Here is a 72,089-nt window from a genome sequence, read left to right as displayed (position 1 = left end):
CTAAATAGGTAATTTCAATCAATTAAATACTTCTAGTATTCAATTTAATCCACATTTCATATTTATGAAAAATTAACAATTTGCCCTAGCATTTTAACTTTTCACAATTTAGTCCTTGAGCTTATAACTTAAAATCTAACCATTTTAATCTAAATCCATGTTAATCAAAGATGCAAGGGACCTTGAAAAAATCCCATGTTTACCATCATTTACAATAAAACCCTAGAATTTATACCTTTAACAAATTAGTCCCTACTTCCAAAATTCATCAAAAATCACTTAACAAAACTTGTTTACTTTTCAAAAAAGATTCATAATCTATCAATTATCATAAAAATCATTAAAAAAATTCATGATATAACCCTTAACCTTTAATAGTTTTTCAAATTAGCCCTCAAGCTAGTTAGATTAAGCTAAAACAAACTCAAAAACATAAAAATCATTAAAAGCAAGGCTGGAATACAATTACATGCACCAAAAGAAGATTGGACGAACCTAACCCTATCCTTTAGTGGTGATTTTCAGTGGTTTAGTGTAAAAATGAAGAAGATCAACATATTTTCTTAAGTTATTTTAGCTTTATTTACCCATTTATCATTTCAACTTTTAAAATTTATCATAATTTCATCAAAACCATATCCATAACTATCCACTAATTCATCAAATTGTCTAATTGCCATTCAAGTCCCTTAGTTTAAGATTTCATAGCTATTGGACCCTTTTAACAACTAGAACTAAACTTTTACACTTTTTATGATTTAGTCCTTTCACTTAATTAACCATTTAAACATCAAAATTTTCTTAACGAAATTTTAATACAGCCTTAATATAGTCCTGAAAAAATTAAAATAATAATTAAAAAAATTAAAATAATAACTCACTCGTCAGAATTGTGGTCCCAAAACCATTATTTCCAACATAATTGAAAACGAGCAATTACAACTCTCCCACCTAAAAGAATTTTCATCCCTAAAACTCTTACCAGAAAATAGGGTTGGGTATTGAACTTTCATAGCTTCTTCTGGTTCCCAGGTAGCTTCTTCAATTGCATGACGTTGTCAGAGAACTTTAATTAGAGTTGTACTTTTATTTCTCAATTCTTTAACTTCCCGAGCTAGAATTATGATCGGCTCTTCACTGTACGACATATCTGGCTGAATCTCAACGTCTATAGGTGAAATCACGTGTGAAGGATCTGATCAATACCATCGTAACATTGATACATAAAATGTGTTATGAATCTTCTCTAACTCTGACGGCGAAGCCAATCAATAAGCCACTGACCTAATCCTCTCAATGATCTCATACGGTCCGATGAATCCCGAATTGAGCTTCCTTTTTCGGCCAAATCAGAGAAATTTTCTCCAATGCGATACTTTCAGAAATACTTTGTCACTGAATTGATACTCAATATCTTTTCTTTTCAAATCTGTGTAAGATTTCTTATGATCAAAAGCAATTTTCAAACTGTCACATATTACTTTGACCTTTTCTTCAGTTTTTCGAATCAAATCAACACCAAACAACTTGTTGTCGCTCAACTCAGTCCAACATAACAGAGTTTGAAATTTTTGACCATACAAAGCTTCGTAAGCTGTCATTTTAATTCTCGCTTGATAGCTGTTATTATATGCAAATTCAACCAGCGGAAGAAATTTCTCCCAGTTACCTTCGAGCTCTAAAATATAACGTTGGAGCATATCCTCGAGTACCTGAATTACCCGCTTAGATTGACCATCGGTCTGTGGATGAAACGCTGTACTAAAATGCAATCGAGTACCCAGAGCTTCGTGTAACTTACTCCAAAATCTAGAAGTAAACCGTGGATCCTTATAAGAGATAATAGAAATCGACACACCGTGCAATCTAACAATCTCATAAACATACAATACTGCCAATTTCTCAAGTGAATAATCTGTACGTACTAGAATGAAATGTGCAGATTTCGTCAAACTATCTACAACGACCCATACAACATCTTTCTTTCTCGGAGATAGAGGCAATCTCGATAAAAAAATCCATCGTAACACGTTCCCATTTCCATTCTAGAATCATCAAAGGTTGTAACAAACCAGAAGGTACCTGATGTTCGACTTTAACTTGCTGACAGATCAAACATTTTGATACAAACTCTGAAATCTCTCTTTTCATACCTAACCACTAGTACATCTATTTCAAATCACTGTACATTTTATTACTACCAGGATGTATCAATAAGCTACTTCTATGAGTTTCCTATAAAATCTTCTGAATGAGATCAGAATTCTTTGGAACGCAAATTCTGTTTCTGAAGTACAAACTACTGTCAGCACCAATATGAAAGTCTGAATCAGGTGTCGATCCAATTTGTTCCTGTTTAGCGATCAATTCAGCGTCACTTTTCTGAGCTTCAAAAATCATTTGTAAAAATGTCGGTCTAGATTTTAATTTAGCTAGTATAGAGCCATCATCAATCAACGTCAACCGTGTATTCGAAGTTTGCAAAGCGAACAACAATTTTTTACTTAAAGCATCAACAACAACATTAGCTTTTCCCAGATGATAGTCTATGATCAAATCATAATCTTTCAGCAACTCAAGCCATCTACGTTATCTCAAGTTCAAATCTTTCTGTGACATGAAATACTTCAAGCTTTTGTGATCTGTAAATATATGACATTTTTCTTTGTACAAATGGTGTCGTCAAATCTTTAAAGCAAATACAGTAGCTACAAGCTCTAAATCATGAGTCAGGTAATTTTTCTCATGAGGTTTCAACTATCGAGAAACATACACTACCACTTGACCTTTTTACACCAAAACATGACTTAAACCATTCAATGAAGCATCACTATAAATCACGAATTCCTAGACTCTGGCTTAACCAACATAGTGGCTTTGGTCAATAATGCTTTCAACTGATTAAAAATTCGCTGACACTTTTCAGACCGTTCGAACTTGATGTCATTCTGAAGCAATTTCGTCAACGGCATAACAATAATTGAAAATTCTTTAACAAATCTTCGATAATATCCGGCTAAACCTAGGAAGCTTCTAATTTCTGAAACATTTCTCGGAGGCTTCTAGTCGACTATAGCTGATATTTTATTCGGGTTAACCTTAATACCATCTACCGATACCATATTTCTAGAAATCTAACTTTTCGAATCCATAACTCACATTTGCTAAACTTAGCAAACAACTGTTTTTTATGCAAAGTCTGTAAAACAATTCTCAAATGCTGGGTGTGCTCTGTTTCATCTCAAGAATAAATCAGAATATCATCAATGAACACAACAACAAATTTGTCTAAGTACGCTCTGAATATTCTATTTATCAAACCCATAAAAAGAGCAGGTGTATTAATCAAACCAAATGGCATAACAAGAAATTCATAGTGTTCATACTTGATTCTAAAAGCAGTTTTTAGCACATCCGAATCTTTAACCTGTAACTGATAATATCCAGAACGGAGATCAAGTTTTGAAAATACAGTCGCACCTTTCAGCTGATCAAACAAATCATCAATACGTGGTAAAGGATATTTGTTCTTGATTGTGACTTTATTTAGCTATCGGTAGGCAATACACAACCACATTGACCCGTCTTTTTTCTTAAAAAATAAAACAGGAGCACCCCAAGGAGAAAAACTAAGCCGAACAAAACCCCTATTTGTCAACTCTTGCAACTGTGCTTTTAACTCTTTGAACTCTGTAGGTGCCATTCTATACGGAGCTACCGATATTGAAGATGTCATTCGTATTAACTCAATAGCAAACTCAACTTCTCTGACCGACAGTAGCTCTGGTAATTCTTCTGGAGACACATCGGTGAACTCACATACAGTTTTAACCGGCTCTAATTTTGATCTTGAAACCTTGAAATCAAATATGTAAGCTAAATACTCTTCGCAGCCCTTTCTAACATATTTCTATGCCGTTATAGCCGAGATTACATTAGATGTATCATCCAATCTATCTAATTCAATTCGAATCTTTTCACCGTTCTGACATTTCAACACAATATGCTTTTGTCTACAGTTCACAACAGCATTATGCAGAGTTAAACTGTTTATAACATCAAATTCATCAGAGGGTAACAACATCAAATCATCTGGAAAGTTGAAATCTTGAATCATTAAAGGACAGTTTGTATAAACTTTATCAACTAACACATACTCACCTAAAAGATTCGTTACTTTAACCACAAATTTAGTATACTCAAAAGGTATTTTCTTATCCGATACTAAAGTTGTGCATACATATGAGTGCGTTGACCCCAGGGTCAATCAAAGCATTAACATTAGTATCAAAGATAGAAAATGTATCAGTGATCACATCAGGTACTGAAGCTTCCTTTCGAGCACGAATTGCATAAGCCCTAGTTGGTGCCCCTGCCTTAGATCTAACAGTAGAATCTTTCATTCCACTTCAACTGTTACCCGCATTTCCAGTGTTTAGAGGTGGTCTCCCTCTCGCAATCATATTACTCGAATGAGTATTCCGAGCCTTCTCTTTATCAGACCTTTCAGGGTAAATATCTGAGAAAATGATCGTAGGAACAACATTTGAAACACGACCCATCTTTCAATATGCATTCCCCGAAATTTCATCTATTATATTGTTGACATTCAGGTTTGTTGTTTCTGACGCTACCCACACTCGCTATAGATGTAGCCTAAGGTCTCAAACTCGAATGCTGCTTTCCTTTATCTCTCAGAGTAACCTACTGAAGCTGATGAATGATTGTGGAATTCTTTTGATTTCTTCGATGGAGATGAGAATGATTTTCCCATAGGTCGTTTACCCATGTCATGAGTCTCAAAATCTGCTTTTCTTTTGGTTTTACTGAGTTCTTTGGCTTTATGTGCTTTATAAACCACAACCACAAATTCTTTCAGCTCTAGAATCCTAACTAGCAACTTAATATCTTTATTTAAACCATTTTCAAAACCGAGTACACATGACAGCCTCTAATGGTATGCATTCCTGAGCGTACTTGCTAAGTCGCACAAACTCTCGTTCGTACTCAGCCACAATCATATGACGCTATTTCAATTTCAGAAATTCTTTGTGTTTCTTGTCGAGAAATCGCTGGCTAACATATTTCTTCCTAAACTCTGTATGAAAGAATTCCCTGTTCACACGGTCCTTCGGTACTATTGCAATCAATGTATTCCACCACTAATATGCCGAGTTTTTAGTAACGATACAACACATTTCAACCATTCAACCGATGTACAAGATAATTCAGCAAAAACCTTCACAGTGTTTTCTAACAAGAACTCGACCTTTTCTAGATTGTCTTCGGCTGTACCACTGAACTCTTCAGCCCCATATTTTGGATTTTACCAACAGGAGGCTTTCTTGCATGTATTTTTTTCCAAACTTTGAGGAACAACAGGAACAGGTTGTGGTATGGGAGGGGGTGGAGGTCGTTGAGCCAACGGGTTCATTCTCACGAACTCTGTAAACCATTCTAACATCATCTAGAAGAAGGCTTCTTTATCATCAGCTCCCCGTCCCTCAGCTACGGGCCCACTACCACTAGAAACTGCTCTGTGTACAGAGGCTTACATTGTAACACCCCTAACCCAAATCTATCACCGGATTAGGGTTACGAAGCATTACTGATCGAAACACAATTCAGAATAGTTATTCAATACAATTCAAGCATAAAGTAATATAATCTCCTTTACAATTTTTTTTCTTTCTACAAGTCAAATTCGTATATTTGAATCACATAGTCAACCAAAATCAATTATACTTTTCTAGTAATTTCACATATACGAATCATGCTTCAATATTCAACTATATCAATATCATTTATCTAATCAAATTACTAACCAACAAACAATCATCAAAATCATAGTGCATGTGCTTCATAAATACAAAGTTCGAACCATGTGACCATTAATTACATGGCATTCGAATACCTAAATCGTAATCAAACATAATTCATCTCATAAATCGAGAATACATTAAGACATCCTCTAGTATAATTTCATGCCTTTAACTAAATACTAAACATACCAATTCCACCATTCAATATTAAGCTAAACATACTATTTCATGACCTAATACAAACATCAACATGTCACTTATAACTATATATAACCAAAGAAACATACCTAAAACATAGTCATTAGTCACCATTTAAAATCATACCTAAATAACCAATACACAATCAATATATATATTCATCATATAACCTATAGGAACATACACCTTAAGTAAAAAAAAATACATCCATCATTTACCTCATTACTTAAACCAAATTGTATGACCATCTACCACACAAGATATACCAAATAACATACTTCCAAAATGAGCTAATTACATGGCCTAATATACACGAACATTAGCATCATTATCAAACCATTTTCGCATGGCTATATATATACAGATCAAAATGAACCATATTGAAATTAGCCTATACATGCCATACGCCAAAGGTACAAACTCTTAAAGTATCGAAATAGCGATTGATAGTGTGACGATGTTCCTTGACGATCCCCGAACTCGAGCTAGCTTTATAGACTTATAAAATAGAAAAAAATGTACAAAGTAAACTTTGAAAGCTTAGTAAGTCATAAGAAAATAATTCATCACAATAACATATATAATTTAATTCAGAATAGGCCAAATTTAACTAATCTCACAAACATATACAATCATTTTTCTCATATAATCCAAATTACCACATTAAGTAACTTCACTTACCTTATTTTTTTCAATGAACATATAAACCTCATACGTACCTGAATCATTTAGCTCAATTTCACATTTGAACTTGTTTTAACATTGCCCGTTGAACCATTTGAAATCGTTAAGGATACTTGGAAACACATATATCACATACAATGCCATATCCTAGATATGGTCTTACATGTTATAACATATCGATGCCTCTGTCCCAGACAGGGTCTTACACAAATCATATACGGTGCCAAAGTCCCAGACAAGGTCTTACACGTAATCTCATATCGGTGCCAATGTCCCAAACATGGTCTTACACGAAATCACACCTCAAAAGTCCTAACGTCATGACATATGTATCCTATACTATTCCTATGGTTCATACGGGGCTTTCGGACGTTGTAATTCAATCAATTCAAGCTCGAAACAGGTCATCCCATGCTTAGTTCATATCGGCAACACATATATTTGTATACGCAATTGAATTTAAGAGCATTTATTTACTTATGCACTTACCTAATTTAGAAACGAACGGATCGGAACGACTATTCGACAACTTTCGACTTTCCTCGATCTAACTCTGATTTCTTTCTTTCTTGATCTAAATCAATTCAAATTTAACTTATTTAATCACATATCCATTTAATGTCATCCAAAAACACATAAATGGGTATTTTGCACTTTAGCCCCTATAATTTCACATTTTCTCAATTTAGTCCCTATTTCAAAACAACACAAAATACACATAATTTCCTTAAACCCATTCTTGGCCGAATCTTCCCTAAGTCCCTAGCAGCCCATTAATTCCATTTATTTCACATTTCAACCCCTCAATTTGCAAATTTCACAAATAAATCTCTAATTTAGATTTTCATCAAAAATCACTTTATAAAATATGAAAATCTAACATCAAATATTCATATTTCATCATTAAAAATCAAAGACCACATAAAATTCTCAATGAAAACTATCAAAATCTTTAACAATTTTGAAATCAAAGACACGAGCTAACTAGTTCTAACCGTAATGATTACAAAAACGTAGAAATCATTAAAAACGGAATTAAAATTCTACCTATTTAAGCAAAAACACCATGGTCGAATGTCAAGCTCTTCAATTGTTGTTTTAAACCCTATTTTCAGTTCTAAATGGATGGAAGATGATGATATTTGTCTTTGTTTTATTTATTATTAACTTAATTACCTATTTACCCTTTTACCCTTTAAAAACATTAATAATAACACCAATTGCCACTTCAATATCATCCACTATCTCATAAATGGGATACTTACTACATAAGGACCTTCACTGTTAAGTTCTATAGCTTTTTAATACCTTTAGCTTATAGAACACAACTTTTACGCTTTATGCGATTTAATGATTTTTACCGAATTAAACACTTAAACGATAAAATTTCTTTACGAAAATTTAACACAACTCTAATATCATGCTATAAATATTAAAATAATAATAAAATAAATTTTGCAACTTCAAATTTATGGTTCCGAAATCACTGTTTCGATTTAGCTAAAACTGGGCTGTTACAACTTTCACCCTTATGGATTTTCGTCCCCAAAAATCTTACCAGTTAATAAGTTTGAATATTGCTTTCTGATAGCATCTTCGGGCTCCCATGTAGCTTCTTCAACCCCGTGTCGATGCCATAAGACTTTCACTAATGAAATTTTCTTATTTCTCAGTTCTTTAACATCGAGATCTAAAACTCGGATTTGTTCTTCTTCGTATGTCATATCAGACTGAATCTCAATCTTAGAATGGGGAAATCACATGTGAGAGATCGGAACGATATCGTTGAAGCATCGATACATGAAGTACATTATGAATCTTTTCTAATTTAGGTGGCAACAATAATCTATAAGCAACCAGCCCGGTACGCTCGATAATTGCATACGGCCCGATGAATCTCGGACTTAACTTCCATTTTCTGCCAAATCTAAGTATTTTCTTCCACGGAGATACTTTCAAAAACACTCGATCTCCAATCTGAAACTCAATATCTTTCCGTTTCAAGTCTGCATAGGATTTCTAACGATCTGACGCTACTTTCAGACTATTACAAATCACTTTCACTTTCTGTTTAGTCTCTTTAATCAAATCGACCCTATGAATCTTATTCTCACTAAGTTCAGTCTAGTACAAAGGTGTTTGGCATTTGCGACCGTATAAAGCTCGTAAGGTGCTATTTTAATACTCGATTGAAAGCTGTTATTATACGTAAATTCAATCTACGACAAATACTTTTCCCGCGTACCTTCAAACTCAAGAATGCAACACCGTAACATATCCTCAAGTATTTGAATAACTCACTCGGATTGTCCATCCGTCTGTGGGTGAAAAGCAGTACTGAAGTGTAGCTTTTTACCTAGTGCATCTTTCAGTTTCTTCGAAAATCGCAATGTGAACCTCAGATCTCTATTCGAAACAATAGAAATAAGTACTCCGTGCAATCTCACAACCTCGAAAATATACGACTTAGCTAACTTATCAATCGAATAGTCCGTTTGTACTGGAATGAAATGATCTGATTTCATCAATCTATCAATTATAACCTAGATCACATCTTTCTTTCTCGGAGTTAGGGGCAATCTCGACACAAAATCCATAGTCACTCTATCCTATTTCCACTCGGGAATCATAATCGGTTGCAATAAACCAGACGGTACCTGATGCTCAACTTTAACTTGCTAACAAATCAAACATTTAAAAACGAACTCTGAAATGTTACGTTTCATACCAGACCACCAGTAAAGCTATTTAAGATTGTTATACATTTTCGTACTTCCCGGATGAACAGACAAACGACTACTATGAGCTTCATTTAAAATCATCTAAATCAACTCTGAATTTTTTGATACACATATTTGGCCTTTGAATCTTAAACAATCATTAGCATCAACTCGAAACTTTGAATCAGAATTCAAATCACATTGAGCCCGTTTTGCTAACAATTCATTATCAACTTTCTGAGCTTCGCAAATCTGCTGCATAAATAATTGTCTTGCTTTCAACTCAGCTATAATCGAGCTGTCATCAGATAGAGCCAACTGAGTATTCATTGCATGTAGAGCAAACAAAGATTTCCAACTTAAAGCATCAGCAACAACATTGGCCTTTCCTGGATGGTAGTCAATCACTAGCTCGTAATCTATAAGACCCCTTACCCGTGTCCGGTGTCGGAGTAGGATACGAGGCATTACCGGTCTTAAGCACAAGTAACCATACAAAATCGGGCCATAAAATTTCATTTTGTTTAAAACTATCTATACACGTGCATATCGTCCTTTATAAGGGCCTACGGGGCCCCAAACATACATTGGAAGTGGTTCCGGCCTAAACCAGAAACTTTGAAACACTAAGAAAATTTTCATGTTTTGGAGGGTCAAACACCCGTGTGCTAGGTCGTGTCCTCCACATGGTTGAGACACACGGTCGTGTCTCTACCTGTGTGGCTGAGAAATTGGTTATTTTTCCCAACCATTTGTTACCCTCATTTGCGCATACTTAAACATAACTTCAAAGGTAAATTTCATGGCATAAATAAGCTACCAATACATCAATAATTCAGCTTTAGATTTGCCATTTAAAACCAACATACTTAGTCACACTTAGTCACATTCAATATGCATCATCAACAACTCTTATACGTGCATAATTATATCTAATTAACATACCTTACCATTAAGTAAAACTTAGCCATTGGACATCAAGACTTCTAGCACATACAACCATTAGGAATTTAGGCCATACCCACAAGTCATCATGTATCATGCAAACACAACTCACATCACAAGACATTGGCATATAATTAATGCATATATATAGGCTTGCAACCAATTAGCCAATATATGCCAAGTTACATGGCTACACATAAATCAAACCTTTAACCATTACAAGTAAAAAAATTTGGCCAAAACATAATAACTCATACACAAAATGACTGAGTCCCTATACATGCCATAAACTTAAAATGCTTGAATACATTGATACTGATCAATAGCTTGATAGTGTGATAGAATCTTCGACAATCTCCAACCCGAGCTAGTATCTGTGACACTATAAGAAAAAGAAGGAAAAAGGGTAATCTATATAGCTTAGTAATTTGGTATGTAAATAATAAGCAACCTGTTAATATGCTTTTACCAATCCTTACAATATGTTCTCAAGATAATATAATCATAAATGCACATAGTTCCACTATTTACTCATATTCATATCAAGCTATCTACTCGAGTCATAGTCACTAAATTATTTATATCTTGCGTTACGGAACTCCAAATTAAGATCCGCTTGATTTTTCCGAAACTAGACTCACATATCTTCTTACCATAAAATTTTTAGAATTTAGGTTTAACCAATAAGTACAGTTAATTCTTCAAATTCGTCCCTATTCTGCTGTCTGACAGTTTCGACCCTTCTTCACTAAAAATTAATTATCTCTTAATATGGGACTCGGATGATGTTCCATTTTTTCTCTTGAAAATAGATTCATTAAGATTTAATTTTATGTCTTATTCAACCTCTAATGAAATTCCCACAATTTTTGGTTATATTTCAAATTTATACAACTGCTATTGTCTAAAACTTTTTTATTGCAAGTTTTACTCTTTCATGATTTACTTATTTTCATTTGCATTTTACTCTTTCATGATTTCCTTATTTTCATTTGCATTTCTTTACTTTCCACGCTTATTCCATATACGTGACACACAAGTCATAAACTTATCATTCAACCATGGTCATAAGCTAGTGCATATAACCAAAGCCTTTTTCGAATTGATCACTTGATAAGTCATTTCATAACATTTCCTGCCAATCACAACTTCTTTTGATGAATTCACATAATTGAGCTCAATATCAATAACTATATAATTTCTTTCACTTTAATCCCTGTAATACTTATCAATTCTTGCCAAATTAGAGAACGTCTTATGGATTTGAGTATATCATTTTCTTGATGCCATATCCCAGCTATGGTCTTACACATATACATTTACTGCCATGGTCCAACCATGGTCTTATGTTCAAGGTTTCGTAACCCAATTATGGTCTTTTCATTAAAATTCCATAGCCCAGCTATGGTCTTACATTCAAACATTGCCATGGTCCAACCATGGTCTTATCCGTCAATTCATATTGTGTCATGAAACGATCATACTCAATCCTACATTCCACTTAATTTTAACTTTTCAATTCAATTTTCATATATTTACAATAATCATATTTCAAAAACAAAATATGAATATATATTATACCATTCCTAAATTAAAAAATGATCATGAAAGTTTAACCATATGAACTTACCTCGGTAGCATAATCGGTGAAAAGGATTTATTCATCATATTCTTTATTTTTTCTCCGTTCTAAGTCCGAATCTCGTCTTCCTTGATCTATAACAACACATTTGACTTATTTATTCATCATGCTACTCAAATTAGCTCAATTTCACATTTTTGGTAAAATTACATTTTTACCCCTAAACTTTATCATATTTACACTTTTGCCCCTAGGCTCGTAAAATGAAATTCATTCAATTTCTTTACTACCAATGCCTAATTGAACCTTTTTCATGGTTATAGCAGCCACATATTTCACTTATTCATTTTTTACCATACAATTTATCAAATTTCTTAATTTAGTCCTAAATCGACATTTTTATCAAAAATTACTTTACAAATGTTGTTTATCTAACAACAAGGATGCATTTCCTATCATCAATTATCAAAATACACATATATTAATCAATGGAAAAATTTTCAAACTTTAACAGTTTTGAAAACGAAGGTACGGAATAGCTAAATCTTGTTACCACGACTCTAAAAACGTAGAAATAATTAAAAACGAGACAAAAATCGTACCTAGATGGGCCATAGAAGCTTGGCCGAATGTTTTCTCATCCATGGCTGCCCATTTTCTTCATAAACGGTTGAAGAAGAAAGAGAAAAAAAAAAGATGATAGCTTTTAAATTTTGTCTTATTATACCTTTATTAACTTAATTACCAATTTGCCCTTTTCTTTTCAAACTAATTTCAAAAATACCAAACAAATATCTTCCACTAACTTATTAATGGGCTAATTACCACATAAGGAATTCCACTAAAAATTTTATAGCTATTTAATACCTCTAGCTTCTAGAACTCAAGTTTTGCACTTATTACAATTTAGTCCTTTGACTAATTTGAGTGCCCAAATGTCAAAATTTTTGTACGAAATTTTCACAGAATAATTCTGTAAAATTTTAGACCATAAAAATATAATAAAAATAAAATTTTCCTTGTCAGATTTATGGTCCCGAAACTACTGTTCCAAATAGACCCAAAATTGGGCTGTTACATAATCTTTTAACAATTCCAACAATCTTTGCTGTCGTAGATTTAGATATTTTTGAGTCATCAAATATTTTAAGCTTTTGTGATCAAAATAAACATGAAATTTCTCACTGAACAGATAGTGACGCCAAATCTTCAACGCAAACACGATAACTGCTAATTCCAAATCATGTGTCGGGTAATTCTTTTCATGCGGCTTTAACTGGATCAAAACATAGCCCAAACCATTCAACGATGCATCACTATAGATTACGAATTCTTGACCCGATTCTGGTTGTACTAACACTGGAGCTTCAGTCAAAAGAGCTTTCAACTGATCAAAACTTTTATGGCACTTGTTCGACCACTCGAACTTAACATCTTTCTGAAGTAGTCTAGTCAACAGAGTTGCAATCATTGAGAAACCTTTTATGAATCGTCTGTAATAACCGATGAGTCCCAGAAAGCTTTGGACTTCAGATACATTTTTCGGAGGCTTCCAATCTAATATTGCTAAAATCTTACTCGGACTGACTCGAATACCCGATGCTGACACAATATGCCCTAGAAAACCAACTTCTCATAACCAGAACTCACATTTACTAAACTTTGCAAATAGTTGTTTATCTCGCAAAGTCTGTAGCACTATTCTTAGATTTTCAGCATGCTCAGATTCATCAGGGGAATAGATCAAGATGTCATCTATAAACACAACAACAAATCGATCCAAATACGGTCTGAAGATCTGATTCATTAGGTCCATAAAAACAGCAGGTGCATTCGTTAGTCTGAAAGGCATAACTAGAAACTCATAATGCCCATACCTCGTTTGGTAAATAGTTTTCGGCACATCTGAGTCTTTAACTTGCAGCTATAATAACCCGATCTCAAATCTATATTAGAAAACACTGTAGCCCCTATCAGCTGATCAAACAAATCGTCTATTCGTGGCAGAGGATAATTATTCTTGATTGCCACTTTATTGAGCTGTCTATAATCAATACACATTCTCATAGTTTCGTCTTTCTTTTTCACAAATAATACCGGAGCACCCTAGGGAGAGAAACTCAGTCGTGCAAATCCTCTATCGGTCAACTCTTGCAACTGAGATTTCAATTCTTTTAACTCGGTCGGAGCCATTCTATATGGAGCTATTGATATAGGAGTAGTTTTCGACACTAATTCAATATCAAATTCAACTTCTCGAATCGGTGGTAATCCAGGTAGCTCTTCATGAAAACATCTGGATACTCACACATAACTGGTATAGATTCAATCTTCTTTTCAGTTACTTTTATATCAAGAACATAAGCAAAATAAGTTTCATAGCCTTTTCTCACATAACTCTGAGCTTTCATCAATGAAATCACAGTCGGCAGCCCATTCAGATCATCTGACTCAATCTAGATAATCTCATTATTCTGACATTTCAAATCGATCGTCTTTCGTTTGTAGTTCACAATCGCATCATGCAACGTTAGCCCATCCATACCCAGAATTATATCAAATTCATTAAATGGTAACAACATCAGATCAGCCAGAAAGCGAAAATCTCGAATCGTCAATGGACAGTTCTTGCACACTTTATCTACTAAAACACACTTGCCTAAGGGGTTTGATACTTTAATCACAAATTCAGTAGGCTCTATAGGCAAAGTCTTACTGGATACTAAATTTATGCATATATAAGAATGAGTCGATCCTGGACCTATCAATGCAATCACAGTAGTATCATAGAGAGTGAAAGTACCGATATAACATCTGGAGACGAGGCTTCTTCGTGAGCACGAATAGCATAAGCTCTAGCAGGTGTGCTGGCTTCAGATCTAACAACAGTGTCTTTAGTTCCCCTCTGACTACCACTCACATTACCCGTGTTTCTGGGTGGTCTACTTCTAGCTGCAGTGTTATTCAGCCTCGTATTCTACACTGAATCTTGCTCAGCCAACTCAGGACATTCACAGATGGAATGATCTAATGATCCACATTTGAAACAAGCCTGATCATTCAATCTACAATTTTCAGGATGTCGTTTACCTCAATGTTTGCACTCAAGTTGATTTGGTCTGACATTTCCAACACTAGCTATTGAAGTAACTTTCGAACTCACAGGTGGTCTGTCTCGATCTTGTCTAGAATAACGCACAGTAGCCTTTGAACGGCTAAAATCATCTCAGAACTTCTTTGATGCTGACTGAAATGACTTACTCGACGATCTTTTCCGCGAATCTCTAGCTTCAAAGTGAACTTTTCTTTTTTCTTTCCCAAGTTCCTCAGCTTTGTATGCTCGCTCAACGAGTACCACAAAGTCTTTTATTTCCAGAATCCCGACTAACAACTTAATGTCTTCATTCAAACCATCATCAAATCTTTTACACATTATAGCTTCAGTCGAAACATATTCCCGGGCATATCTGCTGAGTCTCACAAATTCCCGCTTATATTCTGTCACTGTCATGCGACCTTGTTTTAACTCGAGGAATTCTTTGCGTTTTTGATCTATGAATCTCTGACTAATATATTTCTTCCGAAATTCAGTCTGAAAGAACTCCCAAGTAACTCGTTCTTTTGGAACCACTGATACTAGTGTATTCCACCAGTGATATGCAGTGTCCCTTAACAAAGATACAACACATTTGATACATTCATTAGGAATACAAGATAATTCATCGAACACTTGAATCGTCTTATCAAGCTAGAATTCAGCTCGCTCGGCATCATCATCAATAGTAGCTTTAAACTCTTCGGCCCCATATTTTCGAATTTTATCAACCGAAGGCTTATTTAATCGCATCGGGTCAGTAACTTGAGGTATCACAGGTATTTGGGAAGGATTAGGCGGGGGTGGAGGTTGTTGAGCACCTAGATTTGTCTGGATATACTGTGTGAACCATTCATTCATCATCTAGAAGAAGGCTTGTTTAGCCTCTCCTTCGTGGCTACTCGTAATCGGCCTAGAATCAGCTGGCGCTGCCCCTTGAGCGGGAGCGGGCACATTACTTTCCACATCATCAGCTACAACTCGACTAGGATCCATTTACAATACAAAAACACATTTTAATTGTCAAGAACCATCACACTATCATAGTTTATATATATGACATGTATAGCTAGACTCACACGCCTTACGTTAGCCCTAGAACCAACTAAATCGTAACTCTGAGACCAATCAAATGTAACATCCCTAACCCGACTCTATCACCGAATTAGGGTTACAAAGCATTACCAATCAAAACACAGTTTAGAACAGTTATTCAATACAATTCAAGCACAAAGTAATATAATCTCCTTTACCAATTTTTTTCTTTCTACAAGTCAAATTCGTATATTTGAATCACATAATCAACCAAAATCAATCATACTTTTCTAGTCATTTCACATATACGAATCATGCTTCAATATTCAACTATATCAATATCATTTATCTAATCAAATTACTAACCAACCAACAATCATCAAAATCATAGTGCACGTGCTTCATAAATACAAAGTTCGAACTATGAGACCATCAATTACATGGCATTCGAATACCTAAATCAAAATCAAACATAATTCATCTCATAAACTGAGCATACATTAAGACATCCTTTAGTATAATTTCATGCCTTTAACTAACTACTAAACATACCAATTCCACCATTCAATATTAAGCTAAACATACTATTTCATAACCTAATACAAACATCAACATGTCACTTATAACTATATATATAACCAACGAAACATACCAAAAACATAGTCATTAGTCACCATTTAGAATCGTACCTAAATAACCAATACACAATCAATATATATATTCATCATATAACCTATGGGAACATACACCTTAAGTAAAAAAAAAATACATCCATCATTTACCTCATTACTCAGACCAAATTATATGACCATCCACCACACAAGATATACAATATAACATACTTCCAAAATGAGCTAATTACATGGCCTAATATACACGAACATTAGAATCATTATCAAACCATTTTCGCATGGCTATATATATACAGATCAAAATGAACCATATTGAAATTAGCCTATACATGTCATACGTCAAAGTTACAAACTCTTAAAGTATCGAAATAGCGATTGATAGCGTGACGATATTCCTTGACAATCCTCAAACTCGAGCTACCTTTATATATCTATAAAACAAAAAAAATGCACAAAGTAAGCTTTGAAAGCTTAGTAAGTCATAAGCAAATAATTCATCACAATAACATATATAATTCAATTCGAAATAGGCCAAATTTAACTAATCTCATACACATATACAATCATTTTTCTCATATAATCTAAATTACCACATTAAGTAACTTCACTTACCTTATTTTTTTTCAATGAACATATAAACCTCATACGTACTTGAATCATTTAGCTCAATTTCACATTCAAACTCATTTTAACATTACCCATTGAACCATTCGAAATCGTTAAGGATACTAGGAAGCACATATATCACATACAATACCATATCCGAGATATGGTCTTACATGTTATCACATATTGATGCCTCTATCCCAGACAGGGTCTTACACGAATCATATAAGGTGTCAATGTTCTAGACATGGTCTTACACGTAATCTCATACTGATGCCAATGTCCCAGACATAGTCTTACACGAAATCACAACTCGAAATTCCTAAGTCATGATATTCGTATCCTATACTATTCCTATGGTTCATACGGGGCTTTCGGACGTCGTAACTCAATCAATTCAAGCTCGAAACAGGTCATCCCATGCTCATTTCAATTCAGCAACATATATATTTTTATATTCAATTGAATTTAAAAACATTTATTTACTTATGAACTTACCTCATTCAGAAACGAATGTATCGGAACGACTATTCGGCAACTTTCAACTTCCCCCATTCTAACTCCGATTTCTTTCTTTCTTGATCTAATCAATTCAAATTTAACTTATTTAATAACATATCCATTTAATGTCATCCAAAAACACATAAATGGGAATTTTGCACGTTATCCCCTAAAATTTCACATTTTCTTAATTTAGTCCCTATTTCAAAACAACACAAAATACACATAATTTCATTAAACCCATGCTTGGCTGAATCTTCCCTAGGTCCCTAGCAGCCCATTAATTCCATTTATTTCATATTTCAACATCTCAATTTGCAAATTTCATAAATAAATCCCTAATTTAGATTTTCATCAAAAATCACTTTATAAAATATGAAAATCTAACATCAAATATTCATATTTCATCATTAAACATCAAAGGCCACATAAACTCCTCAATGGAAACTATCAAAATCTTTAACAGTTTTGAAATTGAAGACACGGGCTAACTAGTTCTAACTGCAACGATTACAAAAACGTAGAAATCATTAAAAACGGAGTTAAAACCGGTAATTTGAGCAAAAATACCATGGTCAAATGTCAAGCTCTTAAATGGCTATTTTAAACCCTATTTTTGGTTGTAAAAGGATGGAAGATGATGATATTTGGATTTGTTTTATTTATTATTAACTTAATTACCTATTTACCCTTTTATCCTTTAAAAACATTAATAATAACATCAACTGCCACTCCATTATCATCCACTATCTCATAAATGAGATATTTACTACATAAAGACCTTCACTTTTAATTTCTATAGCTATTTGATACCTTTAGCTTATAGAGCACAACTTTTACGCTTTACGTGATTTAGTCCTTTTTACCGAATTAAACACTTAAACGATAAAATTTCTTTACGAAAAGTTCACACAACTCTAATATCATGCTGTAAATATTAAAATAATAATAAATAAATTTTACGACCTCAGATTTGTGTTTCTGAAACCATTGTTCTAATTTAGCTAAAACTTGGTTGTTACATGCGCGTTTCTTTTAACCTTATCGGAATCGACTCGATTGGATGACATCTTATTTTTATGAAAACATAGTTCAATTTTAGTAAGGAGTTTTCACATTATCACAGGTCATATAATGACATGTGTTTCTAGACTCCATACATGGTAAGTTCAGTTCGAAAACCGACTAAGTTGTAGCTCTAATACCACTAAATGTAACAGCCCTAACCCGTCACCATTGCCGAATTAAGGTTACGAAGCATTACCATGCAATCAAAAACATTTAAAAATCATATCATTCAATAATTTAAATATATCGTAATCCATTCATTCACATGTATATTGTCCCTAAATCTAGCCCTCGAGGCCCTAAAAATAGCTTAGGAGCACTTGGGGACTAATTTGAAACAAAACAGGAAGTTTAGGAAAAAGTCACAAAAATTGGAGACAGAGGTCACACGCCCATGTTACCCCAGGCAGTGCAAGTTTTGAACAAAGGACACACGGTCGTGTCTCAACCCATGTCCTCAACCGTGTAACTCTCTGAGTAGGATCCAACTAGCGTGTCACACGCTCGTGTGCCAGGCCGTGTAACTCTCTGAGTAGCTTCACACGCCCGTGTGCCAGTTAGTGTGCTAGGCTGTGTAACTCACTGACTTAGACCCTAAGTAATCCTCATGTGACACACGATTGTGTGCCTCACACGGCTGAGTTACATGCCCATGTCTTAGGTCATATGAACCTAAAATTTACCTAAAATCAAGCAATTTCATAACCAAACTAAGCCTAACCATTCAACTCATTTGTGCACACTTTCAAGAGACCTAAACATCATCCAAACGTGTATAAATATACCATTTCAAGTATCCTAAATTACTAAACCAATATGTCATTTATTGGCACCACAAATATACCAAGACATAACATGCCAAAACAAGTTAACATTTCCTTATTTCAAGCATTATAACTTATTCAATTATTTACCAAAACATATCACATATTGACCATTCTCAAACCATTCCAAACATACCATAAAGGACCTTATAAACATGTATACAAGGTAACGAAAGTGACATAATTTGACAAGGCATCAACTATCTTGGCTACATTGTACCAAGAGATGTATCAGGCAGCTGAAGCACAAAAAATTAAAACCGGTGGTTGTATACTTCTTCAGTCATAGGCACAATATCGTTTACAATTTTTATGTCTCCGAGTAAACTTCCCTTATCAATTCTCACTCATAATAAGGTAAGATTTAATAATATAGTTATATTTTTTCATTATTATATTTTTTAAATAACATATTATTTGAATAGGTGGAATAATGACACTAGTCATGTGGGTTTTGAATTTAATATTAGGTACGTAATAAAATTTATAATTTCATACTATAGTTTGAATGAATGTCATATTTTGATATGAGAATTCAAGAATGCATCCTAGCCGAATTTTTGACATATTGCAATACCTGGCTTGTCAAAGTGTCATTGATGGTTTTTGCAACAATTGAGATGAATGAATCTGATCAAGTGATGTGACAGTTTGAGTTTGTGCAAAATATTTCTCCATCACCTTAGGAGCTCGATGAAGTTCACAAGATTGACTTACGAGGGAGAACCAATGAAGATTGGCCTAAATTCCATACAAAGTATATCTACATCTAGAATCATTGGTACGATTTCATACCTATGTGCAAACCAATTGTTCGATTGTATTTGGGATGTCTTCGGATTACATGACATAGTTTAGACTTCATGGTAAATCTTATATATTGCCGGAGAAATAAAAGAGTAGAAAAATTCATCGTAAAAGGCAAACACGACCTCACATGAGGTCGTGATCAGGAGGAGTACATGCGTCGACTTGATCATCATTAGCTCAACCCCAAATTCTATACCGATGGGTGCACCACCTCCTGATCAGTATGATTCATATTTTTCTGGTACTTTTACTAACCCTATTTTTTTCACCCAAGCATCACATTATGTACCATCATACTATGCATCAACACATTCTCTAGGAAATTTTTTTCACCATCTCTATTTTAGCAACCACCTATTAATTTAATCGACGATATACGATGAGAACCTAGGATGCAAATGCAATCTAACACGAAAGAACAAGATCAAGATCAAGATCAAGATTAAGATCAAGATGGACGTAAAGGTGAAAATGGAGGTGAAGATGAAGATAAAGATGATGATGATGAAGAAGAGCCGAAACCCCAACCACGACAAAATCCTCCTTCTAATTGACACCTATCGGGTTGTGGCACACATTCAAACTAATAACGAAGATGCTTTTTTTTTATTTTAAATATTTGTCATGTGCATCATCATTTAGTTTTCTAGCTTTTAATTTGTATTGTATTGAATTTTTACATCTATAATCTATTTATTCACATTTTATAAAAAAAAATGTTGTTTATTTTTATTTTATTTTGTATGTTTATAAAAAAATGAACAAAATTGTTTGTATTGTATATTGTATTGAAGAAGTCCTAAGATCAACGGTTTCTTGTTTAACAATTGTAAAAGCTATTAGCAGGATTTTTCGGTTACCATTTTGTGTAACAACCAATAACAAGTGATGCTCATATCTCCCGTACATGAATGTGTCATTAATTTGGACTAATGACTTACAGTACTGAAATGCTTCAATGCATGGCTTGGATGTCCAAAAAAGACGATGGAAAGTTCTTTTCTCTTGGACCATTCGATTTTCATGATACACGGGTTTTGTTTGTAGATCAATGACGGTATCTGGGACGTACTGGTTCAGTACCTTCAACCATTACCACAAATCATTATATGATTTATCCCACTTGTTATTCATCTTTTCCATAGCCTTCTATTTTGCAACTCATGCCTTATAGTATGATACAATGTAATTGTACTGAATACGGGTGTTAGCAATCAAAACCGACACGAGAATCCTAGGATTCGCTTTTGCCATAGGTAAGATAATGCCAGAGATTAGGTCAGAATCTAATTTTGGATAATCATGTGACATACCTGCAACAACACAAATATGTGGAGCATTATATTTCTTAATTGTCCAAAACCTCGTCTTCTTTCTCACAGATGTCATGATTTTCCATGGACATCTACTGTCACATATTGTGCACTTCGCTTCATATTCTTTGGCTTATGATTTTGTAACATGGAAGTTGACCTCATGCTTTATGTTATACCACTTCACTGCAACAATAAAAGCATATTTGGAGGAAAACTTCATTTCAACTTGTACATTACCAAAATTTGTAGAAGAATTCGTATGGCCCAGTCTTTTATGAGGAAGTTTTGGAAATTCTAACCCACCTTTAGTATCAAGGTTGAAATTAAGTATGTAGGGAGGAGGAGCATATGTTGTAAAATCTAGATAGGTTCCTCCAGCATTGTTTGGACCTTCATCGTCAGAATCACTCCCTTCTGGTTTAGTAAGAACGACCTCTAGGTTTAGAAAATAATGCAATTTCTGAACCATCTGACCCAGACTCTTGAATTGGACCATCATCAGTTTCAGACTCTGGAATTGGACCATCATCCAAGGTTGGATGTGTCTCTTTGCCCGTGCAAGTTTTAGGGAGTACATCATCTGTTCTCATCAACCTTATGTTAAAACCAATATTACTTGTGGATTGTCAACTCATGTTACATGATGAGATATCCGTATAAGTGTTTCCAGCATAGAACATTAGAGTTTCGAAGTTGAAATCAAAAGCACTGACAGAATGTTGTATCGGGGTCTCCAAGTTTGGGTTGCCAACTAACCTCGACTGTACTCTAAAGTTAAAATGAGGGTTGAAATCAAAGAATGCCTTTCTGTTGATGACTTTGACATTTTCTTGTAGGAGCTTTATAACAATACCGTGTGGTTGGACTTTCTGCTTCTTGTTCCCTAAACAAAATTCCTAGAACTATTGTCGAACTTGGACCACCTTCCTCGACATCAACAAACTGAACATATAACATTGCTTCAACATCCATGTCACATTTGAGCTCAAATATATCATATCTAACAGGGTTCAATGATGTTAGATATCTATATTTCAAGCTCAAAATTCTCCTCTAGCTTGAAGTCGACAATTCCCTTCTAATTATTAACCGAAGCTTGTTCAATTTCATGCTCTGGTTGAAAGCCAATTCTGTAGATTGGGTTGATACAAAAATGACCCCAATATCGATGCCACAATTTGACTATTGTAATAAATAATGGCTCTAATTTGTCTACTCATATTCGCCCAAAAAACCTATTTCACATGTTTAAAATGAAAATATTATACATAAAAATAAGTACTCATTATCTAAATTCAAACAATGACACTTGAACTAATTTACTTTGTTGGGTCGATTTTTGAACTTCAGATTGTTAACATCAACAATCTTCTCCTTATGCAAGTCTCCTTATGAAAACAATCCATTTGAAATTTAACTATGAAAACCTCTCCACAGACTGTCTTCTTATAAGAAACTTTACTACCGAATATGAAACATAATTTTAAAATGTTAGAAAAGATTGAACATGACAAGTAAAAAAAAACACTTATAATAAGAAGTGTTTTTTCTGAAAAGTTTTAAAAGTTTCATGGGATGGGATGTAAATTTTATCTCGGGATTCTTGAGTTTAAGGTTAGGGTCATGGTTTTCCAAAAATGCATTGAGGGGACGAATTTCATCTAGGGAAAAAATAACCTATTTCCCTAAATTTAAAAAAATGGCCTAAAACCTAAATTTTCTTTAAAATTAGCATATATCCCTCGTTAACCCATTTTCTGTTTTTTTTTTTTTTAGGTTGACCCGAACATAAAAGATTCTGAACACTATAGACTATACAAAACGATAAACTGTCAGAAACTATCTCAAGAAGCCTGTAGCCATGCATCACAGAATGAAAGGTTACCAGTGCAAATGGTTGCCCAAGTCTTATATTTTGAGAAAATCAGACTTCGAAATGCAATGAACGGAGGCCACAATCAATTCTGTTTTTGTGCAATCAATGGTCAGTTCCCTCAACAGACAAGCAGCGGTGTAGGAAGCCATCTCTCACTAAGACAACTATGCACTGGGGAGAAGAGAGAACCGAGAGCTGAAACGTGAAATTGCAAGAATGAGAATGATGCTAATCGCCCTAGAAAAGATCATGTGTACAAGAAACAAGAGTTGGTTAGGTCCCATCCAGATAACAAGATATTCAAATCACTCACCAAAAAATTAAGCAAGCTCAACTCCTTGTTTAGGATCAACAATCTTAAGCCTATAGGGGGTAAAGCAAACCTCTTGATCCTTGTTTCAAAGGAGAAGGCATTACCCGGTCATTACTATTGTAAAAGGTGTGTATAACTGAGAGTGTATAGTGATTATGACTAGTATGAAATTTGTGGTCTATTGGCAGGGTTGAGATAGTAGCTTTTCCCCTTTTTCTTCATTTCTTTGTTGAAATTCGGGTTCTGGGGTTGCTTTCTTGGGTGAGATCATTGCTTTGAGGATAAGGCTAGGCATACTCAGTTAAAACATGCATCGTAAAAATGTGACATGTTTGACTGGGAATATGAATATAAATGAAGAAGTTGACAAACAAACTTGTAAACCATCACTTCTTCTAACATTCTCGACATCATTTCATTCATTTTCATAGTTTGTATAATAGATATATTTAATCTGAACTATAATGGCAAGTCCAAGGTTCAAGCCACTAAATGCAGCATATATATAATAACAGAAATGCCTTTACTTATCATAGACAAAGGAAAGGGATATTACATGTGCAAGTTAAAATACAAGCTCCTTCGGAACTTAGAACTAGGACAACCCTATGACCTTATCCAGCTCCAAAAACTGTGTACAAGGATGTTATGCAAAAGTGTCTCTCCAGAGACATTTCATTATCTGAGTTTTTTTAGCAGTATCGTGTTGGACTTAAGAGTAAAGGAATTAGTTACTTCCCCGTTTCAAATCCATATTGCTCCAGCACGTTTGAGCAATGGGGCAAGCTGGTTCTTGACTTGGAGGGTCATGACTTGATTAGGACCTCCAATGAGCTGCTGCCCTATGAATACAACTGGAACACTGGGCTTGCACCCCATTTTATGCAGCTCCCTTTCGACTTGTTGGCCATTCTGAATCTCGTCGAGCTCATAAATCGTTGGGTTTGCCCCGAACCCACTTATGAGAGTCTTGATGGTATAGCTCATGCAACAAGTGCTCCTGCTAAAGATCACCACCGGCCTGTCTGCAACCATCCTTGTAATCACTTCCATTGTTATACAAGCACAGAAGAGTATACTTGAAAATGTTTATGTGAATGCTGTGAAGCTTCTTTTGAGACTTTAAACTGCTTAGCCCTGATGAGGAAACTAACTACCCTGAAGACCTATTTATAGTTTCCATGAACAGATATTGATAAGGAATAAATAAAATAATCCAAAAGAATCGTAGTTCCTGAATTACCCTTGATGTTTAATTGATAAAGACATCTATATAACTTATTAGGGTATTAACAAGTTGTAGTATACCAATATGCTTATACACACGTGACCGTAAGTATATATGCAATGACTGAACTATGAGGCATAGTCTTTCAGTAATATATGTTCCAATAGAAAATTAAACTGCTTGTCAAGATTTAGTTTGAGTTTCTTGAAGTAATTAACATTACACATGAAACCGATAACTTCGGTGACCATTCAGGTAATTAACTCTTTCCTTTTTTTTCCTTTTATTTTTGGTACGAAGAACACCATGATACGATCTGGAACAAGCTGAATAACACCTTTAAGGGAGACTGTATGAACAACTGGGATAAGCTTCGGGTTCTTCTGCAGCATCTCTGCTGAAGTGGCAAAAGTTTGGTTTATCCAATTGGATAACACTTAAATCTTTTTCCATAGCAAGATTAGAATAAGTTCCTTTCAAGGAAACGGAAAGCCAACAGAGAAAAGAAAAGGGATGGGAAAAATCGGAAAGATAAAATGATGCTTAGTATAAAGCTACCTTGCTCTTAATAGCATTGAAGGATCACATAAATAAACGTTAATGGCCGTACAAGAAGGTAGAAGAAGATGCCTTAAGGACCCACAGCATTATCTACTTCTCAAAACCATGCATTATAACCTGGAAAGAAAAAAACATTGAAGCTGAGATATTCTTCCACAGGGAAAACCATTGTTAGTGCACTAAACTATTGGAAAATGCCTAAATTCATAATAGTAATCACCATATGATTTGAATTGATTAAAAATGGGAAACTGTTCATCTATTTAATATAAAATTAGACCTCCAAAAATGGGTTTAGTACAGTACCAAGAAACAGCAACCTGTGCCTCTCTACAAGTCCATACACTATTGCATCAAAACAAGGCTCCCAAATGAGGCTAACATTTCACTAAAATTACAATACATGGAAAATTGTCAACAGAAAAGGGTCGGCTAATTGCCAGATTAGGTTCTTAACATATCTTTGCAACTTATCTGCAATTTGACTAATGTGAATAGGTGATCAGGCAACTTTAAACTTTAGCTTTCTGGTTCTTTTAGCTCAGTGTATTCATAGAGGAACTTTCCAGTCTTCGGGTACTGCCAAATGCAGAGTATTCGACTAACTTTCGGTGGTTCAGCTGTTGATTTTAGAGGAACTAAAAAGATTGCAAAATCTAACTTTGATTAATTGGTCAAAAACCTGGTGAGCAGAATGCAGCAATATTAAAATCCAAACCAATGGCACCCCAATCAATAAAGTGCATGGGAAGATAATGGGTTTAGAACTTTCCTACAGTTAAATACTGAGTTGATACTTCACAGTTCACAAGGTTTATTGGTTTAATACCCCAATTATTGTTTAACGATTTACTAGTTTCTTGAAGTCTTTTGACTTTCCTTAGGAGAGATGTGACTACTTTACCCTAATATAAAAAATTTATTTTCTTAAATGGGCTGTGAGTAGGATTATTTACGAAATTGGTATGTTTAGGTGGATGGTGTCTATCAATGAGAGGCACCGCTAATTTTTTTAATAAATTTTATTTTGTTTTATTTTGTTTTTTTAATCTATTATTTTAGTAGTGGTGCCAAGTATATAAGCGGCGGGTTGTATGAATAAAAAATTTATTAATAGATAAGAACACATTCCAACTAATTCCCAAAAAATATAAAATTGTATCAAATTCGAACTAGTAACTAATCCCAACATTTAAGTATTGAACAAACTCATATAAACAAAAAATCTCAAATGTCCTTCATCATGAGACATATAATTGTCACTATAAATAAGAACAAAAATTGCAACAGTAGTGATTAATATTGACATAATAGAGGTAAGTGAATCAATAAAGTAGTCAAACTTGAAAGAAAAATCATTATTGATGGTCCAAGACCACACATATTGATAGATAGAACTTCCATTTATTTGCTGAATAGGCAAATCGAGCGAAAAAATCATAACTATACTTAACAATAAAATATTAAGAAAAGCCCACATACAACGAAGATTTTTTGTTGCTGTCGGAAAAAGTAGGAGTCCTATTCCTATTAAAATAGGAATGGGAATTGGAACAAAAGGTATGTTCCATAAATATTGATATGCATGCTCCATAAAAACTTTTTTGTTATTCTTTCTTAATTAATGGTTTCTGATTCACCAGCTCTTATCTCTTTTGATTGAAAATGAGCAATAAAAAAATCAAGAGATTACAAAGTTAACCGGAATTTTTTATTCTTAATTTTTTAATCTTTCGCAACTATTTCAAAAATATTCAAATTTTGAAGTTAGAAGTAATCACATGATCTCGCCGAGTTAGTATAATGAAAAACAAAAGAAATTTTTTTTCATTATAGTAATATTTTTTTTTTGAAAATATCAATTATTATTTATTATTACATATTACAATAATTTCTATTTACAATAAGTTAGATACATCGATCAAAAAAAAGAATTCCTCCCAAAAAAGTATGATATAAATCATAGGATGTCCTAGAACTTAAAAGAAAAATGAATTATTTGCCACTTTGTATAATTTTTTTCGGATCTGGTACACGGTCCCGTATACAAATACTGAAATGGTATAAGATGGGTGGTGCATATCTGATCAGCGGCACTAGTGACCCCTATCTAGTAGGCGCCAGTGGTGACCCCATCTGATAGGCGGCACCAGTGGTCAATTTTTGGCCTATTTAATCGCTAGGTGAAGATGAGATGAGTAGGAGAGTTTTAAAAAAATTAGCAGAAGAGAAGGAAGAAGATAGGGAGGAGAAAGAAAGAAAGGAGAACAAAAAAAAGAATGATATGGATTATGATGAGGATAAATTATTTTGTTAGTATTGTGTAGTTTGTTTATTATTATTATTATTTTGTTTTTAATTTATTTTAAAGTTATTTTGTTAGTTACTATTATAAATTATTTGTTTAGTTTAATGCTATTGTGATTTATTAGGTTATGAATGTAAATTTTTATTAATTTTGTTAGCAAGTTTTGTGATTAGGTTAATTGTTTGTTTAGGGTTTATTGTGATTTGTTAGGTTATGAATGTAATATTTAATATTTTTTAATTTATTTGAAAGTTATTTTGTTAGTAATTTTTTTATTTTGTTATTTGAAAGTTATTTTATTAGGTTATTAATTTTGTTAGCTTATGAATGAAAAATTTTGCATATTGTTATAATTTTGGTCACTTTTTATTCATTAAAATTTTTATATAAGTATTTATTTACTGTTTGAAATTGTTTTGAGAATTTTGATTTGTTTTTTAACAGATTTAGTATTGAGGATGGATAATTAGTTTTTCGTATGCGTTTATTTCGATGGAGTAATTTTAACAACAATCGTGGGAAGTATATTTGAATGTCGCAAACAAATAGCAATGAGATTTAATAGAAATGTCTCTTTTGATTATATGAAGGAAATGATTAGTGCAAAAATTGATAAACGTTGTGGGAGAAGGATCTCGAAACTTTTCTACAAGTTTCCAATTTCGACGGATCCCATAAAATTCACCGAAATGGAATTTATAGATGATGAATACATGGAGACAATGGCCGCTCTTTATTGTGGGAATCGGAGCAACCAAAATACACTGATTCAGTTATTTGTTGAGTTAGCTAGTGTGGAGCCAACTGAAGATACCACTCTATTAGGTGAAGAATATGGAGTTTAAGAGTTGTGTATGATGGTTTCGATATCGTATGTTGATAGTCAATCGACTGTACGCGGGATCGACATCGATCTCAATGCCGCACCCGAAACTGACGTAGTTGGTGGTGATGTATACAATATTAGTGATCCTTCTAATCACGAGGTCGATAGTGATAGTGATCCCGATATGGACTATGTCCCGGATGATATTGAAGACGATGGCGTGATTGACGATGGAAACGTTAACGCGTCTTCAATCGGGAACTAGATGCGGATAAACCCTGATGCGGCGTACGCAACCAAGTTCTTAGAGTACCCTGAAATACTACCTACTCACCAGCTGACCGTAGATTCCGATCCTGAGGAGTTGTTTGTGGGCTAGAGATTCGAAAGTAAGGAAGAGTGCATATTTACCATTAAGCGGTATAGCATGAATATATCAGTTCACTACAAGGTCGTCATGTCTAAGCCGACATTATATATTAGGGAGTGTTGGAGGTCGGCGAAATTCTGCAATTGGCGGGTATGAGCCGCATTTATCCAGAAGTCGCAGATATGGGAGATACGAAAATTTTTTGGGCCTCATACATGCACTTCAACACGTATGACAAAAGATCATCGAAAACTTGATTCCAAAACTATCTGTACGTGCATTATGCCAATGGTGAAAGACATACCGACCATTAAAGTTTCAGTACTGATTTCCAAGATGCAAGCATGATTCCAGTATTGAGTATCATACTGGAAGGCATAGATAGCTAAACAGATGGCAATAGAGCAATTGTATGGAGATTTTAATGCGTCGTACAGTGAGCTATAGGGATGGATAGTCGCTATGCGGGAGTATGTGCCGGGGACTATCATTGAGTTGCAAACACGACCTTATTACAGCCTACATGACCAACTACAATCAGGAAAAAGAATTTTTCAACGGATGTTTTGGACGTTTGATCCATGCGTGCGAGCATTTCCCACTGCAACCCGTTTGTGCAAGTAGATGAGACCTGGCTATACGGTAAATATACACAGATCCTACTTCTTGTAGTTGCTCAAGACGGGAAAAATAACATGCTCTCGATAGCGTTTGCCATAGTAGATAAGGAGAACATGGAGTCGTGGGAATTCCTCCTTACGAACTTGCGGAGGTATGTTATTAGTAACGATAATATTTGCATCATCTCCAATAGGGGAAAAGATTAATTGTCACCATTAGGTGTTCCGGTGTGCCATAGAGATCTATTTACTGCATCTGACACATTGCGACTAGCTTCCACTTAGATTATAAGAATGCAAACTGGGGGAGACAAGTTGTGAGAATGGGTAAAGGATAACCTTATCTTTTCAATATATAACCTAATATTTTAGGGCGGGACTGTAACTTATATTTTCTTAATACATACACAACATACGATCTAGAGCCACACATTTTCTAGCAAAGGATGACTCGATTTGAGAGTGACATGGAGGGTCACATGAACACACCTTTCTGACAATGGTTGGGTACCATGGAGCCATGACAATGGGCTTAAAGTTTTGACAAGGGCTTTCGCCATGGTCATATGACCACTAATTTGGCGGAGGAGGTTAACTCCGTGTTGATGAAAATGTGACATATTCCGATTTAATTTATCTTCTTGGCTACATTCTACAGGTTGGCTACCTTGATGCCAAGAATGAAGCAGCAACAAGTCAACCAGATGGAGGCGAGACACGTGTTTGTCGAAGATGTCAGGGATGCAATGGTTACAAACCATCAGATGGCGAGGTCGATGAATGTAGAAGTATATTCACGATGTAATGAAACATTTTGAGTTACAGAGACCATTAGTCATCGACCCGGTATACCACCTAGATCATATGGAGTTGATCTCCGAAATAGAGGTGTGATTGTAGGAGGCTCCAAACACTTCATTATCCTTGTACACATGTTGTGGCAGCTTGTGCTAAAGTCTCGCTCAATGTTTAACAATTTATCGATGAGGTGTACACCTTCGAGTGCACGTTGCGTGTAAGGGAGAACGAGTTACCTGTCCTACCTGACTTGTCTACATGGGAGGTGCTTCTGACGACTTTCGAGCTTGTTCTAGACAAAGGGTTGCGTAGGAATCCGAAAGGTCATTCGCAATCACCCAGAATCCATAATGAAATGGACATTAGGGAGAAATCTGATGGGAAGCTGTGTGGCATATGCAAATTAGCTGATCATAATCGGAGTAAATACCCACACTAAAACTACCATATTGGGCAATCGTCACGATCGGGTAGGAATTGAGATGTTTTTCAACCCTTATTAATCGGAGTAAATGCCAACATTAATTACATTCACTACATGTAGAGAGGATTGGATCTAAAATCTGTTGCAATTAATCTAATTTGAATTACAAAATTAGTCTAAAGTTTGTTGCGTTTATATTTTTGTTGAATTAAAAAACGCTTTTTTACGTAAATAATACAAAAAACCCCTAAAATTAATAACTGAAATGGCATGCCCATAAGATTAATAGCTAAAATTTTTTGTAGGGGTAAAAAAGTCATTAAATAAATACAAACTTAACTATTTAAATTGCAAAAACCCCTAAAATTGATGGTTTGATGGTGTGGTCCTAGGGGTATATTTTTGTGGAGGTCGACATTCATGTTACGGGTGATTGCAGTGATCAACATTCTCTTCACCCGCATGTGGGGGTGTGCGAAACATAGATGAAAAACCATATGCCTCAAACGTCATCGATGACCTTGAGCCGAGAGGAGTGAAATACTACGGTGGATACGAGTCGGGAGAAGTGGAGTACTGCGGTGGTACTGGGCTGAAGATATCAAACTCTGAATGATATCTGTGGCCTATCAAGCCTGGTAAATAATCAAGCCCCCCAAGTCTGGATGATAAGAATTATCCCCAGAGTGTAGCTCCGGCTCTGCCTCTGGCTTGGGTGCAGGAGGTGGATGTGGAAGGGGATGGGAGGGTTGCCTAAGTCGTGTCATGTGCCGGAGGGGGACTACCATCAATCGCCCACCAAACAAAAATGGTTTCCCCATTTCAGAGTACTATTGTATGTACTCTAACGAGGGCTGCAAATCCAAAGCACGATCCATCTGAGGTACCCACCCCAACTGGTTGTTCTACATTGCAATATATTTTTCATGCACTTCCACCCAATCATTTCCATGTTTTCCCCTCTTGTTAATCCCATGGATGTCCCCCAACCGTACTGGCAGTTTCGGGATATAATTTATGCAATCAAACTGCTGAAGTACTCGATTACCATGATACCACTCCACTGTCTGAAAATTGATAATGGGTGTATTAATGCACCATAGGTTTGAGTAGACGTGAATAGATGAGGGAATAACCGTCATAATTTCTGTGACAGAATACGACATCCAAATAAACTACACAGTTAATAACATGGTTATATTAACACGGGTTGAATGAGATAAAATAATAAAATGTCGTGAATATTAGAAAAACCTACCCCCTCTCCAGCATGATTCTCAATCATCAGATGGTATATCGAAACTGTGTATGACCTCCCGATACCCAGATTAGTGCTCCATCTACGAAAACAAATTGTTAGAATAATATAATCCAAAAAAAAGTCAACTAATTGTTATAATGAGTAAAAATTCATCACCTATTAACGAGTGGAAATACATATGATTGGTGACAAATCGATGCCAAGAATGACATCTAGTAAAGTGCTCAAGACTACAACAATATGAGGCATCTGCCTATGTCCACCGTAGAAGGATCTGTCGTCTAACAATGTTCGCGATACAACATGGCTAACACTGCGAACCCCCAACTGTACGAACAGGTGTTATGCAAATTAGATAATAGGGGCAAACACATCAAGTGGACCTTGTTGTCGTTTGCATCTGGCATGAGTACACCCCCTATAAGGTGCATAATGTAAGCTCGAAAGACATGCATCACCTCTAGACCTGTCCATGGGTCGGGCGTCCCGGCCCGGCTCGATGGCCCGCCCGAAATATGGGAGGGTTCGGGTAAAAAAAATATAGGCCCGAAATATGGGCTTGGACAAAAAAACGAGGCCCGTTTAAAAAATGGGCTGGGCTCGGGCTCAACTTTTTTGGCCCGAACCCGGCCCGGCCCGGCCCAAATATAATAAATATATATTTTTTAATTTTATTTTTTAATTTTAAAATACTTTAAAAATATATTTTTTATTTTTTTATTTTTAAAATATATTTTTTGTGTTTATTAAAAATTGGGTCAGGCCGGGCTGGGCTCGGGCTTATTATTTTTCCCAGGCCGGGCCTGGGTAAAATTTTAGGCCCATATTTCGGGCCAGGCCTAAGAGTCGGGCCGAAATCTTTTTCGGGCCCGGCCCATGGACAGGTCTAATCACCTCCCATTCACTGGCAATACTCGGCAAATGTTCGAAATTAGCCTTTAGCCATGAAAACCCCAAACCCGTAAATTTTCCCTCACTGGGCGAGCGTCCAAGTAAGTCATAGCAAAGGGCGGCCGACCTAGAGATCAAACTTACGCCCGTGACCGCATTCCCGTCGATAGGTAGCCCGAACTACAGTGCAACATCCTGTAAAGTGATGGTGCACTCCCCGCACGACAAATGAAATGTGTGGGTCTTCGGACACCATCGCTTGACCAAAGCAGATATTAAGTTGTATCGCAGATCAAAGGTCCGGATCAATGCCGCTGATCCGAATCCGGCTAACTCTAAGTATGACATTAGACGTTCATTTAGCATAAAACCTACACTATTAACACGACCCCTCAATGCGCAGTACGGGCCCTGACATTATTAAATTAGCAAAATAGTTAATATAATCTAATTTAATTCCGCAAATGATGTGAGTAACAAATAACAATTTCATTACCATTTCATTAATAGTACTTGATATGTGATTATCATTATTAATCAAAGAACCCATTTGCTGCAAATCTGCAATTAGAAAAATGAATTCATTTAATTTGTTGCAAAAAATATAGTAAATAATTTAGAATTTGAGAAACAAAAAAACAAAGTAAATACGTGAGTAACAAAAAAACATAGTAAAGAAAGTAAAAAATATCTCATAATTTCCCATATTTTACCTACAATAAAAAAATTTATGTTAGTTTACAATAATAATATAATTAAAATAAACATAAACTACCTAAACATAAAAAAACATACGAATAAAAAAATAAAAATAGAAATATACATATTTAGTTTCTTTCAAACAACCTATAAAATTATATAAAAACAAATTTAATCAACATTTCAATAAATCAATAAAAATTATCAAATAAATAAAAATAAAATAAAATTACGTTATAAAAATTTACATTAATAAAAAATCAAAAAATATTAAACTAAACATAATAATTTATAACTTAATCATAAATTACTAACAAAATAACTATAAAAAAATTTTAAAAAAAATTACATTAATAAAAAATCACAAAAAACTAACGATTTATAACCTAATCATAAATTACTAACAAAATAACTATATAAAATTATTTTAAAAAATAATTTTACATTAATAAAAAATCACAAAATACTAAACTAAACACTAACAATTTATAACTTAATCATAAATTACTAACAAAATAACTATAAAATTATTTTTAAAAAATTTTACATTAATAAAAAATCACAAAAAACTAAACTAAACACTAACAATTTATAACCTAATCATAAATTACTAACAAAATAACTATAAAATAATTTTACATTAATAAAAAATCACAAAACACTAACTAAACACAACAATTTATAACCTAATAATAAATTATTAACAAAATAATTAAAAAACAAAAAAAATTACATTAATAAAAAATCACAAAACACTAAACTAAACACAACAATTTATAACCTAATCATAAATTATTAACAACATAACTATAAAATAATTAAAAAAACAAAAAATTTACATTAATAAAAATTCACAAAACACTAAACTAAAGAACAAACAAATTATAACATAATCATAAATTACTAATAATTTTTTTAAAAAAATAATTATAAAAAAATTACATGCATAAAAAAAATTAAACCATAAACACTAAACATAAACAATTTATAATAATTAATAACAAAAAAAATTCACAAAGTAAAAAATATAACTAAACCATTTAAATAAAAAAATTATTTACTAAAATAATACATACCTTTCTTTCTTTCTCTTTTTTTTTTTTCCTCACTTCCGCACCTTCATCTTAAGGGGGACCACGCTTATAAGGTCCCCCATTCTCATCTTTTTTCCTTTTCAAAGTGACTTGACACTGTAAAATGTAGTGTGCAGGGCGCGTAGTGTGCAGGGCGTGGCGGAGGGGAGGGGATTGGTCACTACACCAGTGTCGCTTGTCAGACAGGCACGACTGGTGCCGCTAGTCCAAGTGGCATCACATGCAGCGGTCATGGGTATTTTAACTTGTATTTTGACCCGGTATAAAAGTGGTGCCGCCTATGTACATGGCACCACTAATAAAATAATATTTAAAAAAATAAAAAAATTTATTAAAAAAATTGGTGGTGCTGCTTGTGAAAAAGGCACACCACCCACCTAAACATGCCAATTTTGTAAATAATCCTACTGACAGCTCATTTAATAAAATAATTTTTTTATATATTATTAGGGTAAATTAGCCGAGAGATGTTCAAGCAACTATGTAATTCAAGAAATGGAGGCATATGGTTTTCATCTCATCATCTATCTGACGTGAGCTTGTATTTTCATCATCTCTTCACATTTTTTTGGTATTATTTTATTAAGTCAGAATATATTCATAGGCAAAATACCAATAAAAGCCCATTTTTTAAAACATTACTAGAATGGGCCCGGTAAAAAATTAATTATCAGAATGGCCCAATTCTCCGAAATCGCATCCACGTCAGCGTGTTGTCAGGTGACGAGGTAGGAAAATGCTTCCTCAAGGGAGCGCTTTGTCCACGTGGACAGAAAGTGCGCCCTCAAGGACGCGTTTTGCCTGTGTCTCCTGTTAGGGTTTTGGGTTTTGGTTTAGGGTTTAGGGTTAGGGTTTGGGGTTTTTAAGTTTAGGGTTTTAAAGAAAACGTTAAATAAAAAAGGGATTAAGGTTTAGGGTTTATTAATTAAATTAATTATAAATTTTTCAAAATTGAATTAGGTTTCGTATTTATGGATTTTAAAGAAAAAATTATTTTAATTAGGGTTTAGGGTTACTTGAGTAAATTAATTAAAAAAATTTAGAAAATTAGATTAGGGTTTAGTGTTAATTTAAAAAAGCTCCCACGTGGACGCTCTTTTGCTACAGTAGCTCCTGAAAAAATAATTTCGAGAAGACATTTCTGAGCAAATAGTGTCAAAAACACTTTAAGCAGGATGCTTTGTCAGCAAAAGTACTGAAAGAAGCTCCCACGTGGATGCGCTTTTGCTACATTAGCTCCTGTTTGGCCTGAGGCTATAAATGAGGCAAAATTTTTTCTCAGATTGCATAAGTTACAGTAAAAAAAATTTAGAGAGGCTAAGAAGGATAGAAATTGAAGATGAGTGAACGTATTAGTGCTGTTATTTACTATGATAGTGAGGTTCGTCACACCGAGTGTGACAGCCCAAAGTTGACCCTAGTCGGGAAGTGGTTTCGGGACCGCTAAACCGAGTCACCGAAATGTTTGAATGTGATACTTATTGTGTAGAATATGTAATTATGAATGTGTGAAAATTTCAAGCTTCAATTTGGTTGATTTCATGTGAATTTAGTCAATAGGACTTATGTGAGAAAATTCTAAAATGTGATAGGTCAATGTGTGAGGACCTACTAGTGCATGTGGACAAAGGGGGGGACTTGCATGTCAAATTCCCCCCCCTAATGAGTAGTGGCCGGCCATGACAAGGAAGGATGGGCAAAACATGTCATGAAACATGTTTTGTTAGTGGAAGAATAAAATAAGGAGTATGGGTAATAAAGAAATGGAAAACAAAAGAAAAAAAAATGTGTGTGTGGTGTTTGTCCCCCCATTGCCGTGAGCTAAACAAGAGAAAGGGGGAATTTTGTTCATCCTTTTCTCATCTTCATGCTTGCCAAAAACTAGAAAGAAAAACAAAGAAAAATTTTCTCATCCTTTGGTTCATCCTTGGCCAAAAATTTTAAGGAGGAAAGAAGAAGAAAAGTGAAGAGATTCGGCCATGCATGTAGCTAGGCTAAGGTATGTTTGATGATGTTCCATGAGAGGCATGCATGTTTTAGTTGTTAGCTTGAGTTCTACCTAACCCATGGTCTAAATCTTGCTATGTGATGGAAATGGCACTTGACCATGGATGAATCATTCTTGGTTGATGTTTGATGTTGTGGTGATGAGGCATGAGGATGAGTTAAGATTCGGCCTAGGTGGAGGTTGTGTTAATGCCATTGCATGCAAAATATGAAGCTTGTTAATGATGCATGTGATGATGGCTTGATGATTCTTGAACCTCCTTTTTAGCATTTTTTGTTGTGTGAGCACATATGTGCATTGGTTGCTAAATGGAGAAGAATCGGCTAGCAAGATGTGTGCTAAGGCCGAATGTAACTTTGCATGTTAATGAGCAATGCATGTGTTAAATTGATGAAAAGGGGGAGGATGCTTTACTAGTGTGTACATGTGTGTATTAAGTGTTGAAATTGACCCCAAAAATGGACATGCATATTCGGTCAAGGGCAAGAAATTAGCTAATATGTGGTGTTGATGCATGATTTTTGCATGTATGAGACTTTAATGTCTAATGTATAAATATGGGCTAAGTGCCTTGTGTTCATCTTTTGATGCCTAAAATGATGAAATCAATTTATTTGTTTGATTAAGCTCAAGAGCAAAGGGGAAATAAAACCGATAAAGGGAAGGAAAAAGTGGTTGAATAGCTAGCGGAATCGTTCGACAACACCCGAGGTAAGTTCTTGAGTAAGAGAGCTTAAATTTCGATGTGATTAAATCATGCTCTATGTGTGGCTATTGAGCCGAATGTGCAAGGACAATATGTGCCTTGTGTTTGAGTTTCGTAAACGAAAATGAAATATGAATGTGCTATGAATTATTGTTAGATGTGCATGATTAATTGAATGCTGTCCGGGCTAAGTCCCGAAGGCTTTGTGCTAAGTGAATATATCCGGATTAAGATCCGAAGGCCTTTGTGCGAGATACTAAATCCGGGTTAAGTCCCGAAGGCATTCGTGCGAGTTATTAAATCCGGGTTAAGTCCCGAAGGCATTCGTGCGAGTTATTAAATCCGGGTTAAGTCCCGAAGGCATTCGTGCGAGTTGTTAAATCCGGGTTATGTCCCGAAGGCATTGTGTGAGTTACTAAAACCGGGCTATGTCCCGAAGGCATTTGAACGAGGAGCTATATCCGGTTAAATCCCGAAGGTACGTGATTTGGTAATGAATGAGCTTGCTGTAAAATTCCAGCGAATACTCGAAAAACATCCCAATATGGGGATATGTTACGTATGTGTTGAATTTAATCGAGCCCTTACAAATAAATGTTCGCTCAGTTGATAAACGAGCTACCGGCCTTCGGCCAAGTTAGTTTATTGTGTATGTACATAAGGGTTGTTAATGTTGTGAAGCAAGTTTGATATCGGTAAATTGCGTATTATGAAATATTCCGTTTAGCTAAATGTGTGCTATTCTTTGTGCATGCTGGAATTCCTTGCTCAAACTTATTAAGCATAAATTGCTTACTCGTTACATTGCTCCTCTGTTTTATAGATTTTTGGTTCTCCAGCTATCGGACTCGGGATCTTGAAGTCGAAGTCGCCCACACTATCAAAGGCTCTTTTGGGTACTATTTTGGTTGAATTTTGTTATGGCATGTATAGGACTACCCATAGTTGTCTTTCGAGTACTTTATGAAATGTATAAGTGTACAGCCATGCGAAGATGGCTTGTAGAAGTGGAGTATGGCATTAGACCATTCGTATTTATGAATGTATAGATGGTTTCATGATGTAACTATGTTGGAATGGAAGTGTTGAGCAAATGATCAGCCACTAGAATGGCTAAGTATGATCATATGTGGGCTTATGTATGACAAGGCCCTAGTTGGTCCATGAAACCCCAAATTAGGTAAGGTTCACTTTGAAAACAGAAGCTGATAGCAGCAGTGGTGTGGATTGGAAAAATCACAAGAATTCGTAGGAGTGGAAGTAAATAGTGAATAAATTATGTAATCGAATCTTGATGAATCTACTTTCATATGGAAGTAACGAAACAATTATAGGAACAGTACAAAAAGAGATATTCGGGTTCTTGTGGAACAGGGCCAGAACAGTTTCTGGATTCACTGTTCCGCCTTTGGAAATTCACTATAAATTGACCAGAGATAATTAGGGGTCATACCATATATGTATGGATTCCTCTCTGAGTCTAGTTTCCATAGAAACAAACGGCATCAGTATTGAAGCTCTGTGCAGTGAGATATCCCAGTCGTAATGGGAAAAGGTCAGTGTAGTCGACCCCTGTAACATGGGAGACTTTGACTAATAAACTGTACTAGTTGGCCCGACCAAAAATTCTAGAAAAAAATCCATAGGTGGGGACATGAGTCTAGTTTCAGGGAAAAATCACAAAACTGATTTTTGAGTTGTGGAACTCAAGATATGATTTTTGAAGCGACTAGTACTCAGACTGGGCAGTGTCTGGAAAAATTTTTCAAAGTTTGTTAACATCTCGTGTCCGACTCCGGTGTCGGTCTCGGGTTCGGGGTGTTACATTTTATTGGTATCAGAGCTACGGTTTAGTCGATTCTAGGACTATCGTAATATTTTGGGTCTAGCTATACATGCCATTTTATGTGATTACTTGATAGTGTGGTGATTTCCGACAATTGTAAATGTGTTTATTTATAGTAATGGATCCCGATCGTGACCGAGAGGTAGCTGATGATCTTGAGAGTGTAGCGCCTGCTCCCGCACAAGGGACAGTGCCGGCAAACTCTCAACCTAATGCTAGTAATCAGAATGATGAAGCTAGACAAGCATTCTATAGCGTGATGAATGATTGGTTTAACCAATACATTCGAACTAATATGGCTGTTTCACAACCTCCATTCCCGAACAAATACTACCCCCGCACCTACAATACCGCCGGTAACGGACCAAATAAGGTCACATAAGCCCCAGTTGACAGAATCCGAAAACATGGGGCTACTGAATTTAAGGCTATGGATAGCGATGATGCCGAGCAAGCTAAATTTTGGCTGGACAACACTATCCGGGTACTCGATGAGCTATCTTGTACACCCGATGAATGCCTAAAGTGTGCTATCTCCTTGCTACGTGATTCTGCCTACTATTGGTGGAGTACTCTGACTTCTATTGTGCCCCGAGAGCAAGTAACTTGGGAGTTTTTCCAAACTGAGTTTCGGAAAAAGTATATCAGTCAGAGATTTGTTGATCAAAAACGGAAGGAATTTCTTGAGCTTAAGCAAGGCTCCATGTCGGTTACTGATTACGAGCGAAAATTTGTTAGACTTAGCAAATACGCTCGGGAATGTGTTTCGTCCGAAGCTGTTATGTGTAAACGCTTCGAGGATGGGCTGAATGAAGATATAAAAATGTTCGTTGGCGTTCTTGAAATACAAGAGTTCGTGGTACTTGTTGAACGAGCTTGTAAAGCCGAAGAGCTTAGAAAAGAAAAGCAAAGAGTTGATGAGGGAACTGGAGAGTTTCGTAAAACATCCTCGGGGAGGTCTCTTCAACAGACATCGAAGAGATTTCGAGATGATGCGGGCCAGTTTAGAGGCACTTCGGGCCTTTTTGGACGAGATCGTGATCGACCCCCTGTGGGTACACGAGGCACTTCGGTCGCCAGTGTTGGGAATGAACGTCGAGACAGGACGAAATGCCGATATTGCGGTAAATGGCATTCGGGGAGTTGTAGATTTCCTGACCGCTCCTGTTACAAATGCGGATCAGTGGACCACTTCATTAAAGATTGCCCGAGGTTGTCGGGACAGAATGCAAATCAGAGTGGGAGACCGGGTGCTACCACTGCTCGAGGTAAACCATCTGGAAATATGGGCAATGCTGGTGGTGGTCAGAGAGGATCTAGAGATGATATAACCAGATCCGAAGCCCGTGCGCCTGCTAGAGCTTATGCTATACGTGCCCGCGAGGATGCTTCTTCGCCTGATGTTATTACCGGTACATTCACCCTCTTTGATACTAATGTAATTGCTTTGATTGACCCCGGTTCTACTCATTCTTACATATGTGAAACCTTAGCATCCAGTAAGACTTTACCTATTGAGTCTACTGAGTTCGTAATTCGGGTGTCAAATCCCTTGGGTCGTTACGTGCTTGTCGACAAAGTGTGTAAGAAATGTCCCCTGGAAATTCGAGGTTCCTGTTTTCCAGCGGACTTGATGCTTTTGCCGTTTGATGAATTTGATGTTATCCTTGGGTTGGATTGGTTGACCGCGCATGATGCGATTGTGAATTGCAAGAGCAAGACTATTGATTTGAGGTGCGCAAATAACGAAGTAGTCCGAATTAAGTCTGCGGACTTGGAGGGGATGCCAGCTGTAATATCAGCAATGTTGGCACAGAAATATGTAAGAAAAGGGTGCGAAGCATACCTTGCATATGTGCTTGATGACAAAGAATTAGAAAAGAAACCCGAATCTGTGCCGGTGGTTTGTGAATACCCGGATGTTTTTCCGGAAGAATTACCGGGTTTACCACCTGTTCGGGAGGTAGAGTTTGGTATTGAGCTTGTACCTGGGACTACGCCGATTTCGATAGCTCCGTATCGTATGGCACCAACTGAGTTAAAGGAGTTGAAAGCTCAGTTGCAAGAACTGACGGATAGAGGTTTCGCTCGACCAAGTTTCTCACCTTGGGGTGCACCAGTATTGTTCGTGAAAAAGAAGGACGGAACCATGAGGTTGTGCATTGACTATCGTCAGCTGAATAAAGTGACGATAAAGAACAAATATCCGTTGCCGTGCATCGATGATTTGTTCGACCAACTGAAGGGAGCCTCAGTGTTCTCAAAAATAGATTTGAGATCGGGCTATTATCAGTTGCGAATTCGAGATCCAGATATTCCCAAAACTGCCTTCAGAACGAGATATGGTCACTACGAATTCTTAGTGATGCCGTTTGGGCTCACTAATGCCCCTGCGGTATTTATGGATTTGATGAATCGGATCTTCAGACCGTATTTGGATCAGTTCGTAGTTGTGTTCATTGATGACATTTTGGTCTATTCAAGAGATGAGACCGAACATGCTGGGCATCTGAGGCTAGTGCTACAAATTTTGCGGGATAAGCAGTTATATGCTAAGTTCAGTAAGTGTGAGTTCTGGTTAAGAGAGGTTAGCTTCTTGGGTCATGTGGTATCCGCGTCGGGTATTCGAGTTGACCCGAACAAAATTTCAGCCATACTTGACTGGAAACCTCCGAGAAATATTACTGAAGTTCGGAGCTTTTTGGGGCTCGCCGGTTATTACCGACGATTTGTGAAAGGTTTCTCGATGATAGCCACACCAATGACGAAGCTACTTCAAAAGGATGTTAAGTTCGAGTGGACGGAGAAATGTCAGAAAAGTTTCAACCAACTGAAAACTCATTTGACTGAAGCTCCAATTTTGGTGCAACCCGAATCAGGTAAAGAGTTTGTCATTTATAGTGACGCATCCCTACTTGGGTTGGGTTGCGTATTGATGCAAGAAGGTCGAGTCGTGGCCTATGCGTCGAGACAATTGAAGCCACACGAGAGGAATTATCCGACCCATGATCTCGAACTAGCTGCCATCGTGTTTGCTTTAAAAATATGGCGACATTATCTGTTTGGTGAGAAGTGCCATGTATTTTCGAATCACAAAAGTCTCAAATATTTGATGACTCAACGAGACTTGAATCTGCGACAAAGACGTTGGCTTGAGTTGTTGAAAGATTACGAGCTTGTCATTGATTACCACCCGGGAAAGGCTAACGTGGTTGCGGACGCCTTAAGCCGGAAGTCATTGTTTGCTTTACGAGCGATGAACGTGCATTTGTCTGTTCTACCAGACAGTGTGTTAGTAGCTGAATTAAAAGCTAAACCATTATTGACTCACCAAATTCGTGAAGCTCAGAAAGTCGATGATGAATTGGTTGCAAAACGGGCTAAGTGTTTTCCGAACGAGGAATCGGAGTTTCAAATTGATGATGATGATTGTTTGAGGATCAGAAATCGTTTGTATGTTCCAAGGAATTCGGAACTCATTTCGATGATTCTGAACGAAGCCCATTGTAGCCGAATGTCAATTCACCCGGGGAGTACGAAAATGTACAACGATTTGAAACGTCAATTTTGGTGGCATGGTATGAAACGGGACATCTCCGACTTTGTTTCGAGATGTTTAATATGTCAACAAGTGAAAGCGGAACATCAAGTGCTTTCAGGATTACTCCAGCCGATCATGATACCCGAGTGGAAATGGGATCGAGTCACAATGGACTTTGTGTCCGGACTGCCCTTGTCAGCAAGTAAGAGGGTTGCGATATGGGTTATTGTTGATAGACTGACTAAGTCGGCTCATTTCATCCCCGTACGTACGGATTTTTCATTGGATAAACTAGCTGAATTGTACGTTTATCAAATTGTGAGATTACACGGGGTACCTGTTTCTATCGTGTCGGATAGAGATCCGAGATTCACCTCACGATTTTGGAAGAAATTGCAAGAAGCTCTGGGTACTAAGCTGCATTTTAGCACTGCTTTTCACCCCCAAACCGATGGTCAATCCGAGCGGATAATTCAGATACTTGAGGATATGTTGAGATGTTGCATCCTCGAGTTCAGTAGTTCATGGGAACGGTATTTACCTTTGATTGAATTCGCTTACAACAATAGTTTTCAATCAAGTATTAAGATGGCACCTTATGAGGCTTTGTACGGTCGTAAATGCCGTACACCATTGTTTTGGACCGAGCTCGGTGAAAGCAAAATTTTCGGAGTTGATTTGATTAGAGATGCTGAACAGAAAGTAAAGGTAATCCGTGAAAGTCTGAAGGTATCCACGGATCGTCAGAAATCGTCCGCAGATTTGAAACGAAAAGACATCGAGTATCAGGTGGGAGACAAAGTGTTCCTTAAGGTTTCACCTTGGAAAAAGATACTCAGGTTCGGCCGTAAGGGCAAGTTGAGCCCAAGATTCATTGGGCCGTATGAAATCTCCGAACGAGTTGGTCCGGTTGCGTATAGATTGATTTTGCCCCCGGAGCTTGAAAAGATTCATGACGTCTTTCATGTTTCGATGCTTCGACGCTATCGATCTGATCCATCGCACATAATTAGCCCATCGGAGGTTGAAATTCAAGTCGACATGAGCTATGAAGAAGAACCGATGCGTATCCTAGCTCGTGAAGTGAAGGAGTTGCGAAACAAAAGAGTTCCGCTAGTAAAGGTGTTATGGCTCAAACTCGGGATCGAGGAAGCTACTTGGGAGACCGAGAGCTCGATGAAAGAACGATACCCAAACCTATTTACCGGTAAGATTTTCGGGGACGAAAATTTCTTAAGTGGGGGAGAGTTGTGACAGCCCAAAGTTGACCCTAGTCGGGAAGTGGTTTCGGGACCGCTAAACCGAGTCACCGAAATGTTTGAATGTGATACTTATTGTGTAGAATATGTAATTATGAATGTGTGAAAATTTCAAGCTTCAATTTGGTTGATTTCATGTGAATTTAGTCAATAGGACTTATGTGAGAAAATTCTAAAATGTGATAGGTCAATGTGTGAGGACCTACTAGTGCATGTGGACAAAGGGGGGACTTGCATGTCAAATTCCCCCCCTAATGAGTAGTGGCCGGCCATGACAAGGAAGGATGGGCAAAACATGTCATGAAACATGTTTTGTTAGTGGAAGAATAAAATAAGGAGTATGGGTAATAAAGAAATGGAAAACAAAAGAAAAAAAAATGTGTGTGTGGTGTTTGTCCCCCCATTGCCGTGAGCTAAACAAGAGAAAGGGGGAATTTTGTTCATCCTTTTCTCATCTTCATGCTTGCCAAAAACTAGAAAGAAAAACAAAGAAAAATTTTCTCATCCTTTGGTTCATCCTTGGCCAAAAATTTTAAGGAGGAAAGAAGAAGAAAAGTGAAGAGATTCGGCCATGCATGTAGCTAGGCTAAGGTATGTTTGATGATGTTCCATGAGAGGCATGCATGTTTTAGTTGTTAGCTTGAGTTCTACCTAACCCATGGTCTAAATCTTGCTATGTGATGGAAATGGCACTTGACCATGGATGAATCATTCTTGGTTGATGTTTGATGTTGTGGTGATGAGGCATGAGGATGAGTTAAGATTCGGCCTAGGTGGAGGTTGTGTTAATGCCATTGCATGCAAAATATGAAGCTTGTTAATGATGCATGTGATGATGGCTTGATGATTCTTGAACCTCCTTTTTAGCATTTTTTGTTGTGTGAGCACATATGTGCATTGGTTGCTAAATGGAGAAGAATCGGCTAGCAAGATGTGTGCTAAGGCCGAATGTAACTTTGCATGTTAATGAGCAATGCATGTGTTAAATTGATGAAAAGGGGGAGGATGCTTTACTAGTGTGTACATGTGTGTATTAAGTGTTGAAATTGACCCCAAAAATGGACATGCATATTCGGTCAAGGGCAAGAAATTAGCTAATATGTGGTGTTGATGCATGATTTTTGCATGTATGAGACTTTAATGTCTAATGTATAAATATGGGCTAAGTGCCTTGTGTTCATCTTTTGATGCCTAAAATGATGAAATCAATTTATTTGTTTGATTAAGCTCAAGAGCAAAGGGGAAATAAAACCGATAAAGGGAAGGAAAAAGTGGTTGAATAGCTAGCGGAATCGTTCGACAACACCCGAGGTAAGTTCTTGAGTAAGAGAGCTTAAATTTCGATGTGATTAAATCATGCTCTATGTGTGGCTATTGAGCCGAATGTGCAAGGACAATATGTGCCTTGTGTTTGAGTTTCGTAAACGAAAATGAAATATGAATGTGCTATGAATTATTGTTAGATGTGCATGATTAATTGAATGCTGTCCGGGCTAAGTCCCGAAGGCTTTGTGCTAAGTGAATATATCCGGATTAAGATCCGAAGGCCTTTGTGCGAGATACTAAATCCGGGTTAAGTCCCGAAGGCATTCGTGCGAGTTATTAAATCCGGGTTAAGTCCCGAAGGCATTCGTGCGAGTTATTAAATCCGGGTTAAGTCCCGAAGGCATTCGTGCGAGTTGTTAAATCCGGGTTATGTCCCGAAGGCATTGTGTGAGTTACTAAAACCGGGCTATGTCCCGAAGGCATTTGAACGAGGAGCTATATCCGGTTAAATCCCGAAGGTACGTGATTTGGTAATGAATGAGCTTGCTGTAAAATTCCAGCGAATACTCGAAAAACATCCCAATATGGGGATATGTTACGTATGTGTTGAATTTAATCGAGCCCTTACAAATAAATGTTCGCTCAGTTGATAAACGAGCTACCGGCCTTCGGCCAAGTTAGTTTATTGTGTATGTACATAAGGGTTGTTAATGTTGTGAAGCAAGTTTGATATCGGTAAATTGCGTATTATGAAATATTCCGTTTAGCTAAATGTGTGCTATTCTTTGTGCATGCTGGAATTCCTTGCTCAAACTTACTAAGCATAAATTGCTTACTCGTTACATTGCTCCTCTGTTTTATAGATTTTTGGTTCTCCAACTATCGGACTCGGGATCTTGAAGTCGAAGTCGCCCACACTATCAAAGGCTCTTTTGGGTACTATTTTGGTTGAATTTTGTTATGGCATGTATAGGACTACCCATAGTTGTCTTTCGAGTACTTTATGAAATGTATAAGTGTACAGCCATGCGAAGATGGCTTGTAGAAGTGGAGTATGGCATTAGACCATTCGTATTTATGAATGTATAGATGGTTTCATGATGTAACTATGTTGGAATGGAAGTGTTGAGCAAATGATCAGCCACTAGAATGGCTAAGTATGATCATATGTGGGCTTATGTATGACAAGGCCCTAGTTGGTCCATGAAACCCCAAATTAGGTAAGGTTCACTTTGAAAACAGAAGCTGATAGCAGCAGTGGTGTGGATTGGAAAAATCACAAGAATTCGTAGGAGTGGAATTAAATAGTGAATAAATTATGTAATCGAATCTTGATGAATCTACTTTCATATGGAAGTAACGAAACAATTATAGGAACAGTACAAAAAGAGATATTCGGGTTCTTGTGGAACAGGGCCAGAACAGTTTCTGGATTCACTGTTCCGCCTTTGGAAATTCACTATAAATTGACCAGAGATAATTAGGGGTCATACCATATATGTATGGATTCCTCTATGAGTCTAGTTTCCATAGAAACAAACGGCATCAGTATTGAAGCTCTGTGCAGAGAGATATCCCAGTCGTAATGGGAAAAGGTCAGTGTAGTCGACCCCTGTAACATGGGAGACTTTGACTAATAAACTGTACTAGTTGGCCCGACCAAAAATTCTAGAAAAAAATCCATAGGTGGGGACATGAGTCTGGTTTCAGGGAAAAATCACAAAACTGATTTTTGAGTTGTGAAACTCAAGATATGATTTTTGAAGCGACTAGTACTCAGACTGGGCAGTGTCTGGAAAAATTTTTCAAAGTTTGTTAACATCTCGTGTCCGACTCCGGTGTCGGTCTCGGGTTCGGGGTGTTACACCGAGAACGGTGTTGTTTTTTTATCGGAGAATACAATGCGACTGGTTTTTAACCAGAACATAGATTTGACAGAACATCATAAAAGAATTAGGCGTAAAATATTTGGAACGACGCCAATGAAAGTTCTATCTATTACGTATCGATTTTGTTCTTCTGTTGATCCGGTGACATATGACTCGTTCGACGTAAAAGGTGCTCGTAGCTTGGAGGCAATAGTGTAGACTCATCTCGCTATTAGAGCACCCTATATTGAGTTATATGTACAATTTACATCGCTAAATGATGCACTTGCGACTGCTGTTCGAGAGGTATACACGACCCTTGCCCGGCACTCGTTAGTGGGTTACAAAATATGGAACAACCCATGTTTGGTAGCGTATGGAATACACATCCCTTGCACGACACTGTGTTAGTGGATGGGACATGCACCTCGGTGGGTCGATGTTTGATGCTGGAAAATACGTACTGGGGAACGACATCAACTTCTAGTAGTTGGCAATCTACATCTAATTGGGGACGTTATGAAACGCTCAGAAGAAGGGATGATGTACTCCCTTCGACGTCCACCGGTGAGGGGACCTCTTACGTTGCAGATGATGGTGGGTTAGAAGATGACTCGGATGTGGATCCACCTCGAGATCCCGGGCCATACAAGTCGATCATGCCCAAATCGCAAAACTTGAACGTTGTTGTAAAAAAATTTGTATTATTTATATCTTTTTAAATCAAATAATATAGAAATATTCAGAATATTAACTTATTTAAAAGAAAATCTATTTTATTAAATGAAATAATATAGAAATATTCAAATTATTATGTTATTTAAAAGAATTTCTATTATATTTAAAATGTAAAAGTATATTTCTATTTTATTACATGAAATAATATGTCAGAATTTCTATTTTATTATATCAAATAATATCAAAATATTCAAAATGTTAGTAAAAATATATTTAAATAAAAATCAATCTCCGTGCCCACCGGATTCAGTGCCATATGGCGGCCGTCGACTATTACGCGGTGGATTCCTCCTTTGTCTAGCTTCTGACGGGAGTTGTGGTTGCTTCAGCAGGGATTCTGGTTCTTCCGGTAGGGGATCTGGTTGTCGATGTTGGGACAATGAACCACCTTGATAGAATAGTGGCGGTGGAGGTGTTTGCATGACCAACGGCGAAGTTGTTTGAAACCCATACGGTTATGGGGATTGGTAAAAGAAGAGCTCCCCAACGGCCCCTCCTGCGATTCCTCGTACGATGGTGGCCTATATATCAGCGGTTTACTCGGCGTAATCGAAAATGGAGATGAACCAGGCCATGGACTCCAACCCGCCATAGGACTAGAAAAAGGAAACATATAAGGGTTAGGATACATAAAAGGGCTAGGATACGTACCTGGTATCATCTGAAAAGGCTGTGCTGTGGGTGTCGTCAGTTGAAGTGTTGGGCCCGGTGACTGTATGTGTGCTGTTGCTGGGCTTGGTGATGGGCCGGGTGATTGTGATGAGCCTGCGTCGTCGTCCCTTCTTCTTGGATTTAAAGGGCCACGTCGTTCCCTTTGGACACGCAATTGCCGCTGCCTCTCTTCTGACGACAGAAAATATAGCTTGTCATGGATCCTAAACATGGCATATATTCCGGCACGCATGCTAAATCTGGAACGATAATCGGTTCCCGAGTAGGTATATAATCATATCGATCTTCTCACATTTGGATGTAGTGTGACCAGAATCTTGGCCAATCCGTATGCAATTTCCGTAGGTCGATTTTGTGATGATCATCCAACACCTCAAGTGCCATGGGAATCGGTTGTCGGAATCCAAATTGCCGTAATACTCTGTCTGACTGGTGCATCTCCACGATCACAAAGTTGATCAATAGGACTTTCACATGCCAAGCGTTTGGATTTTGGAAGTACTCATCCGGAATTACTGCCTGAATTGCCAGATCCTCGTATGGTGTCTATTGAAATTATATGAACATGATGAAAATATTAGTTATATACATAATACATAATACTAAATACTAAATACTAAATACCAATTGACTATCTCATGATGGAAATATCTATTTTATTTAATACTTACTTGTGCTTTCGACCGTTGGTCTAATAGAAGCCATATATCTTCAAGAGAGGTAGGTAATCAAGCATAACTTGCCGAATGGTTCCACCTAATTAAATAAATTTTTAGCATACGGTTATATTTTAAATCTACGCAATAATTGTAAAATCTAATATAAAATTTACCTCGTTATGAGTGAGAATGTATATGGGTGGTCCACTCGAGGACGTAAAAATGGAAAGCAAAATCGTGCCCATGACTGCAGTAGTGATAGGCAACCTCTGATTTTCACTTTATTCGGTCGCGTCACGCTGCACATCTCCAGGAAAAATGTTGCCAACACGGCAGACCCCCAACTAAATTCACCAGTTCCTCTAAAATCAACGAGTTTCAACAGCCATCTTAGATGTACAAGGTTCCGTAACAAGTTCGGCATCAGATAACCTCCAATTATCTGAAGAATGTATGCCCGACTATATCGGATTCTTTCTAGTTCGGTAGAATCATCATCCGGCTTCGGGAATGTGTCTCATAACTAGCCCATATCGATCCGACCTTCGTTACTATTGTCCATAATAGCGCCTAAAAGCTCGTAGTATACCGCTCCCCAATCACCAGATTGAACAGACCCGATGACTGCGTACCCGTCCACTGACAATCCTGATTGCAAGTTTACGTCTTCCAAAGTGATAGTGCATTCTCCACATGGAAGATGAAATGTGTGCGTCTCGGGTCTCCACCTTTCAATCAAAGCACTGATGAGTTTCGGGTCCAACTTGCATCCCCGGCCTATCGTCGCCATGTGCCAAAAACCTGCTTCTCGCAGGTAATTCTCTACTAACGGTGATGGAGGACCATGCATATTACGGATATAGCATTGCAATATCTGATCTACAGACTTTTATAAGAAATAATAAAATAAAAATTATTTAAAATTACATAAATAAAAAAAAATCTTAAATAATATTTAAAAATTAAATTTAACACTTACCATTTTCATTTGTTCGACGGATATGTGCTTGTTATCGAGACGAATTAATTCTTCGGCCATTGCTAACATGATAAAATTTTTATGATTTAAAAAAATTTTAAAAAATAAAATTAAAGCTTTTTTTAAAATAATTAAAAAAATTAAAGCTTTTTTTAAGAGGAATTTGAGAGAATATTGGAGAGAAATTGAGAGCAAGGATTTAGGTGTAAAAAAAATGAAAGGGGGGCTTTATAGTTTTTTATTTTTACCGTTGGGGGTGTCACCAATGGTCAAAAAAATAGTTAATGCTACTGTTCACGTGCGGGCAAAGCACTTACTCAAGCAAGCGCTTTGTCCACGTGGACAGAAAGTGCGCCCTCAAGGATGCACTTTCTGTCCACGTGGACAAAGCGCTCCCTTGAGAAAGCGTTTTCCTGATTCGTCACTTGACAACGCGTTGACGTGGACCCGTTTTCGAGGAAATAAGACCATTGCGGTAACTAATTTTTTACCTGGCCCATTTCAATAATTTTTTTAAAAGAAAGGGCTTTTATTTGTATTTTACCTTATATTCCCATTTCAGAAAAAAGAATGGACACTGAGATATTTGGGTTGATTTTTTTTTTTTTCAGAATTTGATATCTTTTCTCATGTTACGACTGTATTACCCCATCCTCACTTTATCCTGAAAAATTTGAAGCACGTGTATGAATGATGCATCTGCTTATAGCATAAAAAATTCTTACAGTAAAAAGCTTTGTTATTAGATGTTATTCTTAAAAATAATGTAGGAATCGATTCAACTAAACGCAAGAACTAATTATGCTAAAAGTCGAATTCTTGTGGAAATATAAATTTTTGAGTACCAAAATACCAGCATTTATATCTCTGCAGTCAGCCAGCTAGAGAAAGAAAATATACGCCATACACCCAAAAGTAAATAGGGATTGCGTAACCATGGCTCGACATAAAAGCGAAAGGCCAGGGTCACTAGGCTCGACATAGCATGAATTCTGTATATGCAAATATTTATCAAGGAATATGTGAAGATTTTTCGTCATTAGGCTACATACTGAGAGTAGGAGAATGTCAACCATGCGAAATTGGCTACTGGCATCACCGAAACATGGGTTTGCAGGAAGGTGGTTGAATCAGTTCTTGTTCGACTTAATAATGGGTTTCATTTATCATACCTGATGAAAAGTCAAAACCCACAGAAATATATCCTGATAAAAAGACGACGTTGTATTCATTGTCGACGGTAAGTTGCATGCTTTATATCTAAGAAGCAAAGCAAAATCAGAACAAAATCAGTCGATTTTGGAGAACATTTGCTATGAACAGATATATGTTGATGAAACCGTGTTATTCCGCAAAATGTAAATGGATCACGATCATGATCATGATCTTGATAGTATTACCAAAATTCTCGAGGACAATAATGAACCCAAAAAAGAAAAAGAATTCTGGAGAACAACAATTGAAGGGGCTAGCTTTGGGTTGGAGCATATATATCATTGTACCTCCCCACCCAGCAATGGTTTCATCTCTTTTTTTTTCACGCTGTAAAAGAAACTTCACATTCATGATTCAACGCTTCCAGAGAAAAAAAATAACTTTAGCTCAGTATATTTTTAGCTTAATACCTCTTTCGACCCTATGATTTTTATACTATTTTCTTATTAGTTTAGCAATTGTATTTTATTTTTATTATCGGTTTGACCTATATACTTTAATGATGTAATATCATTATCTCAATTAAACTTGATTATGGATCAGGCTATTTATTTAACCCTAAATATCCATTCGAAAGGTGAAAGTATTTAGATAAAAATATAAATCTAAAAAATAAATTTAGACAAATTAAAATCCGTTTTCTAAGCTAGCCAGAACTCAAATAGAATATTTTTCAATCAAAGCCTAAGAATCACATACCTATACTAAGAAAAATCCAAAAATAGCTTCTATCAAATCTAAACTAAGAAACATCAAACAAGTAATTCAAGGGACTATTTTGTTTAAACCCAGATTTTTTTTCAGCTCCATTTTCAAAACCCACTTCCATAAATGAATCATCCATGAAGTTGTATGGCAGTTTAGCTCCAGGTGAAGCCATGGCACCAGCTAAAAGCTGAGAAAAAGACCTATTTGTTGAGTCAGGATCTAAGAAAGAAGTTGAAACCAGTGTCATAGGACCTGGACTTAACCCTAAACCTGATTGAAATAAGCCATGAATGGATGGTCCTGGTGGTAAAATTATAGTGGGATATGTTGGAGCTGATAGCTTTGATCTTTTTCCTTACCCTGTTGCCATTGTTTTTTCCCTTCTTTGTTTTACCTTTGTTTTACCTTGTTTTTCACTTTATATATATCAAGATTGTATTTTTCTTCTTTTTTTGCATTAATTTTTTTTCTCTTCTTTTCTCTTGTAGAGATTGGTAGGTTCTTATGATAGTTTCGTGTAATCTTCATGTTTGAGTGAAAGTGTATAGAGGATAAATGAAAATGACATTTTAAAATTAATACGGGCTGGTCGAGTCGAGCTCGAGTTTAACATTTTTAATTTACGTCGAGTTTAAGCAGAATTTTAAACCTATTTTCAAGTCAAGCAAGGCCCTAGTCTAGAAAACGAACTTGAAATTATGAATCAACCCGTGATCAAGTCTAATCACAACTCAATTTTTTACTAAAAATATAAAACAATTAATAACACATTGCCATGTGTCAAACTAATTCCAATTTCACTTAAAAATTTTAAAAATATAAAAAAATCATTAACAATCCCAAAAAATCATAAAAGTTTTTAAAAAACCTTAAAAACTAAAACTAAAACAAATCCTAATCTATTTTTAAAAAAAATTATAAAAAGAATTAAATTTATATTCATGCAAAACTTCAAAAAGAATTTAAAAAATCAGAAAAATTAAAAATTTTGTTCTTTTGAAATATTAGGGGTCTTTTTAGAAAATTTTATAAAAAATTTAAAAATTTTATGGTTTTTTTACTTTAAAAATAAAAATTCCTTAAAAATATAAAAAATCATAAAAATACAAAAAAAAACTCTAAAATGAAAAAAATAAAAATCTTAAATTTTTTCATAAAAAACCTAAAAACCTAAAATTTCAAACAAACTCATTTTTAAAATTTTATAAATCTTTTTAAAATTTTTTCTTACTTATAATTTTAAGAAATATTTTTTTTATATTTTTTTAAAAATAGATTATGATTTTGTAGTTTTTATAATTTTTATTGTTGTTTTATTTTACTAATTTTTGTAAAAATTTTGACATGTGAAAATGTGTAAAAGTATAGATACCAAAGTTATAAAAAAATATATCACAACTACCAAAGATTATCGCTTTGATTTGACGGAATGTCCCTTATACATTTTATTCTACTAAACAAGTACATTAATTTTAAGAATTAATTGCTTCAAATATTTTCAAACTATGACTTTTATTTTAAATTGATCCTTAAACTTCAAAATATTCTAATTACATCCTTAAACTATTAGGTTATATCAATTAGGTCCTTTCGTTACTAAAATAATTAATTCAACTGGTAAATGATACATCAAATCTTATGTTGCATAATTTAAAATAAAAATTTTACGAAAAATGAATATTGCAAAAATATTTGTTTTAAAGTTATTAGTTACGAGGTTTTCAAAACTTTTATAGAAGCTTTGTTGTTCACCTTTTTTCTTTTCAATTTTAGTTTTTACTTTTAAATTTTTTTGACAATATTCTATTTATTTAAATTTTTTATTTTAAATTAGTTACATAAGGTTTGAAGAGTAATTTAACGGTTTTAATAACAAAAAGACTTGATTGAAATAACACCGATAGTTTGAGGAGGTAATTAGAGTGTTTTAAAGTTTAAAGACCAATTTAGAACGATAATCATAGTTTCGGGATATCTGATTCAATTAACTTTAGTTTCAAAAGATGAGTAGGTGTTTCTTTTTTAAATATAACAACATAAATTATCAAACTTAATTAAATAATACAAAAAATTAATTACTGAATAATGGGTGGAAACAAAAAATTTAGATTGTGAGGTTAAATTTTAAAAAATTAAAATAGTTATAAACATCATATAAACTAATGCATAACATTAATCCTAAAAAAAACTAATGCATAATATTAGCCCACAATTTTTATTTGGGGAAAGTTGTGATGTTAAGGTTGACTAATTTTTTTTTTTTTTTGTAAATATGCCCTCATATTGTTTCTATCATTTGGATGATAATATGTAATTTTAGTTCACAGGTTAGAAGGTTATCAAGTCTAAACTTTACTTCACTTTTTAGATTTTTTTTCTCTATTTGGTTTGTATCTTACTTCAGTTATTGACTCTTTTTTCTTGTAATTCTTCTACCTCAAAAGTAGATTTTATTTTAAAATATTTTTCCAATCCAATTAAACATTTTAAATAAATAAATAAAAACATATAAAAGTTTATATAAAACCAACATTCAACTAGTAATTTTCTTTCACAAAAATAGAAATCACTTAAATATTTTTAAGTGTAATGAGAATGCAATATTTCAAGATCATTCAATCAATAAAAAACTGAATCTTGCATAAAAAATCTTAATCTATCACAAGTAAAGCTACAATCCTAATTTTCTAAATATTAATCAATAAAGTTTAAAGAAAAAAATGTTACCAATTTAGAGAGACTCACTTGAAAGTATTGAAAGATTGATCACCTATCTTGTAAAATTCTAGAGAGAATGTGAAAGAATGAGAAATGTAGAAATAAAATAAAAGTAAATTGTGTTGTTACTTTGTTGCAGCAATCGCAAGATAATGTTTCGAGTTTGGCTACTGCTCGGGCTGTTTATCGACTACTTAGGAGGAATTCGGAGGTGAAGATAGTTCATGTTTATAGAGAAGGAAACAGGGCTGCTGATATGCTCGCGAACTATGCATTCAAGCTTCCTTTAGGATTTCAGGCTTTTTCAACTACCGTATGAGACTTTGCAAGTGATACACAATGATGTGAGTGACAATAGAATTAAGAGACAAGTTTTAGTGTAAGCTATGCACTGAAATACCTCTCTTTATCAAAATAATAATAATAAAAGGAAGAAGGATTTTTGGGTTTTAGTGAGTGAAAAGAGATCAAATTATTTTTATATAAATTAATTTTTTATAAAAATATATATATATTTAAATTTGGTGGGTCATTTTTCAAATTTTTTGTAGAGTCAATCCATCAAATTATAAATTTAAAAAGTATATAAGTTAACCCCACAATCATATATATAGCTCCATCACTGGTTTAAATAGTATGACTACGATTATTTTACCAAAATAGTATGAAATGGTGATTTACTGTTTTTTTTTTGTTAGACGATAAAAAAAACATTGGGAATGAGCAAGGGACAAGGACATGTCTCGTCCTTATTAGGTAGATTCCTAGCCACCTCGAGAAGAAAAATCGCCATCCAATGACTCGATTAAAATACACAATTAGTTTTCAAACTAATGTTTAATTTCAGTTTCTCAAGCTTTACCCTCTACTTGAACCTCATGATTAATTGAAGGCTTAATTCAAATAAGCAATCAATTTTCTCGAAGCGAATTTCTCTATCATAATAAATTTATGAAAATAATTGACTATTCATCTTGTAAACTAAGGCTTCCTTTGGTTTGTCATTGCATACCAGTGACGTGTAGTTGAGGGTAAAAAATGGTAGCAGTCTCACTGGTCAGCCGTTTGGTTCAACATGCCAGTCCGGTGAGAAGCCATCTCCACTACGCTGGTCAGCCCCAAATCAACTGGAGATTTTTGGTCCAGTGAAAATTTAGCAACTTCAGTTGCTTTTTCTTTTCCTCTTTTACCCATATATTATTTCTTTTGTTTGTTCTGTTTGATAACTTGTAAAAGCTTGGCTTTTCTGATGTTTGGTTACCCTTCTTCTCCCCTTTCCCCTTCCCCTTGGGTTGCAAATCAGTTTGGTCAAAGACCTCTTCCGGTTCCTCCTTCATCCAGGTAAGGCTCCTTCTCCTTCTTCCGTTCTTCATTCCTTTTTCTTCTTCTGTTCTTCATCTTCTCTTCTCAGCATTAGATTTACAGTTAAGATCAGTGCATGAAAAGGATCTCAACATGCTTCAAGATTTAAATCATTTCAAAGAACCAAATGGTAGATAGGTGGAATCTTTGGCTTATATTGAATGGAGACGGAACATTTATCTTTGAACTGTTACCAAATAGTGTATGAAAATGCAGTGCTATCTTGAATTAGATAATTCACACATGCTAATATGATACTTCTTCAGTATGATGGCCAGAATGTTCGGAATTGTTTAATTCAAGAAGAAAAATGAGAGCCTGGGATGCATTACTAGCTCTCTAAAGAATCATTTCAGTTTATACTTCCCTTTTCATTGTGCTTCGACTATACTATATTCTACTGCTGCACATAGATTGGAACCTTTCCATACAAATTTTAATGTTGCTTCTTACGTGCAAAAACAGTTAGATCATGTATTCTTGTACCTTTTGTCTTGTTTTTCTTTTCCCCCTCTTAAATTTGGCTGCTTGCCTCTTTAATCATTACCAAAAAAGATAATTTTATATCATCTATGGTTGCTGAGATAGTAGAAAAGATAAACCTTTTACTTTTTGCATAACTCATGGAACACTAGGTGTATTGAAGGCAGGGATTGGGTGCCCTGAGCTAGAAACCTTGGCTCTTACTAGTTATTGCTACCCTGCTATGTTTGTAGGGTCTCAAATTTACAGCCTATTTTATGGTCTGCATTTCTGTATTCTCATTTGCTCCGAAGAAATAGGCTTGTAATTCTTTGTTTCTTTATCATAATAGTTGTTGTTTTGTGTAAATGGAATATTTTATTTCACTGTATGTACGATATCTTTCCATTTGAATCTTCAAGGTGATACAATGATGCTTGTTGACTTCTTGTTACATGCTTTCATGTTAGAAGGGTTAAACTTTATAGCAATATTCATTGTTGCAAAACTAACAGTTTTGGCCTTAAAAACCATTGGCATGGTGTCATTCTACTCTTAATGTCCCTGGTTATGCTGTAAACTTGAAGGAGATCGGTTTCTGCATATTATGCTAAAAGGAAATGAAATTGCTTGAAAATTTGTACAACATTCGTAAAAAAGAAAAGAAAAGAAAAGCTTGTTTATGAAGGCTTTCTATTATCTAACACATGATTTGGCATATCTAAGGACACTCGTTGATAGAGATACATGTAATGGAAAATCCAATCGAGTTGCAATTCTTTCTCTAGATCTCTGAGGCTCCCTTGCTCAGACCTGGTCAAATGATGCAAATCTGAAATCATCCACTGGTACAAAAGTCTACGCGTTACAAGGATTTCCACCAAGAGCAGAAGAGAGCAGTGATGATAACATAGTGTTTTGGTGGCAAGCGAGTAGCTATTACTGGATCATGGGACAATTGGAAGACCATGTACTGGAATCTCTATTATGGTGTCTATGTTTGAAGTTCCATTCTTTAGCTTGAGCAGTTTTCTTTTCACAATCTAAGTTGCAGTAACTTTTATTTCTTCTCCTTTCAGAGAACCCTTGCACTCTTTGGGTAAAGATTTCATTATCATGAAGATGCTCCCATTTGGTGTTTACCACTACCAATTCATTGTAGATGAGCTGAGGAGATATGTTCCAAACTTACCATGCGAATTTGATGAGTCTGGGAATGCTTATAACATTTATGATTTGCAGGTATTTTCAAACTTCATTTTTCATTTGGATTACAGATTCATCAAGTAGAGATAGGCTATCTCTAAATCGGGAGCCTGTTAGTCGTTATATAACAAGAAGGATAGATATATACATATTATTAGTATGTGAGTCTATTTGTAGCAGCTCCACCTGCTGGACTTCCTCTTATGCTGTATCAGTAGCTGAAGAGCTTAAATGATCCAACAAGATAAAGTAATGATCACTGGTATCTGATAAATCGGTATAAAGGAAGGGAAATTGCAGTTGTTTCTGTAGTCTGGCAGTTGCTTTCAGCAAGGACTCCGTTTCTGCTATCACGCTTGTGTTTTAAATGGTTTGATATAAATTTGCTACTTACATATCAATGACATCAGCCTGTATATGATGCATGCTAGTTGCTAAGACTTTATAATGCATAATTATGATTTGGAAGTGTTCATGGCATCTCTATTGCTATCTTCTCAGCTTTCAAGACTAGGAAGTTGAGAGTATTCTTCATATATTTAAGTAGCTATGGTGTAATGATACTTTGATGCATTACTTAATTTGTTTCTTGAATACCAACATTAATTTGATGCATTACTTAATTTGATGCATTACTTAATTTGTTGTAATAGGAAACCAGCAGCAAACCAGCATGCAGACCAACATCCTAGCTGAACCAGATAAGCAGCAGCATTTTGTTTATTTTTTTCATTTGTAACTTGATTTAGTTGCAATGTAATTTATACTTAAAGTTAGTAGGAGTAGTTGTTGATTTATGTTTGATGTTATAGCTGGTATGTCAGCTACATTTTGTTTGTAATTCTATCTCGGCTTTGGGAGCAGTTATACATTAGTTAACTGCCATATTTCATTGTAACATAAATGCTTCTCAAGTCAATGAAAAAGATCTAATTTTTTGAAATCAAATTCAGTTTTCTTCTTGTTCAAACTTCTTTGCATTCGTTTTTCTTTTTCTCCTTAGTTTTTTGCTAAAAAAACCAACACATGTAATCCAGACTACATGTAATTCGTTTTTCTCCTATAATTAAATATATGATTAATTTTGAAATATTAAATAAAATAATTTTTTGAATTTTTTCTCTAGTTTTAATTCATTTTTAATTATTTATTATTGAAAATAAATATAATTGTAATAATTTTTAATCATTTATTAATTTTGTAATTGTTAAATAATTTTAAAAACTTCTATTATATATCATTTTTAATTTAATGCCCTTAAAAGTCATTTTCTATTTTCACCTCACCGCTACAGTTGCGTTTGAATCCAAACACACACTCCACCACTGTTTCTAATCTCACTGCTACAGTACCCAATCTCACTGTTACAGTAACTAATCTCACCGCCACCGCTGTTTTTAACCTCACTGGAGCTAAACACACCGCCCATCCAAATTAAGCCTAAATTTGTAAAATAGATTGCAATAAAACATATCTTAATAAATTTAACATATACTCCTTTTGTAGTGCTATTATTGCTAAGAAAATACCCTCGAAATTAAAAGATCTGGGTAGTTTTACAATTTCTATAGAGATAGGGGATAGATATTTTAGCAAGGCCATTTTTTATTTAGGGGCCAATATCATTTTAGTACCCCTATCAATCTATGTGAAACTCATATTAGGGGAGTTAAAAAACACGTCGATAACACTGCAATTAGTTGATAGGTCCTTAGTATGCCAAAAAGGTGTACTTGAGAACGTGTTCGTTAAAATGAGAAATGTTGGATTTGGTGCCCTGAGTGTCGTATTTTCATCAATGTATACTTGTAATTTTTTCAAACAGATTGGCTAATAAAACAAATCCATTGGTTACATTAATATACTTTGTATAATTTTCCTCATGGTTTTTACATGCAAAGCAAAATGGAAGCAAATGTTGCTCATTGATTGTCTAATGTTTAAACTGATACTAAGCGATATTATGTGGTCGGATCATAGTACGAAAAGACAACTTGTATTGATAGAAAAACCTAAACATATCCGTAGTCTAATTGTAAATGAGCAAACCGATTGAAAGACTAACATGTCATCTATCAAATCCAATTGGAGAGATCCTTTGTCTTGGGCATCGGAGTAGATGACTCCTAGAAGATAGAGACATGGATGTGACTGACAGTACACCGATTGAACCCAAGAAGAATAGATCCTGAATCCGTTTATGAATTTATTCACTTGTGACGTTCATAGTGTGGCATACTTAAATCCTGAGTGGATGACGAACTATATATGCCTGACTCGTATACTTTGATGTAAGTAAAAGCTTGAAATCGAATCAATAAGGAATTGAAAGCTGGTGCGTTGGGTTTATGACTTCTTTAGTATGTAGCGTCATTCAAAACAATAGAATTCGGAACTTGACACATGGGTAAATGATATCCTCTCATTAGCATTACATGGTTGATGAAAAGTAAACGTGACCATGGGTCGTCTACCTTTGTGATGGATGACTTGATCATTATTTGATAGTGATTTACTATTCATGAAGGAAGATGTAATGGTTAACATGAGATAAAATAAGATTATATTGAGAGAACGAATATTATTCCAAAGAGATTCCTATGAGGATAACACGCTTATGAAAAGATAACACTAAGTAGTTGCTTTCGTAATGGTATGTCGTTAGGGAGGGCTCAAACACGATATTATAGTGGAATTATCTTGTGACTAAATGATTTTATAATTAATAGGCAAAAAGCCAGAACTTAATTATAAATCATTTGAGCCCTAATTACATATGTCCAATTGGTCCCTCCACTAGCTCGTTGAAACCAGAAATGAATTGTGTGTTGAATTAAAATGAATAGAAATAGAAAAATGGAAAACATTCAAAAATTATTATAGTTTTCTCTTAAATGGAGAAATGAAATCATTTGGAAATAAATGTGGTTTTCTTAAAATGGAAATGAAAATGAGAAATAATTCATTTGTAAATTAGATGAATTAATTAAAAATGACTGGGAGAATGAGTTTATGTTTTTGAGGTACCTAAAAGCCCGAAAATAAAAATAAATAATTCGGTCATAGTGAACAAGTTGAATTGTGAAATATTAAATATATTTTCTCGAAAATTTTACCAAGGTTAAAATCATCATAATTTACTAGGGTAAAATTGGGATGAGAAAATTATTTAATATAAAATATTGAAGTTTATTTTTGGAAATAGAAAACAAATTCTGGTTGGATCTAATTACAAATAACTAGGTTAAAAAGTCTGGAAAGTACTTGTAATTTGATTCATTGTAAGAGAGGCCCAAAATCCTTTTGGTATGTGAAGGGGGCAGCAACCCTAGTAGGAATACCAGGGGATGTTGTCCACCTTACTCCTACTCTAAGTAGGAAGTTATTTTTCTAGTTGAAATAATTTCTTACAATTCAACAAGGGTTCTACTTTCTCTTCCTATAAATAGATGACACTAGCAGAACTATTTATAGAACTTAAAGATATTGTTACTCTGTCGAAAAATATAGAGAATTTATTCTCAACTATTAAACATATTTTCTGTAATAACAATTTTACCAGTTTATATTTAGAAGAGAGAATTTTTGTTTTCACCCCAAAAGAAAATAAAACTTTTTCTAGTTCTGTCTTTTGATTCAATTGGTTAGAGTGCACACTCGAAGCAGTTTATAGTACGAGAATAGGAAGAAGATCATTTGGTTGAAAGCCAGAAAACATCAATAATTTGTTTATCTGAAAACATGGGTACGATTTTAGTTTGGGGTTTATTGCTATAAATATCACAAATCAGGTCGATTTTCAAAAATTTAATTTTCAACTGTGCAAGAAAATTATTTTCAAATTGAAGTTTTTCCAACTTTAGTATTAGAGCTACGATTGTGCTATGTTTATAGAGTAAATCGAGACCAAAATTCTCTCTCTTCTTCATGTATGATGATATTTGAAAATGTGTGATATTCTCGTAATTGTATGCATGTTTAGGGGAATGTATGCGAATGAATATATGTTATTATTTTATTATTATGGATGATAAAGTAATATTGTCAAATATGTTATTCTTAGTAATTTAGTTGTAATTTATTAATTTATCGGACATGTATATTTTATATTGTGAACTATCATCTCCATGCAAGATTTTATTTTATTCTTTATTTAGAATAAAGTATGTGAGTCGAAAATGAACATAGGAATTTTGTAACCTAATTTTTCCCGGTGAAACCCAAAAAATCGAGATGCATCCAAATCGATTAAGATGACACAAATTTGACCCAAAAAAATTGAGAAGTGTTCAACGATGGTCTGACGGTGGTGGCCGACGGTGATGACGACATGAAAATGGTGGTGGAAAGACGGCGATGACAAAAACGTGAACCGATGCTGCAACAGAAGTCGGTGGTGACAAAATTGAAGACCCAAAGTATGCTTTGGGGTGAATTTTGTAATTTTTGAAATTTTATTTTTCTAAGATGGAATAATAGAAAATTTGGCTGGTCAGAGTAATTTAATTTTATACTTTTAATTTTATGAGATAAATATGATGATAATTATTTGACTACAAATGTATGCTCATGCATATATGAGATAAGTATGCCATATAGATTAGGGAGAATGCCAAATGTACTTGTCATGCATATATTGATCGTTCATGATTAAAACTGAAAATTAAAAACCTTGCATGTTTTTAAAATATTGAGTGGGAGAATGTCCCTAAACAAGACCTACGACCTCCATCAATGGTCTCTTGTGATGGCATGGCAATTTAACTATCCCATGGAAGGATTTTCATGTGGACCTCACTGAGGATATTTCATGAAAGTAAGTAGAGCTCTCTTCTATTCGTATTATAGTTGGACCGAACCTTGTGGTAGGTATTATCATATGTTATAGTAAGTAGTTCTTTCTTCAAAGAGGACAACTAATCACAACATGGTACTTGGTGAGATTGTCCCACGATGACTCATTTGTTGTGCATGATGCGATAGGTGTTGAGTTTATGGTTATACATTTAAGATCTTCTAGCTAAGTAACTCTTGTTAGAGTTCTAATTAAGTTAGAATGATGGTCAAATGTTATTAGCACGTGCGAATGTCTAAGGAATTAGGTTCATGTACTAATTGGATGGAAATCTTATTGGATTTGGTTCCTTGAGTGTAGTATTTTTGACTAAATACACTTGTAATTTTTTTTGAACAGCTTGATTAATAAAATTATTCATGAATTACATTAATACCTTTTATATTTTCCTTACATGGTTTTTGCATACAAAGAAAAATGGAAGTAGACATTGATTGTCTAATGTTTAACTAATACTAAGCGGTATTACATGGTTGGATCGTAGTACAAAAAGACAACTTGTATTAGTAGATGGACCTAAACATGTTCTTAGTCTAATTGAAAATGATCAAACTGATTGAAAGACTAATATTTTGTCTATCAAGTCCAATTGGGAAGATGCCTTGTCTTGGGCATCGGATCGTATGACTCCCAGAAGATAGAGACATAGATGTGACTATCTGGACTGACTGTACATCGGACATGACCCAAGTAGAATAAATCTTGAATCTGTTTATGGATTTCTTCACTTTTGACATTCATAGTGTGACATACCTAAATCCTAAGTGAATGGCGGACTATATATATGTCACTCGTACACTTTGATGTAAGTAAAATTCCTAGTTCAAATAGATAAGGAATTGAAAGCTGGTGCTTGGGTGTACGAATTTTGTAGTTTGTAGAGTCATTCACAATAGTGGAATTCATAGCCTAAAACATGGGTAAATGATAACCTCTCATTGACATTACATGGTTGATGAAAAATAAACATGGCCACGGGTCGTCCATCTTTGTGATGGATGACTTGATCACTATTTGATAGTGATTGACTTTTCATGAAGGATTATGTAATAGTTATCATGAGATAAAATAGGGTCATATTGCGAGAACAAATATTATCTCAAAGAGATCAAGGATATCCTATGAAGGTAACACACTTATGACAAGGTCATTGGACGAGCACTAAGTAGTTGCTTTCGTAATGGTATCTTGTTGGGGAGAGCTCAGTCACGATACTATAGTGGAATGACTTTGGGACTAAATAAGTTTATAATTAATAGGAAGCCAGAACTTAATTATAAATCATTTGAGCCTAAACTACATATGTCCAATTAGTCTCTCTGCTAGCTCGTTGAAACTAGAAATGAATTACGTGTTTAAATAGAAATAAACGGAATGAATGGAAAAGAGAAATGGGAAACATTTAGGAACTATAATGGTTTTCTCCAAAATGGAGAAATGTAATCATTTAAAAATGAATGTAGGTTTCCAAAAAATGGAAATGAAAATGAAAATGAAAATGAAAATGAAAATGGACACTTGCAATCCTATATAGGATTATTTAAAAAAATGATGGAATAATGAGTTTATGTTTTTGGACTGTTTTGAAGCCCAAAAATGAAAATAAATCATTCAGTCATAGCGAACATGTTGAGTTGTGACATATTGAATGAATTTTCTCGAAATTTTACTAAGGTTAAAATCGTCAAAATTTTATCGGGGGTAAAATTGTCAAAAAATTATTGGGGTAAAATTGGGATGAGAAAATTATTTAATATGTAAGTATTAAAATTTATTTTGGGAAATAGAAAAATAGAATTAGGTTGTATCATATTACAGACTACTGGGTCAAAAAGGCCTCAAGAAGTACTCGTAATTGGACCTAATGTGAGAACGGCCCAAAACCCCTCATATAACATGAAGGGGGTGGCAACCCTAGTAGAAATACAAGGGTGAGACTCACCCTTCTTCTACTCTAAGTAGGATGTTGTTTTTCTATTTAAAATAAATTTCTACAACTCTACAAGGTTCTACCTTCTCTTCCTATAAATAGATGACAATGGTAGAGCTATCTACACAACTTTTGAAAGATTATTATTCTGCCAAAAAATATAAAGAATTTATTCTCAACTTATAAACATATTTTTTAGAATAAAAAATTTTCCAGTTTTTATTAAAGGAAGAGAATTTTCGTTTTTACCCCAAAAGGAAAACTTGTTCTAGTTTTTTGTTTTGATTCAATTGGTTCGAGCCCACACTCGAAGAAGTTCATTGTACGAGAATAGTAAAGAAGATCGTTTGGTTGAAAGCCAAAAAACATCAATGATCTATTTATCCAAAAACACAGGTACGAATTCAGTTAAGATTTTCAATTGGTTCAAACCCACACTCGAAGTAGTTCATTATGCTAGAAAATCATTTTTAAACCGGTTTTTTTTTCCAAAAAATACATGTTCTTACTAGTTGATCATGATCACCCCACAATGGCTTGATTCAATGAGTGTAGGAATTATTGCTGCAATGGTTTACAAATATTTTCACGGTTTAATGTAAGACGTATGCATCATCTTAATGCATATTATAATGTTGCAAAACTTTTTTCAAACATTTGCTTAATACAAAGATATTAATATATGAATGTTGTATTTTCAGTTTCGAAATGACACCAAATCCCTTATTGAACATACTCACTGAGAACAAATTGAACACAAAAAAAAACTATAAGGAATGGAAAACGAACCTAATAATTGTCTTGAGCTGTGAGAAACTTAAAACAGTTCTTGATAATAAGTGTCCTCCGATCACTCAAGTTGAGGCTAAGAAATGCTGGAAGAAGTCTGAAGAGATAGCTCCTTGCTATATGATGGAAATCGTGACCAGCACCCTATATAAGGAACTAGAGAGTTGTAAGAATGCCAAAGCAATTCTGGATAAGCCAGAAAACATGTTCAGAGGTAAAGGTATGAAACCCTTTATGTAGGCACTTCTTTAATGGAGGATTTAATAGACCACCAATCATGTTTGTCTTTAATGGAGGATTCGGGGAGCCACCAATCATGTTTGTGTTTCTCAATAGGGGTAAAGACCTTAGGGATAAGAATCTATCATTGCTGACCGAAATAGGACAACTGTGGCACTGGAGTAGTGGGAGATGTACGTATTTATTTTGATAACTTTAGGAAGATTATTTTGAAAGATGTTTTCTATGTGCCAAATTCCAAAAGAAACTTAATTCTAGTTACATGTTTATATAAATACGACTTGACCGTAACTTTTAATAATGCAATTGCAATGTTTAGAAATCAAAATCTTATCTGTAATGGATGGATGTCAAATAATCTCTATTTTATCAAACCAAATATGTACACACTGCTTGAGACTAAAATATTGAATAAGAAACTTAAGACATCTTACTCTAATGAGGCATACTATTGGCATTTGAGACTTGGTCATATTAACCAAGAAAGAATCATTAGACTTGTAAAAGATGACATCTTAAGTTCACTTAATGAAGGTTCACTTAATGAAGTTGATCTTCCACAATGTCAATATTGCTTAAAAGGTAAGATGACTAAGCGATCTTTTCAATGCAAAAGGAATAAAGGCTGTGAAACCCTTAGAACTTGTGCACATTGATGTATGTGACCCCATGAGTGTTAGTGTAAGAGGTGGTTAAGAATATTATGTAACATTTATTTATGATTATTCCATATATGGGTTTGTGTACCTTATGCACCACAAGAGTGAAACCTTTGATAAATTCAAAGATTTTTGTGCGAAAGTGGAGAAACAACTAGGTTTACTCATAAAGTCACTTCGGTCTAATCAAGGAGGGGAATATTTATTAGATGAGTTCTTAGGGTACCTCATAAAGAATGGGATTCTATCCCAGTTAACCACATTGGGGACTCCATAAGAAAATGGTATGGCAGAGAGAATGAATGAAATGTTGCTAGACATGGTACGTTCGATGTTAAGTTATTCGAAGCTACCAATCATGTTTTGGGGATATGCGATACAAACAACTTGCTATATTTTGAATGATGTGCCAACTAAGGCAACATCAAAAATTCCATATGAATTGTGGCATGGCAGGAAGCAAAATCATAATCATTTAAGAATTTGGGGATGTTCGACCCACATTTGGATAAAGATACAAGGAATTTGGATTCACAGACAGAATTGTGCATGTTTGTAGGATATCCAAAGGGAAAAAATGTGGTTTGTTTTATAACCCAAAAGAGCAAACTATAATAGTGTCAACTCATGATACTTTCATTGCAGAAATTTACATGAATGACTTCAAACCTCGAAGTAAAAAGGTACTTGAGGAACTTTCGAGAAATATAAAACCCTACAAATATGGTTTCAGAACCAACTCCTAATAGTATCCTTGCAAACGATTACCAGCATAGAGTGCTTCGTCGCAATGAGAGGGTTTCTCATAGGCCTGAGCTCTTCCAATCTGGCGAAATTATTTTTAACACTAAGTTTTTTGAATAGGAAAATGGTGACCTATTCACATATGACAAGTGATGCAGAGTGTTGATTCTAAGCTCTGGAAATAACTATGAGAGCTGAGATGGATTCTATAGATTCCAACTCAATGTATGAACTTGTAGACTTACCGATTGGGATAAAACTCAAAGAGTGTAAGTGGATCTACAAGAGGAAAAGAAATATGAATAGAAAAGTGGAAACTTATAAGGCTAGACTTGTAGCAAAAGGTTATACTCAGAAAGAAGGCATTGATTACAAAGAAACCTTCTCTCCAGTTGCCATGCTCAAGTCAATTTGCATATTATTATCCATTGCGACAACTATTGATTACAAGATCTGACAAATGGATGTCAAGACAGCGTTTTTAAATGGCTATCTCGAAGAGAGAATCTATATGATGCAACCCAAATGATATATAGCTAAAGGAAACGAGCATAAAGTTTGAAAACTACTTAGATCCATATATGAACTTAAGCAAGCATCCTACTCATAGAATCAAAGATTTGATCAAGCGATCAAGAATTTTGGTTGAGTAAAATGTAGATGAACCTTGTGTTTATAAAAATTTAAAGGATGGAAAAGTGATCTTTCTCATTCTATATGTCGATGAGATTCTACTCATTGAGAATAATGTAGAGACTTTGTCATTGGTTAAACTATGTTTAACCCAATAGTTTAGCATGAAATACTTGGGAGAAGCTAATTTTGTTCTAGGTATTCGAATCTTAAGGGATCGAAAGAACAACGTGATAACACTATCTCAAGCTTCATACATAGACAAGATATTGGAGCATTATGCAATGACTGATTCGAACAAGGGAAATCAAATCTTTGTATTGGGATTTCATCTCTTTTTAGAGGATTTTCCTATGACAACGGAAGAAGGATAGAACCTGAGAAAGGTTCTTTATGCTTTGGCAGTAGGAATTTTCATGTATGTTATGTTATGCACACACCTAGTATCTATTTTACAGTGGGGTTGGTAGGTAACCGCCTCCGGATGTACCAACATCCAGAGCAGAAATCCTGCAGAAAAGATGTGAAAAGCGGTATCTATAAGTATATGGGTCAGGTTTTAATATAATTACAACGGAGTTGGTAAGTACTACGATGATTGTACCCAAGGGTGGCGAGCACTAAATTAATTCTAATCTAAGCATAAATAGATCTAATTATTACTTTAATCGAATAATAGTACAAAAAAATTAAAAAAACGAGTTTGATAAACTATACTAAAAATAATAAGAAATGAAATAAAAGAAGAGTACATGTATAAAAAAAGAGAAATCATATAATCAAATATGTATTAAATCTGAGAATGGGTGATTAGCTCGCTTTGGTAATCATAATCAACTGCCGTCTTGGTTTTTCTTGCTCAATCAACTAGTCAATACCCTAGTAGAATATTTCGATTCTTCCACTAAAATACTGAATCAACAAGAACTATTTATCTTTCGACCTCACAGTCCAAACCGGTTCTAGGTTAAGGTGTTAACAGATAGGCCATACCAAATTTGTGTTAATTCCCACGTTGATGACTTCCTAGGGTTTTTAGGCCTAATGTTTATATTCTTCCTTTCCTGAATAGCTGATCCATTAAGAAATCCCTACAAATCAGTTGATTATTCATACATCTACTCGTTAATCCCCCACAAGAGGATTAGTTCCTTATGGATCTAATAAATGATATAAACTTGATGGAAAGAATGCACATAAAGAACAATTCAAGAATAGAGTTTAAAATAAGTCTGATTTGTTTTAAAATTAAACACAGAATCCTTATAGAGTTTGATAATAATTCCAGAATCTGATTTCTCTAAAAAAGTAACAAACAAGAACAACAATAAAATCTAAAACCTAAGAAAAGAGAAAAACTAAAGACTAAATCTAAAGGGAAAAATTATACAATCTGAAAAGTATCTTTAACATGTTCTACATGATCCTATTTATAGACTTTAGAGTGGTCGTCGTCCTTAACCCTAGTTCAGCTGTCGTCTTTGTGATTAACGTTTGATTGTGCAGACCAAAATGCGCCTGGCTCATATTTATGTCACTTGCAAAGGTGATGCCGCAGCACACCAAGTCCTGTGTCAGACATCGAGAGTAGTATGCTTAACTTTAGGGTGTCTTTAGGGGTATGTCCTGACATCCTCAGGCCATGTCACGACATTGAAGGTAGTATTGAAATTCTTCTATTATGCTCCCTATGTTGCGACATCAAATGCTCTGTATTGCAACCTAATGACCAGTATCGAGTTAGTACGCATTCTAATGGTCTCAGGCACACTTCCAAAGTATATTAGATCACCCTTAGGCCTTATTCAGCCTCTAAGGTCAATAAAAGACTCAAATTACACATTTTATTAAACTTAGCTAAACTTAAAAAAATGTAATTAAAAATTAACTAAAATGATTATGTTCAAGCTCCTAAAGTGCAAAAACTAACTTAATCTGCTACACCGAATTACGACAAACCAGTAGGTCGATATCAGGCAAATCCAGGACTCAGACATTAGCAAGTAGTTAAGAATATACTTAAGTATTTACGGAGAACAAGAGATTCTATGCTTGTTTATTCTGGAATAGATGTTACTCCTATTGGATATATCGATTCTGACTTCCAAACATTTCACGATTTGAGAAAATCGACATCGGACTGTATTTTTGCCCTAGGCGACTGATCTGTCGTAATTTGGTGTAGTAGATTAAACTAGTTTTCGCATTTTAGGAGCTTGAACATAAATCATTTTAGTTAAGTTTTAATTAAATTTTCGTAAGTTTAGTTAAGTTTAATAAAGTTTGTAATTTGAGTCTTTTATTGACATTAAGGACTGAATAAGGCTTAAGGGTGAGCTAATATACTTTGCGAGCGTGTAAGAGACCATTAGAAGGTGTGCTAACTTGATACTACTTGCTATGTTGCAACACAGAGCATTGGATGTCGCAACATAAGAAGAAGAGTAGAAGAATTCCAAGAATGTCTTCAATGTCGCGACACAGCCTGAGGATGTTGCGACATAGCCCTAAAAACAACTTGAAGATAAGCATACTACCCTTGATGTCGTGACACCTGACCTGGTGTGTCGTGACATCACCTATGTATGGGAAATAATTACGCACCAAGGGCGTTTTGGTTCGCACAGTAAAATGCTAAACACGAGGACGGTAGCTGACCTAGGGTTAATGACGAAGGCCATTCTAAATTCTATAAATAGGCTCATTTAACACATGTGATGGAAACCTTTTTATCTTGTATGATTTTCTCTTTAGATTTAGTCTTTAGTTTTTTTGTTTTTTTAGGGTTTAAATTTTATTTTCGTTCTTGTTATTTACTTTTTTGGGGAAATCAAATTTAGGAAGTACTATCAAACTCTATGAGGATTCTGCGCTTAATTTTAATGCAAATTGGCTTCTTCTAAACTCTATTCTCTTAAATTGCTCTTTATGTTTATTATCTTTATCAAGTTTATTTTGTTTATCAGATCCATGAGGAACTAATTCTCTTGTGGAGGATTAACAAGTTGAGGTATGATTAATTAACTATTTTGTAGGGGTTCTTAGCGGATCAGCTGTTTAGGAGAGGAAGAACCTAAAACCCCAGGCTTGACAACCATAAGAAGTCATTAATGTAGGAATTAACAAAAATTTGGTATGGCCCATCCATGAACATGTTAACCCTAAACCTGTCTAGCCTGTGAGGTCGAGAGATAAATAGTTCTTGTCGACTCAATATGTCAGTGGAAGATCAGAAGATCCTGGTGGGGTATTGACTAGTTGATTCAAAAAGAAAACCCGAGGCGGCAGTTGGTTATGATTACTTAATATGCCCAGATTTGATACATTTTACTCTTTGATTTCTCGTGTTTTATTTATTTCCTTACTTTCTTTTAGTATTATTTTTAGTATAGTTTACCAAAACCTTTCTTTTGATTCTTCATACTATAATCCAATTAAAGTATTAATTAGATCTATGTATGTTTAGATTATAATTAATTTAGTGCTCACCTCCCTTGGGTACAATCCTCGGAGTAGTCACCTACTCCGTTGTAGCTATATTACAACCTGACCCGTATACTTGTGGATACCGTTCTTTATATCTTTCGTGTAGGATTTCTACTCTGGACATTTGTACATCTAGAAGTGGTCAAGTTGTTGGCCTCGTTGCCGGGGAGGCAATGTCACTATGTTGATTTTAATTTATGCCTATTAATAGAATAATTAGGAAATATTTAGAATATAGATATGATTTTAGTTAACATTACTAACATTTATCTGCTTTTCTAGAAATCTTCGTGAACATTCTCGTTAAGGAATACCCACAAAAATAACCACATGGATCAGTTTAGCATAAACCATGGATAAATTTGATTACATGTAGTTGGATGAGGAAATAGATTATGATAATGACATTTATGAGGAAGGAGTTTATGAGGAAT

General features: G+C 35.0%; 1 protein-coding gene and 1 long non-coding RNA gene across 4 annotated transcripts; one reads left to right on the top strand and one right to left on the bottom strand.

Moving 5' to 3' along the window:
- Positions 1-24,579: 24,579 nt before the first annotated feature.
- Positions 24,580-25,135, bottom strand: LOC107918533 (monothiol glutaredoxin-S6). The gene has a single exon (XM_016848114.2). It carries the CDS (start codon positions 25,077-25,079, stop codon positions 24,771-24,773), a length of 309 nt encoding a protein of 102 aa, XP_016703603.2. The 5' UTR covers positions 25,080-25,135; the 3' UTR covers positions 24,580-24,770.
- A 31,028-nt stretch (positions 25,136-56,163) lies between these two features.
- On the top strand, positions 56,164-59,270 carry LOC107913295 (uncharacterized). 3 transcript variants are annotated; one of them, XR_001688464.2, is made up of 4 exons: positions 56,164-56,630; positions 57,840-58,083; positions 58,193-58,355; positions 58,973-59,268. It is a non-coding gene; the product is annotated as an uncharacterized lncRNA (long non-coding RNA). The 3 variants fall into 3 exon arrangements; XR_001688465.2 differs by having other exon boundaries at positions 56,167-56,630; positions 57,902-58,083; XR_001688463.2 differs by having other exon boundaries at positions 56,169-58,083; positions 58,973-59,270.
- Positions 59,271-72,089: the final 12,819 nt, after the last annotated feature.

Source organism: Gossypium hirsutum, chromosome D08 (assembly GCF_007990345.1).
Source record: "Gossypium hirsutum isolate 1008001.06 chromosome D08, Gossypium_hirsutum_v2.1, whole genome shotgun sequence".
NCBI classification, from domain to species: Eukaryota; Viridiplantae; Streptophyta; class Magnoliopsida; order Malvales; family Malvaceae; genus Gossypium; species Gossypium hirsutum.
This window is presented reverse-complemented; position numbering and strand designations above follow the sequence as displayed.

What these genes read in the sequence shown, in the direction of transcription:
- LOC107918533 (XM_016848114.2), bottom strand. Translation starts at nt 25,079, where the DNA reads ATGGAAGTGATTACAAGGATGGTTGCAGACAGGCCGGTGGTGATCTTT.